This window comes from Oncorhynchus kisutch, linkage group LG19, assembly GCF_002021735.2.
Source record: "Oncorhynchus kisutch isolate 150728-3 linkage group LG19, Okis_V2, whole genome shotgun sequence".
NCBI classification, from domain to species: Eukaryota; Metazoa; Chordata; class Actinopteri; order Salmoniformes; family Salmonidae; genus Oncorhynchus; species Oncorhynchus kisutch.
Genome location: NC_034192.2, coordinates 41373558 through 41445646, shown reverse-complemented (window position 1 = coordinate 41445646; position 72089 = coordinate 41373558). Strand labels below are relative to the sequence as shown.

General features: G+C 42.0%; 3 protein-coding genes across 4 annotated transcripts; all 3 read left to right on the top strand.

Annotated features, from left to right (window-relative positions):
- The first annotated feature begins 23564 nt into the window (after positions 1-23564).
- LOC109864834 (H/ACA ribonucleoprotein complex subunit 1-like) lies at positions 23565-29032 on the top strand. Its single transcript, XM_020452819.2, has 7 exons — positions 23565-24189; positions 26642-26834; positions 27061-27215; positions 27405-27464; positions 27891-28011; positions 28123-28245; positions 28356-29032. Exons 2-7 carry the CDS (start codon positions 26654-26656, stop codon positions 28364-28366), a joined length of 651 nt encoding a protein of 216 aa, XP_020308408.1. The 5' UTR covers positions 23565-24189; positions 26642-26653; the 3' UTR covers positions 28367-29032.
- Positions 29033-29676: 644 nt separating this feature from the next.
- Positions 29677-38426, top strand: LOC109864832 (alcohol dehydrogenase class-3). Of its 2 annotated transcripts, XM_020452817.2 has the most exons (9): positions 29677-29806; positions 31845-31946; positions 32907-33048; positions 34889-34976; positions 35753-35972; positions 36264-36524; positions 37613-37748; positions 37934-38072; positions 38208-38426. In XM_020452817.2, the coding sequence occupies exons 1-9, from the start codon at positions 29789-29791 to the stop codon at positions 38230-38232; spliced, it is 1131 nt and encodes a 376-aa protein (XP_020308406.1). In that variant the 5' UTR covers positions 29677-29788; the 3' UTR covers positions 38233-38426. The 2 variants fall into 2 exon arrangements, with proteins under 2 accessions (XP_020308406.1, XP_031653191.1); XM_031797331.1 differs by lacking the exon at positions 38208-38426 and having other exon boundaries at positions 37613-37794; positions 37934-38050.
- A 453-nt stretch (positions 38427-38879) lies between these two features.
- Positions 38880-45973, top strand: eif4ea (eukaryotic translation initiation factor 4ea). Its single transcript, XM_020452818.2, has 7 exons — positions 38880-39003; positions 39502-39602; positions 40479-40574; positions 40677-40740; positions 41433-41546; positions 41874-42013; positions 42122-45973. The coding sequence occupies exons 1-7, from the start codon at positions 38986-38988 to the stop codon at positions 42234-42236; spliced, it is 648 nt and encodes a 215-aa protein (XP_020308407.1). The 5' UTR covers positions 38880-38985; the 3' UTR covers positions 42237-45973.
- The last annotated feature ends 26116 nt before the right edge of the window (positions 45974-72089 follow it).

Here is a 72089-nt window from a genome sequence, read left to right as displayed (position 1 = left end):
GGTCTACTCTTAGAAACTTTCAAAAAGCTCTAACCAACTTCAAGTCCATACAGCTATCCAGCTCTTAGTTTACAAGGTCAAAGGAGAGTTGAACTATAGTTTAAATTTTAAATTAAAACAAATACTACATTTAAAAAAGTACAGTTGTGCCTATGGTGGCTAGCTAGTTGGCTTTACTGTCGCTTGGCATAGTCAGACCATATTGGGATCTAGCTAATTAAAAACATTTCACCAAATCAGGTTAAAAAAAAAAAAAAAAAAGGTATTTTCTCACCTCACTCGTCAAGCTAAAACACTTTCTCAAACATCTTTCAAAATGACCATTGGAGATTTGAACTTTGAGTGACCGTCTAGCATTGCTAGCAATTTTGCTAAATTATGCTAGCTAATTGTAGTATTTTGTGACATTGGATGACATTTGTATGACAATTAAGATTTATCAGATGTTTGTATGACAATAATATGGAGTTTGAGTTTAAAAATGTATTTGTTTGGTAATCATAGTTCAATATTTTTCTCATATTCAAAAACATTTCCATTCAAATTGCATCTGTTTTTAATATGCTGTCTGTCATTTTGTGTTTTACCTATAACTTCTATTTTTAAATCAGTAAAAGCAAGTAAATATTACTTAATATTTGAATCACACTTTAAAATGTATATTAACTGTATTGAATTTTCGTGTTTGTTTTTTGGCCCCAGTGTAAAAAAAAAAGAAAAAGGGAGTAGCCTATCACAGACCATATTGACAACAAGCCACAATGTCTTCAGGTGACTCATTATTTACTACGTCAATTACAGCTAGGGATAGGGATCAAACCAGACAGAGGCGTGGCACGGACATACAGTAGTAATCTCACAATTACTACTTTACGGTTGTTGACAGACACAACAACAGCTTAGCCTGTCATGCAGAAAAGTGTGTGTGTGTGTGTGTGTGCAAAGAGAAAGAATATGCATTGTGAACCAAGTGTGGGTTGCTATAATCCTGTTTAAGGCCTTTGTTGTCTATCCTTTGCTGACTCACAATAAGAAGCTGACAGTCTGAAATAGGTATATCAAGAGTGGTCCATGCACAATAGGCTAAAGCTATATTCTGACTAACAACATAACAGACTAAACAGAATAGATATGACAAGAAATACACTCCTCCAATGTCCACGTCTTCAAAACAATCCAACGGCTTGACCTCACACAACACAGAGGCTTGAGTCCATTTAATTATAATTATATTCTATAATATAGGATTATATTCTATAATTCTATTTCTATGCTCGGGCCTGGTGTTTCCTCCATTGATGCAGAGTGTGCCAGTGACAAAGAAGCTAAAGCCTTGTAACGGTTTAAGAGCAAGGCTGGGGATGTCACAGGCTATGCCTGGCCTTAGCAGTAATGGCCAGGATCTGCTGATTAAACAGGGGCCTCCACTGCTAGTATTTAGTGACTTAAGTTACGTGTTCTTCCATAGCAGTTGCAGCTTTGTATCTATCCCACTATCTCTCTCTCTTTCTTTAAGAAACTCTCTCAAACAGGTACATGTATTTCCTCCTTTATGACGATTAAGGGTGAGAGCTTAGTGAGTATGCTCTACTCCGTGTTCATTAAACATGTCACATTTGTTGTTTTACTTTGTGGGTTTAAGGTAATGCAACCAAATTCAACCTCCATAAATATTTTGTTTTGGTGCTAAAAATCCCAGGCAAAATGGGTAATCTTTTAACACTGTGGATTTATTTTCCTAATCCAATCTGAAGACTGAACCATACATGTTCTTTACGTACCCATGTCTGAATTTGCATGCAATGTTTTACCATATAGGGTCACACCCATGTGAATAACTGTGACTTAACTTCATCTTTAACTTACATGTAATAGTAGAAAATAGACAAAGACGTTCATCAGAAGAGAAATCACCAAGGTGTGTCTACATGTGAACCACAACTAACGGCCTACAGTACCTCCTCTTGATAATGCTACAGTATTGGATGCTCTTGAATTCATTGTCATGCTTCAGTACCAGATGTACAATCACCACTGTCTGGTCAGTCATTCATCATCTTTCATAATTTACCCATTCATTAAAAAGATGCCGTTTCTATGGAATGTGGCATTAAAGATCCCAGGTCTTTAAAAGAGCAGCAGGCCTGAACGTAGAATAGCATAGTAAATGGGCCTTATGGAGTTTTGCACATCCTGGAAATGTGCGCATCTCACACATGCAATCATTGGTATCAGTAAAGTCTCATACACTGACTAACCCACACTAAGAAGGCCATAAGTGCACAGTGCTCAATCTTTAATTTACATTTCCACTCAACATCATAAAGTGCCCATAGTTTTGAAGTCTAGAACCTGGTTGGTTTGTGCCACCATCTGTCTGTGTCATATATACAAGAATATTATAATTAAAGGAGGAAATCTCTTGATCCCAATCTAAATATTGTGGAAGACAATGCAGCCCTTTGACATTTTTTTCCTACGAGGGACTGTTTGTTCACCATGCAGTATTTACCCACGCTGGCATTTCTGTTGTTTGTAAATTTTCCTTATGAGTCTCTAATATCTGTCGGGAATGAAGCAAACACTAACAACACCTCGACTGCAGGTTGAAAGCTTGATATTGGTGGGAAAACAGAAAATACAATTACATTTCGTTATGAATTATTATTTAAACATAGACTCGAGTCCGAATGGTACCTTCCTCAGGATTGTCACTTCTCCTGTGGAAATAGTATTGAAGTTTGAAATGCATGTTCTACTATACTCATCATTAAATTACAACAGGATGTTTTGATCAAGCAGTGAGATCATTTGCATTGCAATACATTGCCTACGCATTCTCATAGTAAAACAAAAAAGGCAGATCTCATAAAAGTCACAAGAAGATAAAAACATGGAGGGATTGAAGGAGATCAGTGGTTGAGATGGTTGATGCTTTAAGAGACGTGACTCCTCAGCATATTACACAGCGAGATACATGATGAAATAGGGAACGAGATATGGCCCAAGTCTCTCAAACATGTAGTGCGGTAGTGATGTATGTAATCCAAAACACCAGTTCCTTGGTGTATCAGTGTCTTAGCACAGTGACAATCTAAAGGTTGAGAAATTCAAACACACCCTAAAGAAAGGAAGACAGACTTCTAGACTTCAACATGGATATTTTCCCACAGATGAGACAGACACATAGACATTTGTCCCCAAAGCAAGCCTTATAAATCTGGAAGGGTGGGCTCATCCAACATTTATAAATGAGAGTGCCAAGTCACATAAGCACCTGTCAAAACTTGTCTCCTCCTTTCTTCTCTCGCCTTTTGATCTCTCTCTCTCCCCCCTCGTACCCATACCCCCTTCTCTCTCTATTCTTCTCTTTTTTGCTAACTTTCGAAGCTTTGGATCTCTGATTGATTACACACAGAACGCGGAGCTGAATGTGGAGAGGGGAGGCACCGGTTCATTTTCCATTTTAAATAAAGATGGAAAAGCAGGGAAACTGCCAAGGGTATTCATTTGATCTGAATGGAACTTCAATAAAGCACATTTCGAGACAGCTATTTCAGTTCATCATTGGGAGGCATTCCCCAAGCAACGTTTTGTCTTGGGCCATGACAGGCTGCAACTGTTATTTTTTCCCGCCAGAGCGCTCTATATTAAATCAATATGTAATATTACCAAGGTCGAAACTATACCCCGGCCACATGAAGCATATATTTCTCAACCGCTGGTGACACTGTCCCATTTGTCTCTCTGTGGCAAAACATTCTCGCTGCTTCTTCCACCTTCTCCTCAATGCAAATGTATGTAATACTTTAATTTATTTGACATTGATTCCCCTTGGGGAAATTTGTCTTGTGTCTCCCATTAAACAAGAGTAGCGTCACATACTAGCAAGCTCTATTAAAGGGTTACATAGGAGGGAATGTTGAAGTTCTTTGATTGTATCAAGTGAATAGCTTTTGCCTGAATTAATAGTTGATCATTTTCCATGATTGAATAAAACCATTGATTGTCACAATTCATGAAGTCTCTATCGATGACAATACTACACATTTCAACACTGAGTCTCAATCAATTTAGTCACAGTAGGGTCTAATATATCCGTCAGTATTTGATTCATTCTGTGCTTGAGGATGGTGTCATCAGAGGCTTTTTGTGAGGTGTGCCTGACATCTACTGGTAGATACAGCCAATGCAGGGACAACATAAAAATCAGCTGTGCACAGAACATGTAATGCATTTAAAGTCATGCTATAACATATCTGATACATTTCCCCATAACAGAATCCCATAATAGAATCTGGACCCTTAATAGGTCCATCCAGACCTACAACTAAAACAACCTGATTAAATAACAGTTATACGTCGATACAAATATCAAACTATTAAAATCTTCCAGTACACTGAAATTATGGGAATATAATGAGGTCGATATTGGGCATTTCCTAAGTTTCAGTGCACTTTGTAGAGATAATTAAACATATTTGGACCGCAGGAGCCTAGATAGTAATTAGAAGGTAGTTTATAAGCGATATGGCTTAACAAGCATATGGCTTATATGAAGTCCCTGGTCAGGATAATAATCAACCTATGAAATTCATCTTCCCCCAGCTGGCTCAGGGCTGTCAGTACCACCTTTTGATAATTGTTCGAAAGATAGACAGGGATGGGGAGAAAGTGGTCAAAGAACAAAAACCCATAGGTGAGCTAAAGGGCATTTATTTGAGACAGCTACAATGCTACCACATACAGTATTGTATTGATGTGGAAGTTCTCCCTTATGACTTAATAAAAGGCAGTCACTGAAAGACACCATCCTCTTTAGCCAACACCTAAAGGCACAACTACACGAAGACATAATATGAGTTATTTGTAAGTAATTCTACTCTACAACTCCTGCTCTGAAGCTGTGATGTAATTATCCCATGTTAAGTGTATGGGACATAACTCAGTTATCCAGTGACTGAGCACACACACACACTTTCAGAACCCTCACCTCTTCCCGCTGTGCAGGAGGTCAAAGGCCTCATTGATCTGATCCAGGGATAGAGTTCATCCAGCTTCAGTTTCTTGTTCATGTACTCCTCAACGAGTTTGGGGACGCGCTTCAATGGCAATAACAATGTTTAGATCAGCTAAACTTAATCTAGATTTTACATGTCCCTCCTAGTCAACCCCCCCCCCCCCCCCCCCCCTTTGCCCTCAGAACAGCCTCAGTTCGTCTGGGCTTAGACTCTACAAGGTGTTGAAAGCGTTACACAGGGATGCTGGCCCAGCTTGACTCCAATGCTTCCAACAGTTGTATCAAGTTGGCTGGATGTCCTTTGGGTGATGGACAATTCTTGATACACATGGTAGACTGTTGAGCGTGATAAACCCAGCAGCGTTGCAGTTCTTGACACCAACCAGTGAGCCTGGCAACTACTACCATACCCTGTTCAAAGGCACTTAAATATTTTGTCTTGCCCATTCACCCTTTGAATGGCACTTACATAATCCATGTCTAAATTGTCTCAAGGATTCAAAATCCTTCTTTAACCTTTCTCCTCCCCTTCATCTACACTGATTGAAGTGAATTTAACAAGTGACATATTTAAGGGATCATAGCTTTCACCTGGATTCACCTGGTCAGTTAACCCAACCAGACATGCCACCAGGGGTCTTTCCACAGTCCCCAGGTCCAGAACAAATTCAAGGAAACGTACAGAATTATACAGTCACGAGTGCATGGAACTCCCTTCCATGTTATTTAGCGTAAGTGAACAGCAAACCTTGTTTCAAAAAACAAATAAAGCAACACCTCACAGCACAACACATCTCCCCCATGTGACCTACTTGTTGTGTGTATGTACTGACATATACAGTGTATGTGTAACTGATAGACGCATGCACACACACACACACACACTACATGTTAATGTTTTTAAATATATGTCAATTGTAAAGTATTTTCTGTGTAATGTATTTTTTGTTATATGTCGGACCCCAGTAAGACTAGCTGTCGCCATTGGCGTCAGCTAATGGGGATCCTAATAAATCAAATCAAAGAGCAGGTGTTAATGTTTTGTATACTCAGTGTATATCTGGCCCTTTTGGATACTGATGCATTTTTTATTTAAAATCAATTTAACTAGGCAAGTCAGTTAAGAACAAATTCTTATTTACAATGACCGCCTACCCCGGCCAAAACCTAACTCGGGCGACGTTGGGCCAATTGCGTGCCGGCCTATGGCACTACCAATCACGGGCGGTTGAGATACAGCCTGGAATCGAACCAGGGTCTGTAATGATGCCTCTAGCACTGAGATGCAGTGCATTAGACCGCTGCGCGGCTCAGGAGCCACACTGATACCAATAGACTTCAGCTTGCCGATTTACAAGGAAGGTTTGTGGCCACACAATCCGTCTTACATGTAGCCTAATTGCTTTTTATTTGACCATTTGATGGAATAAAAATGTGACTTGCTGAATGCCAACCATGACAGTCACATTCCCAATAAACTTCAGGGCGAAGTCCACCCCTCCGTTGTTCATCTCCACCAGCACCTTCTGGATGGGCTTGCTGTGGCCCTTGGATTTCACAAACTCAGTGGCCTCCTCCTTGTTAAACTTGTCCGGGTTGATATCCACCTTGCAACCCATGACTGTAGCTAGGCCCACGGCCTCCTACCTGAACACTCCACATTTGGAGCCGGGCTCGACATGAAGAGGGATAAGGAACAACTTTATAATTATATTGACATCCCATTTAAGCCTGTTGAGACACAAGACTGCACTAAGCAATTAACAGCACTGAGAAGACTTATTTTGTTTTGTCTTAGCATGAATGCATGGGGTTTGAAGCCTTATTTAATGCCATTCATACGTTGGCTAAGTTTGTCATGATTACACGCCCATGAGTATGGAGGAAGTCTGAAATTCCTAACTTGGCAGGTGTTGAGAGTGGCACCGTAACCAGATGCACATTAGATTCAGTTTTCAAATTCAGGTTTCTAAATTTAGATTAAAAACCAGAGACTACATCTTGGTAAAAAACATTAATTAAATTATTCAATTTGTGCATTAAACATAAAAAAAAACAAAAAACATCTAATACAATCTGTTGGCACTGAAATCACTCCATAATTATCCCTGAAATAAAATGAGTGTTGATGTTGCTGTAAGAGGCAAATAACGTGAACTACTGACAGACTACTTTGTAGTGGGGGTCAATTCCATCAAGTCAGTTGAATTAGACGTGTGTGCTGTATTCTTTAATAAAAGGTACGCCTATGGCATACTCTCATACCCCCTCAATTCGAGTCTTGCTTTTAATAGGTCTATTCGCACGGGAATAGCATTACTATAGAACGTCGGTTATGTAATTATAGCATGTCTGTTTTTCCAGTTGACAATACGGACGGGATTAGTTTTACCACACTGCCCCTGTAATATGATTTTTTTTCCTCATTCCAAAATCGACCATTATGACGGAAGCCTGGGATAGCCTAATATTGGGCTAATGGCCTTCAGTCCCATGTTTATTTTATCCAAACTGGGTGCAGCACCTAGTTAAACTCTGGGATATCACTAAAAACACAGGGATGACGGGATGATAGTGTTTTAGAGCCCTATTCGCACGGGACTCGTATCACTAGAGAACGTTGGTTATGTACTGTATGTATTACCCCAGAATTTCCGTAAAACCAGGGGCCTGTTGCACAAAAGTAGAATTAAGACATCCGGGATAAATGACTCAGCTGAGCTCAATGAAGCCGAAAAATGGGCGTCCAGGCTTAATTGGTTGCACAAAGACCAAGCCAGGATGAGCAGACACGGATTCATTAAGCCAGGTGAAACCAATCCTGGATAGGTGCGCGCTCACGGCTCACTCAAATAGACCCCGCCACAGATCACAGATTAACTGATTTACCATGGCAACTAGAGCCGCGTACTTTTCCCCGTCGGAAGCACAAATCCTCATGGAGGCATACGAGGAGGTAAAAGATATAATTAAGAAGAAAGGCAACACCGCCACAGTGATAAAGCAAAGAGAAAAAGCGTGGCAAAGTATTGCAGACCGCCTGAATGCGTAAGTAGTGCACAATTACACACTCACCGCTCCGCTGAAACATCACAATTACAATTCAAATATTTAATTCACATCTCCAAAAATGCAGTTGTACTGTAATTATGAAACGGTTAAATTTTTTATTGAAATGCACTGCAGATATGAGTGAAATTGTGTAAAGTAACTCCATCACACTGTATAAAGCTATGATAAATTTTTTGATATTTTTACTGAAAACAAGACAAAAATACCAAGTAATTTTTTGCAGTGTGACTCCATTAAATGTGTGTGTGTGTGTGTGTCGATTAAACATGACCGGGCCAAAACGGACATGGCAGCAGGTCAAAATCAAATACAAGAACATTCTGCAGAATGGTATGGTCCCTGACTAATATTTAACAAAGCACAAGCATATATTGTACCCAGAAGGTGCCTGCTCACACATTGTCTGTACTGTTTTAGCAGTGAAAAAGAATACCCACAGACAAGGCACGGGTGGTGGGTCACCAAAGGCTGACCTTACCCCAGCAGAGGACATGGCCTTGGAGCTAAATAAAGGCAGGCCCGTCTTAGAGGGGATCCCTGGGGGGAAAGAGACGAGCATAGGTTCCTCCCAAGATGCCACCCGCTTCATTCAAGGTATGTCCTTCCATCTCTACATGGGATACAACCACATTCATATTGAATCAATTTGGACTGTCTGACTTTGGTTTACCTATTGCCTTGCAGTGTCTGGCAGCACTGTGTTCCTGTTAGAGCCACCAGCACAAGCACCAGACCAGATCCAGTGAGTACTCCATCAAAGGCATACTGTAGGCCTGGCATGTCTTGTCTACTAGCTTCAATATGAATCCGATTAAATGTGATAGGGTGAAGGCCCCAGTGCAGCAGCAACAGCACATGATGGAGACGATGATGAGGAGGAGACCATCTCTCTGGATTCCAGAAGGCATGAGGTATCATGTTAAGACTGTGAAAGTACTATTTACTCTACAATGGTGAGGAGTCATCAAAATCAAAAAATCTAATTTCTTTTACAGGACCCAGATGCTATACAGTGGGAAAACCAGCCTGGCAACAGTGCGTATTAATAAAAGGACACCACATCCTGCCAAATTCCAGCTGCGCTAATTGTATTGTGTTCACAGAGCTCACAAGCTATCAGAAAGTTGTATGGCAACCACCTCCGGCGCCAAATAGAACTGGCAGACATAGACATTCAGTACAAGAAGAAAAAGATGGAAAATCTTGCACTGGAGTTCGAAATAAAAAAGAGGACAATTAGGAAACTGGACCTTGAAATAAAAAAACTTGAGAGGGAGGTGAGATATGCCTTCACTGTACACTGTATGCTAACTGTAACACAAATGTATTAATCATTATTTTTCTTTCCTCCCCCAGCTCCAAGAAGATGACACAGCTCAAAATAAAAATTAGGTATATTCTCGTAAAGTCAAGTGAGCCATGACATATGAGCTCTTATTGTGAGCACACAGGACGGTGGCATCTTTCTAAGGTTTTTTTTATTTTCCCAGCAATCAGTACAACCAAGTCATCGTTATAAGGCATCGCCCTCTTTTGCCCACCCCCCCAGCACCAGGTGTGGCCACTAGCCTATATGAAGGCCCAAAATTGTGTGTTCCTTTCTGCTCTGACAATGGCATGCCCATTCGTGCGAGATGTGGTGGATGAAGAAGCACTTGTGCTGAGGAGAGCCTTCAGGCGAGAAAGGGTCTTCAGGGACCGGTTGGACCCACTGGCCTTCCCTGATGACCATCTATATGAAAGATACAGGTTTTCTGCAGATGGCATCCGGTATCTATGCAGACTACTGGGTCCCAGGATTAAGCACCGCACTGCACGGAGCCATGCACTGAGTGTGGAGCAAATGGTTTGTGTGGCCTTGCGCTTTTTTGCTAGTGGAGCCTTCCTGTACTCAGTGGGGGATGCAGAACAGCTGAACAAGGCCACAATTTGCCGCACAATAAGGAGTGTGTGTCTGGCTATCAAAGCATTAGCAGATGTCTTCATCTCCTTCCCTGGCCACAGAAGACTCTGTGACATCAAAGAGGAGTTCTATAGGATTGCAGGTAAGAGGATCTACAAATTACAGGACAACTGTTAACACATAGTAGGATACTCATTACTTTGTGTGACAGGTTTCCCCAATGTCATTGGTGCAGTGGACTGCACACACATAAGGATAAAAGCCCCCTCAGGTGCCCATGAGGCCGATTTTGTGAATAGGAAATCCTTTCACAGCATTAATGTTCAGGTGAACATAACTTTTTGATATTGTCCATTGACGAACACTCTGCATTGCCAATGATGTGCATTGATTGGTGTAATATTCCTCATCTTATGATTTCAGATGGTCTGCAATGCTGACTGTGTGATCAGCAATGTTGTGGCAAAATGGCCTGGCTCAGTCCATGACTCTAGAATCTTTCGGGCCTCTGAAATCTATCAGTGCCTATCACAAGGTAAGCCACACAACCCCTATTTATAACCATCATGGCTGTGTCAAGAATATCACTGTGTTTATGAGGTAGTAATGATGAGATTTTGTGTTGACAGGTGAATTCTCTGGTGTGTTGCTGGGAGACAGGGGGTATGGCTGCCAGCCTTTTCTCCTGACACCTTTCACAGACCCCCAGGAAGCACAGCAGGCCTACAACCATGCCCATGCCAGGACCAGGGCCAGAGTTGAAATGACCTTTGGCCTCCTGAAGGCACGCTTTCACTGCCTTCACAAATTAAGGGTCAGCCCTGTTAGGGCATGTGATATTACTGTGGCTTGTGCTGTCCTCCACAATGTGGCCTGCCTGAGGAAGGAGAGGGCCCCCAGAGTGCCACCAGCCATGGACTGGGACAATCCGGCAATCTTCCCTGATGACGACAGTGGTCGGCTGCTGAGGGACCAATATGTGTTGGATTATTTTAGTTAGTATGTGTGCTTTCAATTTTGGTTAAATATGTCCTGCGGTGGCAGAGGAATTTGGGTTTTTTTGGGTTCGTTTTTTGACGAATTTGGCCTCTTATGATGTTTGTGCGGTATACTGTGTGTAGTACAAGGCTGCAGGGAGGCTACTGCATCCATTCATTTGTCTGTTCAGTTGATGTGTATGGATTTGTCCTGCATTTATTTTAGTGTGCAGACATGCAGGGTGTGTTATATACAGACCTTTGAATGTGTATGTATCATTTTGTATAATATGCTTGGATTCTGTGCTTTCCATCTTGTAGAGTCACTGTGACTTCAGTTTCGAAAGGAGCTGATGGTTTACCTGCTTTGTTTTGTCCTTATTCAATAAAGGAACATAATGTTCCACATTGTGTTTTTATATTCATATGGAATGTGTATTTGTTTATATGACAGAGTACTAGGGCCACACTGAAGAAAAAGGATAAAGTCATACATTTATGAGGCTGGTTCTTTCTGCAGAAAAGCTACATATTGTTTTTACAGTTTTGATACTTATGACAATGTGATACTTAATATTCTGGCACATCAGCATGTCTTTGTTTATGAAACCATACTGAAGTACAATTTCACGAAATGCCCCACATCTGTCATTTTAACAACTGTCCTCCTTTAAAACAACTGGTTACAATATTATGACTTGTGTTTTTTTTCCCCTCTGTGGCCCTAATATTCTATCATTTTATATATAGCCTTATAGTCTATGGGAAACTGTAAATTATCTAATGATAGCAACATCATCTAAAAATTATTTTTTATCCAAAATCATTGAAATTAATGATCACAAACGTTTAAATAATAACAGTGGGTCTAGTTATATGTGATAATGTATAGTGAGCAGTGAAATAACTATTGGTTTCCATTTGTGGTGACTGCTGACTGACATTAGGGATGAGATTAAATAGATCCTGGAATTTAGCCTGGTCTGGCGCAGGCTAGCTCCACAGAATAAATCTCCATGGTAATTTATACCATAACATATCCTCCTGCCCCCTATCCATCTTTAGTGCAACCGGATTACGGATCAATTGAGCCAGGATCACCAAGATATCCTGGCTTAATCCCTTATCCTAGTTTTGTGCAACAGGCCCCAGAGGACGATAAGAGACGGGATTAGTTTCCAAACTAACCCATGTAATTAGTTATATTTTTTTCTCAATATATTGAAAGATGACGTGAAGATATTTCCGGGCGATAACAGACAACACTCATAACTCGAACAAGTTTATAAACCATTCCAAAACATCTTTGGTATAGTGTCGCCATAATATTTGAATTGAGGAAGTGTGATCATAATCATTAGGATATTTTAGCGATCCGCAGTAGACGTCCTAAAGCAAGCTAGCTAAATAGGACAAATTAGCTTGCAACTGCAAGCTAACTAGCTAAATTTCCATACATGTTTAATGCTTTTCGACCTGTCCCCAAATTAATGTCATTGGTTCAGAGTTTGTTTAAATATTTTAACCTGCGTGTCGTGATCTCGTTTGGTGTAGGGGGACAAAATACATTTATGCACGATAGCGCACTCGCGCAGCCGGTTTGGGTTTCGTGTAATAGCCTCACCTGTTGTTCCTGTCAATCAGACACGCAAGAGGAATGGGAGGTGGTGGAGGAGGTGTAGAGTCCTAGAACCCTTTGAGCAGGTCACTGGAGATCAGTGGAGAAAGGTACAGTATACAGTTATTACTACATCATTATTTAATCCAGTATTACAGTTGAAGTCGGAAGTTTACATACACCGTAGCCAACTACATTTAAACTCAGTTTTTCATCATTCCTGACATTTAATCCTAGAGAAAATTATCTGTCTTAGGTCAGTTAGGATCACCACTTTATTTTAAGAATGTGAAATGTCAGAATAATAGTAACGAGAATGATTTATTTCAGCTTTTATTTCTTTCATCACATTCCCAGTGGGTCAGAAGTTTACATACACTCAATTAGTATTTGGTAGCATTGCCTTTTAATTGTTTAACTTGGGTCAAACGTTTTGGGTAGCCTTCCACAAGCTTCCCACAATAAGTTGGGTGAATTTTGGCCCATTCCTCCTGACAGAGCTGGTGTAACTGAGTCAGGTTTGTAGGCCTCCTTGCTCGCACACACTTTTTAAGTTCTGCCCACTCATTTTCTGTAGGATTGAGGTCAGAGCTTTGTGATGACCACTCCAAAACTTTGACTTTGTTGTCCTTATTTCACTTATAATTCTCTGTATCACAATTCCAGTGGGTCAGAAGTTTACATACACTAAATTGACTGTGCCTTTAAACATCTTGGAAAATTCCAGAAAATTATGTCATGGCTTTAGAAGCTTCTGTTAGGCTAATTTACATAATTTGAGCTGGTGGAAGAACAAGGCCTCCGTCTACCCACGTCTTACTAAAGTCATGACAGGGAGACTCTGCATAGTGGCCACATCTGTTCCCTCTGAGAGGGTCTTCTCGAAAACATGACAAATAATTACTGAGAGAAGAAACCGCATCAGCCCCTCGAAAGTGAGGCAGCTTGCATTTCTGAATGCAAATCTCTTATAAAAGCAAAACATGGTCAGCATTGCTGTGTGCTGCTGGTTATAACATGGCAATAAAGAAGAGAGAGAAAAGAGGGACCAGTTTAATGTTTTAAGTGGGATGCTGCAGTTTGCACATTGTTAATAATTTTTCTTTGATATGGTGCAATATTCTATTATTATGTTGTTCAGATTGTATTTGTTTTGAATTGTTACATTTATATATACTTTGTTGATATACATTACAAAGTTATACTTTAAATGCAAATGTTTAATATCATTCTTTTTCATAACAAACCAATGCATTTTTAAATACATTGTGGTTAAGGTAGAGTATGATTTCATTTAATAATTTAATTAGAATTATCTTAACACCGATCATAGTCAGACTCTCACAAACTGTTTAACTTGGAAAAAATTAAAATAAAATATTTTTTTAAAGAGCTGTTTGGGAGCCAAAAGAGCCGGCTCTTTTTGTTGAGCTGATCCGAACGAGCCGGCTCTTTTCCCATCACTACTAACAAACTAAGACATTTCTCTCAAAACACAGGGATGTCAATTCTCACTGGAAAACTATGGCTATCAGAGGACTTTGGAGTCTGGAATTGGCAATCTTCTGCCATGTAAAAATAACTGCCATGCAATGGTGTGTATTCATGGACGCCAAGGGTAAATTTACCAACAAAATAAATAATAACACGTAAAATATTTTATCTTCCTTCTCTGTGTTTCATAATTTTCCTTCAATTTGCAAGAGGCTGAAATGTATCTCACAGGAGAAAGCATTGGAGCGAGCGAAACAGCGTCCCTCTGTCTCTCTACGTGTAGGCCATCTATCTGGTGCTGTCTGAGTATGACATTGTTGCCGCCCATTGCATTGAATGAAGCAAGCATTTGGCCTCCCTTGAAAAAATAAGTATACAAAATTAACCAATCAGCTTTGAGCTCAACTGCGAATGTCCTGGCAAGAAAAAAATTGGTTAAGGGAATCCAGCTTGGATTTGTCGTCTCTCCTATCAAATCCCTTTGAGAGCATACATCATTAACATAAACAACTTGAATTGTTGTATCTCTTTGTGTTGTTGTCCTCCGGTAGCTAAATTTGTCCCTTTCCTTAATTAGCCATGGATGGGGATAGTGATTTGGACTTGTGGTTTTACTTAATTATCCCTGGACAATGAGTCAACAGAGACTGTACTTTCTCAAAAAGCTGGGCTCTTTTAATGTTAATTGTACTATACTGACTCTGTTTTACAAATCTTACATTGAGAGTATTTTAACTTTTGGTATTGTTTGTTGGTTTGGCAATTCCACTGTCAGCCAGAGAAATATGCTGAGAAGGATTATCACCACAGCAAGCAAAGTACTTGGAGTCAAACAGACAGGCCTGGATGAGATCTTTAAGGTCAGGGGCCTCCGAAAGGCTCACAAAATAATTTTAGACCCAAGCCACCCTGTCACGCCCTGACATTAGAGATCCTTTATGTCTCTATTTTGGTTTTGTCAGGGCATGAGTTGGGTTGGGCATTCTATGTTTTTGTGTTCTATGTTTTCTAATTCTGTGTGTTTGGCCGGGTGTGCTTCTCAATCAGAGGCAGCTGTCTATCGTTGTCTCTGATTGAGAACCATACTTAGGTAGCCTTTTCCCACCTGTGTCTTGTGGGTAGTTGTTTTCTGTTTTTGCACCTGACAGGACTGGTTGTTATTTCGTTCATTCTCTTTGTTATTTTGTGTTCAGTTTAATAAAAATAACATGGACACTTACCACGCTGCGCTTTGGTCCACACCTTCTTCATACGACGACCGTTACAGAACTACCCACCACAAACGGACCAAGCAGCGTGGTAACAGGGAGCAGAGGGTTCAGGACTCCTGGACTTGGGAGGAGATATTGGACGGACAGGGATCCTGGAGACAGGCTGGGGAATATCGCGATATGAGGCAAGGCAGCACAGCAGGCACGAGAGGCAGCCCCCCAAATTTTTGGGGGGGAGGCACACGGGGAGATTGGCGGAGTCAGGCAATAGACCTGAGCCAACTCCCCGTGCTTACCGGAAGCAGTGTGGTACTGGTCGGGCACCATGCTATGCGGTGAAGCGCACGGTGTCTCTAGTGCGAGCTCATAGCCCAGAGCGCTGCATGCCAGCGCGTTTGATCTCCGGTGCGCTGTTTCGGCCCAGGGTATCCTGCGCTGGGTCTGCGTACTGTGTCTCCGGGGCGCTGGGAGGGTTCAGTTCGCCCTATGCCTGCGCTCCGCCCGTGCCCGGCGAAAGTCGGCATTGAGCCTTTTTATTTTTTATTTTTTTATTTCACCTTTATTTAACCAGGTAGGCTAGTTGAGAACAAGTTCTCATTTGCAACTGCGACCTGGCCAAGATAAAGCATAGCAGTGTGAGCAGACAACAAAGAGTTACACATGGAGTAAACAATTAACAAGTCAATAACACAGTAGAGAACAAAGGGGGAGTCTATATACAATGTGTGCAAAAGGCATGAGGTAGGCAAATAATTACAATTTTGCAGATTAACACTGGAGTGATCAGATGGTCATGTACAGGTAGAGATATTGGTGTGCAAAAGAGCAGAAAAGTAAATAAATAAAAACAGTATGGGGATGAGGTAGGTGAAAAAGGGTGGGCTATTTACCAATAGACTATGTACAGCTGCATCGATCAGATAGCTGCTCAGATAGCTGATGTTTGAAGTTGGTGAGGGAGATAAAAGTCTCCAACTTCAGCGATTTTTGCAATTCGTTCCAGTCACAGGCAGCAGAGTACTGGAACGAAAGGCGGACAAATGAGGTGTTGGCTTTAGGGATGATCAGTGAGATACACCTGCTGGAGCGCGTGCTACGGATGGGTGTTGCCATCGTGACCAGTGAGCTGAGATAAGGCGGAGCTTTACCTAGCATGGACTTGTAGATGACCTGGAGCCAGTGGGTCTTGGGACGAATATGTAGCGAGGGCCAGCCGACTAGAGCATACAAGTCGCAGTGGTGGGTGGTATAAGGTGCTTTAGTGACAAAACGGATGGCACTGTGATAGACTGCATCCAGTTTGCTGAGTAGAGTGTTGGAAGCCATTTTGTAGATGACATCGCCGAAGTCGAGGATCGGTAGGATAGGCAGTTTTACTAGGGTAAGCTTGGCGGCGTGAGTGAAGGAGGCTTTGTTGCGGAATAGAAAGCCGACTCTTGATTTGATTTTCGATTGGAGATGTTTGATATGAGTCTGGAAGGAGAGTTTGCAGTCTAGCCAGACACCTAGGTACTTATAGACGTCCACATATTCTAGGTCGGAGCCATCCAGGGTGGTGATGCTAGTCGGGCATGCGGGTGCAGGCAGCGACCGGTTGAAAAGCATGCATTTGGTTTTACTAGCGTTTAAGAGCAGTTGGAGGCCACGGAAGGAGTGTTGTATGGCATTGAAGCTTGTTTGGAGGTTAGATAGCACAGTGTCCAAAGACGGGCCGAAAGTATATAGAATGGTGTCGTCTGCGTAGAGGTGGATCAGGGAGTCGCCCGCAGCAAGAGCAACATCATTGATATACACAGAGAAAAGACTCGGCCCGAGAATTGAACCCTGTGGCACCCCCATAGAGACTGCCAGAGGACCGGACAGCATGCCGTCCGATTTGACACACTGAACTCTGTCTCCAAAGTAATTGGTGAATCAGGCAAGGCAGTCATCCGAAAAACCGAGGCTACTGAGTCTGCCGATAAGAATATGGTGATTGACAGAGTCGAAAGCCTTGGCAAGGTCGATGAAGACGGCTGCACAGTACTGTCTTTTATCGATGGCGGTTATGATATCGTTTAGTACCTTGAGTGTGGCTGAGGTGCACCCGTGACCGGCTCGGAAACCAGATTGCACAGCGGAGAAGGTACGGTGGGATTCGAGATGGTCAGTGACCTGTTTGTTGACTTGGCTTTCGAAGACCTTAGATAGGCAGGGCAGGATGGATATAGGTCTGTAACAGTTTGGGTCCAGGGTGTCTCCCCCTTTGAAGAGGGGGATGACTGCGGCAGCTTTCCAATCCTTGGGGATCTCAGACGATATGAAAGAGAGGTTGAACAGGCTGGTAATAGGGGTTGCGACAATGGTGGCAGATAGTTTCAGAAATAGAGGGTCCAGATTGTCAAGCCCAGCTGATTTGTACGGGTCCAGGTTTTGCAGCTCTTTCAGAACATCTGCTATCTGGATTTGGGTAAAGGAGACCCTGGAGAGGCTTGGGCGAGGAGCTGCGGGGTGGGCGGAGCTGTTGGCCGAGGTTGAAGTAGCCAGGCGGAAGGCATGGCCAGCCGTTGAGAAATGCTTATTGAAGTTTTCGATAATCATGGATTTATCAGTGGTGACCGTGTTACCTAGCCTCAGTGCAGTGGGCAGCTGGGAGGAGGTGCTCTTGTTCTCCATGGACTTCACAGTGTCCCAGAACTTTTTGGAGTTGGAGCTACAGGATGCAAACTTCTGCCTGAAGAAGCTGGCCTTAGCTTTCCTGACTGACTGCGTGTATTGGTTCCGGACTTCCCTGAACAGTTGCATATCACGGGGACTATTCGATGCTATTGCAGTCCGCCACAGGATGTTTTTGTGCTGGTCGAGGGCAGTCAGGTCTGGGGTGAACCAAGGGCTGTATCTGTTCTTAGTTCTGCATTTTTTGAACGGAGCATGCTTATCTAAAATGGTGAGAAAGTTACTTTTAAAGAATGACCAGGCATCCTCAACTGACGGGATGAGGTCAATGTCCTTCCAGGATACCCGGGCCAGGTCGATTAGAAAGGCCTGCTCACAGAAGTGTTTTAGGGAGCGTTTGACAGTGATGAGGGGTGGTCGTTTGACTGCGGCTCCGTAGCGGATACAGGCAATGAGGCAGTGATCGCTGAGATCCTGGTTGAAGACAGCGGAGGTGTATTTGGAGGGCCAGTTGGTCAGGATGACGTCTATGAGGGTGCCCTTGTTTACAGAGTTAGGGTTGTACCTTGTGGGTTCCTTGATGATTTGTGTGAGATTGAGGGCATCTAGCTTAGATTGTAGGACTGGCGGGGTGTTAAGCATATCCCAGTTTAGGTCACCTAACAGAACAAACTCTGAAGCTAGATGGGGGGCGATCAATTCACAAATGGTGTCCAGGGCACAGCTGGGAGCTGAGGGGGGTCGGTAGCAGGCGGCAACCGTGAGTGACTTATTTCTGGAGAGAGTAATTTTCAAAATTAGTAGTTCGAACTGTTTGGGTATGGACCTGGAAAGTATGACATTACTTTGCAGGCTAACTCCTCCCCCTTTGGCAGTTCTATCTTGACGGAAGATGTTATAGTTGGGTATGGAAATCTCTGAATTTTTGGTGGCCTTCCTGAGCCAGGATTCAGACACAGCAAGGACATCAGGGATAGCAGAGTGTGCTAAAGCAGTGAGTAAAACAAACTTAGGGAGGAGGCTTCTGATGTTGACATGCATGAAACCAAGGCTTTTTCGATCACAGAAGTCAACAAATGAGGGTGCCTGGGACATGCAGGGCCTGGGTTTACCTCCACATCACCCGCGGAACAGAGAAGGAGTAGTATGAGGGTGTGGCTAAAGGCTATCAAAACTGGTTGCCTAGAGCGTTGGGGACAGAGAATAAGAGGAGCAGGTTTCTGGGCATGGTAGAATATATTCAGGGGATAATGCGCAGACAGGGGTATGGTGGGGTGCGGGTACAGCGGAGGTAAGCCCAGGCACTGGGTGATGATGAGAGAGGTTGTATCTCTGGACATGCTGGTAGTAATGGGTGAGGTCACCGCATGTGTGGGAGGTGGGACAAAGGAGTTATCAGGGGTATGAAGAGTGGAACTAGGGGCTCCATTGTGAACTAAAACAATGATAACTAACCTGAACAACAGTATACAAGGCATATTGACATTTGAGAGAGACATACAGCGAGGCATACAGTAATCACAGGTGTTGAATTGGGAAAGCTAGCTAAAACAGTAGGTGAGACAACAGCTAATCAGCTAGCACAACAACAGCAGGTAAAATGGCGTAGACTAGGCAACGGGGCCAACAGATAAAACAAACAAGCAGAATGGAGTACCGTGATTAATGGGCAGTCCAGCGTGCATCAGCTATGTAGCCAAGAGGTCAGTGTCCAGGGGGCAGCGGTGGATGGGGCAGGGAAGCTGGACTGGCGAGTGTTATCCAGGTTTTTAAAAAACTAACAATGACTAAATAGCTTGTAGCTAGTTAGCTGGTTAGCTTCTGGAGGTTCTTGAGTGTGTTCTAAAAATAAAATAAAAATAATAGCGATTCCGAATCACATTGGGTGAGGCAGGTTTCCGGAAGGTATAAACAAATTAAAAGTCAAAAGAGATAGAAAGTAAATATGGGTCCAGTGAGAGTTTTGGGACGCGGCGATTCAGGCGGTTAGCAGGCCTGTGCTAACAAGCTAACAGTTTGTAGGCCCGGGCTAGACAAGGTAGCAGTTAGCGGACCGGAGCTGGACAAGCTAGCAGTTAGCAGGCCGAATTAGCAAGCAGGGAGATAGTGAGGGCTAGAGAGTTAGCCGTTGGGGGATGTCGTGAAGGGGTGAGTCTGTTTATTCCTCTTCATGCGGTGACATCGATAGACCGGTCGTGGGCCCGGGTATTGTAGCTCAGGAGTATGCTACGGTGGTAGCACAGGTGCGCAGGCCGGGCTAGCTTCAAGCTAAGTGGGTGGAAACGCTAGCCAGGAGTAATCATCCGGGGTTGCGGTTTAGCTAGATAGCTAGTTGTGAAGATCCAGCTGAAAAATCCAGCTGAAAAATGTTCCGTTTGCGGTGGGAATCCGGGGATGAATCCGGGGATGAAAAATAAATAGGTCCGTTATGCTCTGGTTAGAGTCGCGTTGTTCGAACTGGCGAGAGCTTTCCGAACTAAAGGTTAGCTGATGACCGGTTAGCTGAAGACCGCTAGCATAGCTGGTGGATAGCTGGCTAGCTTCAGTTGAGGGGTTCCGAAGTGAATATAAATACTTTAGGAAAAATAGCTACATTGGGTGAGGCGGGTTGCAGGAGAGTATTTGGAAGCTTAGATTTAGCAAAATGTTTTTAAAGAGATATGCGGAGAAAAATATGTAAAAAACGAAAAAGAAACTAAATATACAGGGACACGACACGACACGACGACTTACTGCTACGCCATCTTGGGATGGCGCACCTCTCCTAAGGGAGAGGTGCGAGTGGTAAGCACCAGATCTCCAGTGCTCCCCCACAGCCCGGTTCGACCTGTGCCTGCACTCTGGAGGGGCCGGGCTAAAGTGGGCATTCAGCCTGGAGTGGTGCCAAGGCTGCACACCAGAGCTCCGAGTCACCCTCCTGTCTCCCCTGGTGGGCCCAGTGGCAGCCCCATGCACCAGGCTGTCTCTGCGTCGCCCTCCTGTCCGGAGCTGCCCGAGTCGCCCTCCTGTCCGGTGCCTGCGGCGAGGGTCCCCTCTCCAGAGGCGCCACCTGAGTGGGCCAAGCCTAAGGTGGAGCGGTGTCCACGTCTTGCACCAGAGCCACCACCACGGATAGATGCCCACCCAGACCCTCCTCTATAGGGTTAGGTTTTGCGGCCCGGAGTCCACACCTTTGGGGGGCACACTGTCACGCCCTGACCTTAGAGATCCTTTTTATGTCTCTATATTGGTTTGGTCAGTGCATGAGTTTGGGTGGGCATTCTATGTTTTCTATTTCTGTGTGTTTGGCCGGGTGTGGTTTTCTATCGTTGTCTCTGATTGAGAACCATACTTAGGTAGCCTTTTCCCACCTCTCTTGTGGGTAGTTGTTTTCTGTTTTGTGTATCTGCACCTGACAGGACTGTTTCGTTTTCGTTCATTCCCTTTATTTTGTTTTGTGTTCAGTTTAATAAAAATAACATGAACACTTACCACGCTGCGCTTTGGTCCACACCTTCTTCATACGACGACCGTTACACACCCCCTGTACCCGGACTTTGAACTACTCCCCTCTGGGCGCAGGTATAGGGCACCCCTCAGCAGGAAAAACAGAACTAGACAATATTTTTGCTCACCGTTCTTGTGATCATTTTGACCCCACGGGGTGAGATCTTGCATGGAGCCCCAGATCGAGGGAGATTATCAGTGGTCTTGTATGTCTTCCATTTCCTAATAATTGCTCCCACAGTTGATTTCCTCAAACCAAGCTGCTTACCTATTGCAGATTCAGTCTTCCCAGCCTGGTGCAGGTCTACAATGTTGTTTCTGGTGTCCTTTGACAGCTCTTTGGTCTTGGCCATAGTGGAGTTTGGAGTGTGACTGTTTGAGGTTGTGGACAGGTGTCTTTTATACTGATAACAAGTTCAAAGAGGTGCCATTAATACAGGTAACGAGTGGATGACAGAGGAGCCTCTTAAAGAAGTTACAGGTCTGTGAGAGACAGAAATCTTGCTTGTTTGTAGGTGACCAAATACTTATTTTCCACCATAATTTGCAAATAAATTCATAAAAAATCCTACAATGTGATTTTCTGGATTTTTTCCCCCTCATTTTGTCTGTCATAGTTGAAGTGTACCTATGATGAAAATTACAGGTCTCTCATCTTTTTAAGTGGGAGAACTTGCACAATTGGTGGCTGACTAAATACTTTTTTGCCCCACTGTATCCCATCTGAATAGCCTACCTCCATGTCTTCCTCATCTTCACACTCTTCTCAAACTGAACAGAACATAGGCTATAAACTAGTTCCTCGGAAGATTGGGCCTAGTCCAGAAAATGCACTATCAAAACATTTTTGGTGGAGAAACCTTTGACTCTACTCCTGAACTGCCACCATAACCCTACACAGCACAGTCATTGGTTAAGCAGCACGAAAAAACAAAGTTTTATCAGCAAGAGCAGAGCAGGAGGGGGCTCAGTGTTGGAATATATACATTGTATGGCCAGGCACTACTCCAACACCATCATTAAGTTTGCTGACGACACAACAGTGGTAGGCCTGATCGTACGGCCCAGTACATCACTGGGGCCAAATTTCCTGCCATCCAGGACCTCTATACCAGGCGGTGTCAGAGGAAGGCCCTAAACAATACTCCAGCCACCCTAGTCATAGACTGTTCTCTCTGCTACCGCAGGGCAAGCGGTACCAGAGCGCCAAGTCTAGGTCCAAAAGGCTTCTGAACAGCTTCTACCCCCAAGCCATAAGACTCCTGAACAGCTAATCAAATGGGAACAGCTAATCAAATGGATACCCAGACTATTTGCATTGCCCCCCCCCCCCCCCCTCTTTTACGCTGCTGCTACTCTTCATTTATTATCTATGCATTGTCACTTTAACTCTACCTACATGTACATATTACCTCAATTACCTTGACTAACCTGTGCCCCCCGCACATTGACTCTGTACCGGTACCCCCTGTATGTAGACTCGCTACTGTTATTTTACTGCTGCTCTTTAATTATTTGTTATTTTTAACTTTATTTTTTACTTAACACTTATTTTCCTTAAAACGGCATTGTTGGTTGTATTCAGTTGTATTGTATTCAGTTGTACCAGTTGTATTCGGGGCATGTGACAAATTAAATTGGATTTCATGCAGCCTAGTTGTATTTATACCATCCCAGCAGCTATCTTAGAAATATAACTTTGCGCTGTGCTTCTCAAAGCATGCACTTCGTAGACAATAGGCTATGGATCATTTGATTGAGACCACATTAAATAGCCTACAGGTGAACATGATATTGAGTGCCCAGTGCCCATCGGATAATCAGGGACGCTGGGCGGCATCAGGCACACATCGATACATAGCCTAATAAGAACGTAATTCTAAAACACTGCCGCCCCTCGTCCCCTATTAAAATAATAGTAAATCCTCCCATTGACTGAAATTGAGAAGGAAAAAAATGTTCCAGGTAACCATTCTGTAAATGTCGATCTGACCCTAACAAGACAGACACGTCATTGCTTACCTGGCCCTCAATATTCATTATGGCTTCTTCTAGATGTGAGTCTAGAGAGGAAATGCACATCAACATGTAGGCGGATGTATATAAATATGTCAAACATGTACACATTACACACGATAGCTCTGGTACAGGTTGTTACACGTGGCTTGAGGGTCAAGATGTATGTAACGCTCTGGACCACCAGAGCTGTACAAAATTGCAGTTGTACAACAATACGTTTTTTTTTTTAAGCATTATTGTGAAACAGTCTTATTTAAATTAGCCTACTCTATGTAAAGTATAGATTTATGTATCAAAAGTATTGTTAACTTGGTAGCAATTCCAGTGTTGTGAGCATTTCCTCAGCGTGAATTAAGCACATTTGTTTTACGACAGTCTAAGTTTTACGACAGTTTAAGTTTTCTTCAGTTTTTCAGTGTGGTCGCTAGTTACCTCAGCCACAAAGTCAAAAACCCCGCCCATTCCTACATTTTATTTGATTAAAATCAGATTTTAATCCTAACCACACTGCTAACCGTATGCCTAACATTAATCTTAAATTAAGACCAAAAAACACATTTTTGTTTACATTCATTTTTACGATATAGGCCAATTAACTTTGTGGCTGTGGTAACTAGTGCTTCAGTTCAGGTTTTGATTTACAGCACCACAAAAAAGCCACATGCGTTTGCATCGCGTGGAAATAGTTTTTGGCACAATTCGCTCCGGCAGCTGATCTTATTTGTTCTACGAAGGTAACTATGTTTTTTAAATATATATTTTTTCTATTTCATCAGTTGCAAGAGGCTACCACAATGTGCTCAGCAAAGCATAACGTGATAGTCTTTTGATTTGTTGTAAATAAGAAATCCATGTTGGCTAACCCTAGCTAAGTCGAGTTAACTGTTAGCTAGTTTGTTCTATTGATCCCTTCTGTAAAGTTGCAGTGTAACAGTAGTAGCTTGATTTGTTAATATCAATGAAAATGTTACAGCCATTACAAGTCACTGTACTGGTATCAATCGGAAACGTGATATAATGCATCGCTCAGGTCAATTAATTAGCTAACTTACCTAGCTAAGTTACGTAGTTAGCGCAGGGGTTCTCAAAATTTTTTGGGTCTGGGGACCCCATTTGTTATAAATTCATCAGGGACCCCCTCATAATCATGACACAACTTGAGAGAGGAAAACATAGCATACAAGTACTGTAGTTTTACTATAACGTTAGCAGTGCATGGCTGGATGAACCAAGTCTCGGGCCTTGGAAGGAACTCTGCATCGGAGAGTTTAGAGTTTTCAAACTAATTTCCGGCATTTTTGTCCCTTGTCAGGTAGCTTTGTTGTTGCAGCGTTAAAGCTAATATCCTGCCATAATACTACACATTTCTACTCTATCTATGGGGTTCAGGGTTGATTTGTTATGCTCTGCCTGCTCAGTTTTTCACAAGCAAATGGCCAAACATAGAATCAGCTCACCTGCTTTTACTCTATGATTTGAGTTTGATCTAAAATGATTTATTTTTATTTTTTAAGTAATAGTTTTACCATATGAAAACTAGAGCACGACTGACATGGGACTTTTGGATCCGAGTGAAAATATTAACCAATAACCGATATATCTGCTAATATAATAATACAAATCTGGAATAAAAAATATATATAAAAAAACCTCATAAACCTGATTTAATAAATTTGAGGAATTAACAATGTAAGCACCACATAAAATTTGGGATCACCGGTATGACAGTCTTTTAAAATAGAAAATGTGTTACTCTAGTGACAGGAGGAGATACTGCACTGATTCCAGCAAAAACACTTTCACGGCTCTGAAGACTGAACTGCCTCATACCAGCCACCTTGAAAACAACGAAACGGGACACATTTTCAATGTATTGGTATTTAGCACTAACCCTAAGTGAACGGCATCAAGTACTCTCACAGCTAGTTAGCAGGCTAGATGGTGGCAAGATGTGAATTTGGACCAGTCCCTGACCAATGACATCACAAGCATCAAAACATAGCTACGAAGTGATGCTTTGTAACCTGCTGTGTTTTTTTGTCTCCCAAAACATTTTAATGACTGAGCTTGAGGAATACCCTTTGAGTATTCAATACCCTTGAGGAATACCCAAAAAGATAATGTAACGCACCAGATTTTGCGGGCTTCACTGCTGTAACGGTGCATGTTCTTAGCACAGCACTTGCTTTACTTTTGGGCGTAGCATCCATTGTTTATCACGTCACCCAACATGACCTGCAAGCTTCTATCTATTCAGCACTCACCTCTCTGACTGATGTGTATATAGTTGCATTGTTGGTATAGTGTCCAGTCTTGCAGTAGAGGGCAAACGCAACATAGGCTTATAGCCAGTGCCCTCTTCAGGATAAATAATGAAATGTGAAAATATAATTCTATGAAGAACGTCTTTTTTATCAAGTTATGTGCCAAACACTAAATTTGGCGCGTAACTTTATTCACGTTTTCTCTACAGAGATACTGAAAAATAACAACGAGAGAGAGCGAAATCATAGTGTTTTTACATATTACAATCATTTCATAGCCTAGGTTTCATTTTCAAACATGGGAGATTCAATAGACACATGTACATTCACACTGAGTTGCCATCTTCGAAGAACAGAAGTTAGCAAAACGTTGGGGGTTGTATTTCATTAACGTCTTATTGAAAAGGTATGGATTTAAGTATTGACCTTCGAAGAATCAATGTAGTAGGAGCTAGATTCCACAAAGCCTGGTCTCTGCTCCACTCTGTTGGGGAAATTCATCATAAACTTCCTTCACGATGGAGGTGGTGTTTAGTCCGCTAGTCAAAATGCTGAGTTTTGGCACTTTAGAAAGGCTTTATTCCCCAATTTTTTAAAACGTTTTCCATGTGGTCTATATTAAAGGGTACTTAATTTAATGTAACAGGCTTTTCAAGTTCAATATTGGTGCACAATTTCTGCTTATCAAGGGGATGCAAAAAGCAGGAAAGAAAAAAGAGGAAGACCCCCTGCAGTACCTTAATGGGACCCCATTTTAGAAACACTGGCATAGCTAGCTAGTTTTATTATGACATTGAGATAGCCAGGCATTTGGAAAAATTGATTGCTGACATTGTTTGAAAAACACATCTGGTCTTTGAAAATGAAATGCAAGGAATTGTTGCTATGCCACTTAGCTAATATCATCTCCTATCTATCACAGGCGCACAAGAACATGTCTTTCCGAGGAGGTGGTGGAAGAGGTGGCCGTGGTGGCGGATTCAACCGTGGTGGAGGGGGAAGAGGAGGATACGGTGGTGGTGGTGGTGGAGGATATGGGGGTCGAGGTGGCGGCGGTGGTTTCCGAGGTGGACGAGGAGGCTTCCAGGACTATGGCCCTCCAGAATATGTTGTTGGTAAGATGACTGATTTGGCAATGTGATGATGCACCCATATTGATTAAACACTTTCTCGTGATGCAGGGGGCATTGTTGATGCTTGGCATCCTGAATTTACTCCAGTTGTCTATTAATGTCCATGTTGTCTGCCAGGCGTTGCAACCTCCGTTGTCGTGGGTTTACTTGCAGGTGATGATCCATGTTTTTTTCTGTACTGACCATATGTCCTTGCTCTTTCCTCCAGCCCTAGGGGAGTTTATGCACCCCTGTGAGGATGAAATTGTGTGCAAGTGTGTAACGGAGGAGAACAAAGTTCCCTACTTCAACGCGCCTGTGTACTTGGAAAACAAGGAGCAGATCGGGAAGGTGGATGAAATCTTCGGTCAGCTACGTGACTTTGTATCCTTTCAATGTTTTGTTGTCTAACCTGTATCGTATTTGTGGTTGGTTTATATCATTACATTCTTCAGTGATACAAAATACTAATATCAATGTAAAAAGTTACATGCTATGATAATTTTTCTACTGTTTAACACTGAATTTCATGTCATTTGTGACACTGGTTGGCCCCTTAACCTAAAGCTACAGTATTTCTCTGTCAAACTCTCTGATAATATGAAGGCTTCTTCGTTCAAAAAATTACAGAAGGTAAGCAATATCAGTTTGTTACATGTAGCAGAGCTTGACCAGTAGTTGCTTAAGTACTTTTTTCTTGTCTATCATACCCAATCTGGCATCCGTGGGGTTATCTGAGAATGTGGAGCTTTGTGACGGGCAGTGCATTCATGCTTTTTGGAACAGAAATGACAGAAATACCTCCCTCAACTCTCCTGTCAACCAATCATCATCTGTGAATCAAACACGGATTCACAAATCTTTGTTTATTTTTTTTAGCAGGAGCTCAGTGCAGCCCCTCTGCACAGCCAATGTGTACTTCTGTTTTTGCCACAGTTGTATCATAATTCCCCTGCGGAACCTTTGCGCCATGGACACTGGATTGACCATAAATATGTTTTAGTTATTGCATAGAAATGTCTTGACCTGTATTGTGTAACAGCATATTCTGGTCCACAGTTCTACGTAGACCCAATGAAACTCCTACCACTACAGAGGTTTCTTCCCAGACCCCCGGGTGAAAAGGGTCCCCCAAGGGGAGGCAGAGGAGGTAGAGGTGGAAGAGGAGGTCCCCGCGGAGGTAAGAGTGAAATGCCAACCGCTCAGCCCCATGGGTGTTTTTTCTCTTGTGAATTAAAGTGGAGGAATGTTAGTCAATTGATATTCAAACAAAATACATTTGTCCTCCCAGGTGGATTCCGTGGTGGCAGGGGTGGTGGTGACCGTGGCGGATTTGGAAGAGGAGGCTTCGGTGGTGGGCGGGGAGGAGGAGGATTCAGAGGAAGAGGAGGTGGAGGCGGACGAGGATTCAGAGGTGAGTCCACATCCCGGAAAAGGAATCCAAGTGACTGAATAGACAGTTTGCTGTTTTTAGATTTCATGATGTGTGTTCCTGTGGTATTGATGCCTTTTTCTGTCATCCAGGTGGCAGATGATGACAAACACTGTAGGCCCCGTGGGATCCTCACCAAGTGTCAATCCCTACAGGAAGCAAATCAGTGCAATGCGATGCTGGAGCTTGGCTCTGTTGGACTTGACATGGAGAATGAACATTTCATCTTTTTATACTGCTCAATTATCAATTTGTTTTGTTTTTGTATACCAATCTATGATGAATGTGTGAATTAATGGCTTTTTATTTAATGAACCTTGAAAGCACTCTGCTGTCACAGGGAATAGTATCATTAATGTCCCAGTTTTTGCAACTCTTCAACATTGTTCACACTGGATGGTTTGGGGGTACATTTAGGATGTGTCAGTGTTATACTGTTGAATATGATTGAGAGCTTTCATGTTGGAGTGCAATGTTGATAAGAGACAGAAATTGATAATACCTGGAATTTTATAAGACATATAAGGCTTGGTTTGGTAAGTGGAAGATATGATGGACATTTGTATTCATTACAATCAGTGGAAAATATTGTATTTACCCCAGAAATCTAATGTTGTTACAGAGTACTGGCACCTTGTGTAAAGAAAAGCCTTTGATTAAATAGCGCTCTGTAGAAGTTTCTCCTGTTTTTATTTGGACTTCTAACTTAATGTCTTATTTTTTGCTCATGCAAAAATAAACAAGTGTTCCGGAGTTAGAACAATACCTCCTTCAAATTCAGGGTGATTTTGTTTGTTTCAACACCTTTTGTCAACTGGTCATGTACCGAAAGTTTGCTAGTACCACTTCCGAAAGCAAATAGTCCAGCAGTTCTCTGCAAAGGCACATTATTCATCTTTGAAATTAGTTAGCTGTTTGTGTGGGTTAAATGTGATAATTTATGTCTTCACCATACATTTGTCATTCTTATTGGTGTCCCATATCAAGCTGTAATGTGTCTTCTAAATGGCTACTGTGACTAATCTTGTGAGATACTTCTCCTTGCTGTAATAATAGCTGTGTGGTCAACAGATGAGATATACTCCACAGTGAGGAAATTACATTGCAGTTTCAAATGTCAATGCCTCACTTCAGGGGTCGATATCCATGTTCAGTTTGTGTGCATGATGCCCTTTATGTGAGTACTATCTGTTGAGAGGCCAAGGCTTTTTTGGCACAGCTAGGTGGGTAGTCATCGTTTCCCCCCCCCCCATAAACCCACAGGGTTGCTGGTTCAAGAACACCCCTTCACCAATTGACAGTGTGATCTACTGTATAATAAGGTTTGCTATGATTGGATAATATCCTCCAATAAATGTCAGGACCGTGTGCATTCACTGCATATGCGGTTGGCTGAGGATTTCATGGGTTTCCACAAATCATGGAACACATCGTCATGGACGCCAACACATATCCTGATTGGTCGAGACGGTAGTTCTTGAACTGCCACTGCAACCACCCCTTTCTCTCGTGCGGAAGAAAGAACATGGAGGCAGCTGGGAAGGTAAGTTCAAAGTATATGAAAAATCAACGTTGTACACGTTTACATTTTGCGCTTTTAAAATGTGCAATGTTAACATTTTTGCCGTTGAAACGACATTAAAGCGTGTATTTTGCTCGCAAAGACAGATTTTGAATGGACATTGACCTGGCCGTAGAAGTTCCACGTATAGTCAGCGAGAGATTCCAATAAACATTGTAACGTTACTCTGTTTCATTTTAAGCGGATGTGAATCAAGTTAAACTACCGTTATGCAATTAGAGGGGTCATGGGCTTTGAATTAATCTAGGTAGGCAATAGCCGACCTAACTCCACTATTTACGATGGAGTTGTGGGCGGACTGGAGCTCCGATGTCACATACAATTAAGTTATGAAAAACTTGATTTCAGCACCCGAAGATAGCCCGCAATTGAACCATAATATGGATTTACAGTGGACGTTCAATATGACGATTCACGTCTCCAACTCAGTCATCAAGTTTTCTGAAGACAAAACAGTGGTAGGCCCAACAACGACGAGACAGCAGGTGGAGAGCCCTGGCAGAGTAATGGGAGCAAAGAAGCTCTACCTAAAAAATCGAATAAAAAGACTTCAGGAGACAGCAGAAAGAACATGCTTCATCGACAGGTTGCAGTGGAGAGGGTCAAAAGCTTCAAGTTCATCGGTGTGCACATCACTGACAACCTGAAATGGTCCCTTCACACATACAGTGTGGAGAAGGCACAACAGCGCCTCTCCGACCTCCAGAAGGCTGAAGAAATTCGGCTTGGCCCCCAAGACCCTCACAAGCTTCTACAAATGCACCATTGAGAGCAATTTGTCGGGCTGTATCAACGCCTGGTATGGCAACCACACTGTCAGCTACGCACACTCCCTTCCCTCCAGGATATCTACAGCACCTGATGTCACAGGAAGGCCAATAAGCTCGTTACGTCAGCCACCCTAGCCACGGCCTGTTCACCCTGCTATCATCTAGAAGGCCGAGACAGTGCTGGGGCTGAGAGACTGGAAAAACGGCTTCTTTCTCCAGGCCATCAGACTGTTAAATATTCACCACTAGCCGCCCAGTACTCTGCCCTGAACTTAATCACTGTTACTAGCTGGCTACCACCCAACACCTTAGCCTGCTATCCTATGTACATAGCAGAGGGGGCAGGTGGGAGAAGCTGTAGGAGGAATGGCTAATTGTAATGGCTGGAATGAAATCAACGGAATGGTACTAATTAAAACACATCACACACATGGAAATTGATTCCATTTCAGCCATTACAATGTGCCTGTCTTCTTATAGCTCCTCCCACCAGCCTCCTCTGATACATAGACAAACATGGGTCACTTTTTAATAATGTTTACATACTGTTTCACCCACTTTTATATGTATACATGGTAACAAATTACACATGAACTTTTAACATGGCACACCTGTTAATTGAAATGCATTCCAGGTGACTACCTCATGAAGCTGGTTGTGAGAATGCCAAGAGTGTGCAAAGCTGTCATCAAGGCAAAGGGTGGCTACTTTGAAAAATCTTAAATATACTTTATATTTTAATAGGTTATGGCCTAATGATTTTATTTCAATTGACTGATTTCCTTATATGAACTGTAACTCAGTAAAACCAATGAAATTGTTCCTTGTTGCATTTATATTTTTGTTCAGTATACTACAATTTATTATGGGTATTTTTGTGACCATAACTAAAATAGTGTAGTAGAGACCACATTGCTGTTTGCCTCTCAGGATGGTAACATCAGCTAGAATCACAAACGGTTCATGGCTGTTTCAAGTTGTCTCATGTTTGAACCAGTCCCCTCCAGATTAAACTAGAGATTGTATACTGGCTTTAGTAGGCCTGGCTCTAGACTACAGATTAAAGTCCATCCAACTGCTAAGAGGCCCAGTCACTGCACATTCCATCTTCTATCGCTGACCACCCTCCTCTCTTCAACTGCACTCACCACAGACCCCAATCAATCTTCCAAATTAATATTTTCTGTGTATGAAGTTGACTGTTGACACATTGAGCTTCTCTCTTCCAGGTGATCAAGTGCAAAGCAGCAGTAGCTTGGGAGGCTGGGAAACCTCTGTCCATTGAGGAGGTGGAGGTGGCCCCACCGAAGGCCAACGAAGTGCGCATCAAGGTAACCCTTCCCTTTGCCAAAAATGTCTATGACTAATGCACCTGTATTGTACTTGCATTACATGTCCAGCAACAACATAACCAACAACCTCATCCTGCAGTAGACTGCTGTATCTTTGGTTTGTGGGTGTGATACAATATATATTCCCAGAACCATGTCAGTGAGCACTCGCTCTGTAAAACATAACATACTGTTTGATGCAGGCCGCTCTTCGACAGGGATGAACTGTTCAGCAGCTGGAATACCGTGGGGAGCTTCTTGTGTTTCCCTGTCTCCCCGCCCAAATAGATTCAGTGGGCCAGCTGTGAGGAAGTAATCTTTGGAATAGGTTCAACAGGGCCTATCTGGCTCAGTGTTTAGACTAAATCAAATCAAAATCAAATTTATTTATATAGCCCTTCGTACATCAGCTGATATCTCAAAGTGCTGTACAGAAACCCAGCCTAAAACCCCAAACAGCAAGCAATGCAGGTGTAGAAGCACGGTGGCTAGGAAAAACTCCCTAGAAAGGCCAAAACCTAGGAAGAAACCTAGAGAGGAACCAGGCTATGTGGGGTGGCCAGTCCTCTTCTGGCTGTGCCGGGTGGAGATTATAACAGAACATGGCCAAGATGTTCAAATGTTCATAAATGACCAGCATGATCGAATAATAGTAAGGCAGAACAGTTGAAACTGGAGCAGCAGTAGAGAGTAGAGAGCGTCATTTATGGTATACTCTATAAGCATTTTACCACATTCCTCTAATAGCTAGCCGTCTGTCTTGCACCATTTAGACAACCATGTGATAGTTTCTATGATCAACATAGCAGGTGCAGTTGTTGGTATTGTACTGTAGGGAATAGTCCTGGTGGGTTGAGATGTGGTTCAACAATTAGGGATGTTTTAGGCTAGTTGGCACACGTGCTTCATAGCCTACTGGGTGTGATGGATGAATTAACTAATGGCAATGTTGTCTTTCAGGTCTTTGCGACAGGGGTTTGTCACACAGATGCCTTCACCTTGAGTGGCAGCGACCCTGAGGGACTTTTCCCTGTCATCCTGGGTCATGAGGGCGCCGGGACAGTCGAAAGCGTAGGAGAGGGAGTCACCAAGTTCAAACCAGGTGAGGGACTGTGAATATCAACAAATGTATTATCCCTAAAACAGCGGTTAGAGCATTGGACCAGTAACCGAAAGGTCGCTGGTTCAAATTCCCGAGGCGACAAGGTGAAAAATCTGTCTGTGTACTTGAGAAAGACACTTAACCCTAATTTGCACCAGGGGCGCCGTACTACTATGGCTGACCCTGTCAACAACACATTTCACTGCACCTATAGTGTATTCATACCCCTTGACTCATTCCACATTTCGTTGTGTTACAGCCTGAATTAAAAAGGGATTTAACAGTGAGTCTTTCTGGGTAAATCTCTAAAAGCTTTGCACACCTGGATTGTACAATACTTGTACATTATTTTTCAAAAAAGTATTTTCAGCTCTGTCAAGTTGGTTGTTGATCATTGCTAGACAGCCATTTTCAAGTCACGCTATAGATTTTCAAGCTGATATAAGTCAAAACTGTAACTTGTCCACTCAGGAACATTCAATGTTGTCTTGGTAACAAACTCCATTTTTTATTTGTCCGTGTGTTTTAAGATCTTGTCCTGCTGAAAGGTAAATTTGTCTCCTAGTGTCTGTTGGAAAGAGTTGTTTTAGCATAAAGATAAATGGAATAGAGCTAAACACAGGCAAAATCTTAGAGGAAAACCTGGCTTTATGCTAAAACAACTCCCTAGTACTTCGCCGATGACGAGCATACCCATAACATGATGCAGCCACCACCATGCTTGAAAATATGAAGAGTGATGTGTTTTCTTGGACTTGCCCCAAGTATAACGCTTTGTATTCAGAACAAATATTTCTTTGCCACATTTTTGCAGTATTACTTTAGTGCCTTTTTGCAAACAGGATGCATGTTTTGGAATATATTTATTATGTACAAGCTTCCTTTTCACTCTATTTAGATTAGTAGTGTGGAGTAACTGCAATGTTGTTGATCCATCCTTAGGAGAAAACTATCATAGCCATTAAACTCTGTAACTGTTTTAAAGTCACTGTTGGCTTTCTGGTGAAATCCCTGAGCGGTTTCTTTCCTCTCCGGCAACTGAGTTAGGAAGGACGCCTGTATCTTTGTAGTGACTGGGTGTATAGATACACCATCTGAAGTGTAATTAATAACTTAACCATGCTCAAAGGGATATTCAATGTTTCCTTTTAAAATGTTTACCCATCTACCAAAAAGTGCCCTTTGCGATGCATTGGAAAACCTATCTGGTCTTTGGCTGAATCTGTGTTTGAAATTCACTGCTCGACTGAGGGATTTTACAATTATCTGTATGTGTTGGGTACAGAGATGGAGGTAGTCATTCAAAAATCAAGTTAAACAATATTATTACACATACAGTGAGTCCATGCACCTTATTATGTGACTTGTTAAGCACATTTTTATTCCTGAACTTATTTAGGGTTGCCGTAACTAAGGGTTGAATACTTATTGACTCAATACATTTTTACTAGCTTGTAAACATGTCTAAAAACATATTTCCATTTTGACATGATTGGGTATTGTGTGTGTGTGTGTGTGTGTGTGTGTGTGTGTGTGTGTGTGTGTGTAGGCCAGTGACACAATCTACATGTATTTCCTTTTAAATTCAGGCTGTAACACAACAAAATGTGGAAAAAGTCAAGGGCTGCGAATACTCTGTATCTGGTGTATGTGACAATACATGTTGTTTTATTTTAGGCCAGAACTAACATGCCAGAATCAACTAATACCAGTACTTGCTCAGTTGAATCGGATGAATAGTCGAATCAGATGTTTAGGTACTGGGCTGGAATGAAATTATGTTTGAATCAAATCGTCCTCCTGAACTGTCTCCTTACTAAAAGTCATTTTTATCTCCTAGGTGACACCGTCATCCCATTGTATGTGCCGCAGTGTGGTGAGTGCAAATTCTGCAAAAACCCCAAGACCAACCTCTGCGGGAAGATCAGGTAACTAGAAGGGAATCTGGCCTGTCAATAGTGCAGGATGAGTCCATTATAGCTTGGAAGGTTGAGGTGAAGCTCATTCTATTTTCAAAGTCAGCCAGGTAGGCAGTGAAGGACTGAGCATATCTGTAATGACAGTTAGAATAATCTCAGATATAATAGGACCGTATGCTACTCCAGTCTTGGGATTGAAATAGCTGCTGTGCGGGCGAAGAAGCAACCAGTGTTGCGAACACCAACATTGCAACTTAAACCAAATTCTGTCAGGCAGAGGTCTGAAATAGCCCCTGAAATAGTTGACAAAAATGTTTCACTCGGGGGGGGGCCCCCCTTCAGCATTGGGGAACATCCTGCGCGCGTGCGCACACACCACGTCTATTTCTATGGGCACAAGCCCTGTTCATGACAATTTTGCAGGTTTAAAGCTTGTTTCCTGCAAATCTACGTGTTTTGTCATGGGGGTGCAAAGAAAATGTTGTTTTAAAGCAAATTTTCTTGCAGTTATTTTCTTTTTTTCCCACGTCTAATATGTATTCATGTGATATTTGGGTGGCAATTGCTACAATATCTGTGGGCTAAAAAACCTAAATAAAACAAGGTTAGCTGACATGGGCCAGTTGATCTGGACATTTCGGACAAGTTATAATTAGCCCTCTAAGCTATGCAATGACTAACATGACAAGATCAACAGATGATGTACTACCCAATTTCGAAATTGTACCTTGTGCATTATATTATTACAACTGGCTGTTACTGATAATTATTCGCCCCCTCTCCAGAATGACCCAGGGCCGGGGTCTGATGCCTGACAGCACCTCGCGGTTCACCTGCAAGGGCAAGCAGCTATTCCACTTCATGGGGACCAGCACCTTCTCTGAGTACACAGTGGTGGCCGACATATCGGTGGCCAAGGTGGATGAGAAGGCTCCCCTGGACAAGGTGTGCTTGCTGGGCTGCGGCGTCTCCACGGGCTACGGAGCTGCCCTCAACACTGCCAAGGTTGGTGGGAGACGCCAGGCTGCAAAACAAAGTACCTAGTCTAGAAGTGGAAAGCACAAGCGATGAGTTACAGCTTTGTGTCATTTGGTTGTATCACTTTGTTTTCTGTCCTCTGTAAATTAACTTTCCACTCGTGCAAATACTTAGTTAATATGTCCACTGGTTTCACATTTAGGAAAGCAAATGAATAGGCAATGATCATAATAAAACACATCTGACACTAAAATTGTATGACATTGTTTAACTGACAAAAGACATTCTGTAACTCTTGCGTTCCCAACCTACCTCCAGGTTGAGCCTGGCTCCACTTGTGCCATTTTCGGCCTGGGCGCCATCGGCCTTGCCGTCATCATGGGCTGCAAGGTTGCCGGGGCGACCAGGATAATCGGCGTGGATATAAACCCAGACAAGTTTGACAAGGGCAAAGAGTTTGGGGCCACCGAGTTTGTGAACCCCAAGGACCACAGCAAGCCCATCCAGGAGGTGCTGGTGGAGATGACCGACGGTGGGGTGGACTACTCCTTTGAATGCATCGGCAACGTGGCTATTATGGTAAGACTGTCGATTTAATAAAGTTAATGATGTCACATTAATAAATTATTTTGCTATCTCTCAATTCAATTATCTTACGTCTCTTCCTTCACCAGAGAATACTTTTTTCAAACGATATGAACAGAAAATATTTTATATTTATATGGAACGATAAAACGGAGAATATTTTTATAAAATATATTACTGATTTCAAAAGGGTGGGCTAAAACTGACTAATTTAAAAGCCCTGGATGTGACCTTGAGGGTATCCTGAATACAGAAACTATATTCCAATCCAAACTAAATTAACTAAATGCGACATTCTGATTTTCACACACAACCTCCTACCTTTCCTGAAACATTTCTCTACCAAAACAACAGTATTTTTTTAGCAGTGCATCTCTATTCCTCCAGGAGGCAATAAAAGCATGGTTACAGTTACAATTCTATCTACTTGAAAACCCTGAGGAAATTCTTCAGCAACTTATTTGGTACAACACAAATATTGAAATTGATGGACAACCACTTTGTTGGCAACCTTTTATTGAAAAACACATTTATTTTCTAAATGACATTGTGGACAAGGATTAATATCCAAAACACCCAACCTTTTTAAACAATTTGTTAAGACACCGATTCATCCTTGAATGTGCAATTTACTATTAGAAATCAGAAAGTTCAACAGCATCAAAGAAAGTGGGAGTGTTGGTTAACTCTTTAGGCATATTTATTTGACTAAGTTGACTAGAGTTCTATTGAACAATGTTAATTAAAGCAAATATACTGTATAATTATAGGGCAAAATGTTCCATATGCCATGGAATGTAAACTAACAATAATTTGTCCTCATTTCTTTTTGTATTAGGCTACACCATGGCATTGTTGTATTGTGTCTGTCTATTATGTACATTGTCCTCAGTTCTTATGGTTGTCTAACAAAATAAAGACACTCTCCAACACTATGGAAGGTGTTATACTCTTCACCACCAGAGGTCACTGTAGGGGATACTTCAGGCTTGGACCACAACCGCAAAATACATGTCACTTTGCTAAGCAGATGAGTATTTAGGGAATCCAATCTTCTGATGATGGTCAATTGGTTGTTTCAGAGGGCAGCTCTGGAGGCGTGCCACAAAGGCTGGGGCGAGAGCATCATCATCGGGGTGGCCGGCGCAGGGCAGGAGATCTCCACACGTCCGTTCCAGCTGGTTACCGGCCGTGTGTGGAGGGGCACAGCATTTGGAGGTTAATGTCGTGGATGATTTTCATAAGGAACCTTGCCTTTTTTGACGTAAATGTATTTTACTCTGTAAAGTCACCTATGTTTTGGATAAATATGTAGTCATGAGACTTTTTTTAATGGAAGTATGATAATGCAGTAAGGTAATGCATAGATTCCTCCATTATGGTTTCCTGTTCCTTTGTCCCAGGCTGGAAGAGTGTGGATAGCGTCCCCAAACTAGTGACTGACTACATGAACAAGAAGCTGAAGGTGGATGAGTTTGTAACCCACACCTTGCCCTTTGACCAGATCAATGAGGCCTTTGACCTCATGCATGCTGGAAAGAGGTAAATAGATCAGGTGTTGAATCATATTACATCAGTGTGATGTTAGTTTATAAAAATATATACTTCCAACACAAAGTATATTAAAGGCTTTTAAATCTGTATGCTAATCACTGTATTTTAATGTGTCCTTTACAGTATCCGTACCGTCTTGAAGTTCTGAAGTGCCTCCCTGCCATGTTGAGCATCACATTCACCTTCAGGCCTTTATAAAACAATCACCTTTCATACACTGTAGCACTTAACCCTGTGCACTTAATGTCATTCAACTTTCAGAATTAGCTCTCCAGTCCAGTTGCGTACATATGTAGCTCTGTCCATGTCAATTAGGATCAATAAAACATTTCAAAAAAGCAATAGTCCTCTCTTGTGTTTTCTTTACAGTTTTTTAAATGAAATGTGCCATAGGTACCGGCTATACTTTTGAAAAAATGTTTTTTTCTGGATGACTCAGAAATTGGACAAAGGACTTTCCAGACTAAAGCTCAACCATTTAATCCTATTGAAGTCTGGCAATCATCCAGAGCTCCACAACCAAATGGTTTACTTATGCGACATTGATTTGAATGATCATGGATGCATCATTGAAAAGGACTTAACAGGTAAAATATGATGGAGCAAAACAACTTAGGCATTATTTTGAGCAAGAGTATTGGCATGTTTTGATATTGACTGATGCAGTAAGATTGTCACTGAGTCACCCTGGTATCAAAGCATATGAAAATGCATGCACTGATTAATGGAGACTAAATAAAACTGTACTTTACAAGTGCTCCAAGCAAATTTGAAGTTGGAAGAGCTCACATATGTGAGCATGCGCAGTTAGGTTTACCATACTTGGTTGTCATGTTGGAAAGCGCAATCCAATCCGTTTTTATGTTTCACATTACAGAATTGTGAATCCGATAATCAGAAGATGGCGACAGCTGAGTCGGTGAGGGATTGCATTAACTCTACATTTTGTAACATAATGGGCAGTTTTAGGTTACAGTTATACTCATATATAACGTGATATATTAGCTAGTGATGCAAATGTATGGTGGGTGTTGCTGCGAGTGCACGACCACCGCAAATGTGAGAATGATTGTTGGAATGTTCGACTCTTCGAGGGCTCCTAAGTGAACCACGAGCTGTCGCTAGCTAATCGATTGTGCATGCTGGAGTTGGGGATATAGCAAGTTACAAGACGTCTCAATGTTAGTCACTATACCTTCATAAGTATTGAAGGTTAAAAATATCCATGCCCAGCAGTGTCAACCGTTAACAGTACTAGTAACAGGCATGATCGCCACCGCCCCTTCAAGAAAGGTGGCTAGCGAGTTGACCTTCTTGGTGCGTTCCAGGGATAAGTTGCACCAGTTGGGCGTAAACATTTAAATGGTTTATCTCAAATGCTAGGTCGCTTTTTGAGATCTCTTCCCCATCTCTCCAGGAATCAAGTTTGAATCCCCCTAATTCTGAGGCGAAAAAAAGTGAAACTGGTCAAGAAGTTGTAAATCCTGAAGATTACATCAAACATCCACTACAAAATAGGTAAGTACTATAGCTGCTTAACCTAGCTAGTTCCACATGAAAATACACAACTAACTATATCCATTGGGATATCAGTATCCACTAGTGTTAATGCCTGACTATGGTTTATACGAGTCTTGTCAGGCATGGGTTGAAATATTACAGGAAGCACTGTATATCCCTAAAAGTGTACTGTGGCGCTTATCTGCACCATTATCCACAGACCACTTGCCCTGTTACCATAAAGGTTGCTGGTTCAAGTACTGCTCATCTTATTATATGCCATTTAACAGACACTTTTATCCAAAGCATCTTAGTCTTGAGTGAATGCATTTTACATATGGGTGGCCCCAGCGGGAATCGAACCCACAACCTTTGGCATTGCAAGCGCCATGCTCTACCAGCCACACAGGACCAACATCTTCCCCTTCAATCATTACACAATGTGTAAGAAACATACATAGCAAACTGAAAACTGTCAAGGTTGACGTGGAGTGTGTTTTGCCTGATGCATTGTCAATATAGGCTGTAGACAGGTTGGTTGTTAAGCAACAAAACCGACGCATTTACAACTGTGGGGCAAAACTGACAGGGTTGGCTTAGAATGTTGACATGTAAACTATATGTAGTCTCCAAATGTTCATTGAAAATATAAATACATTTGCACAATGAGCTCTTGTCTTTCAAATACATCGTTGTTGGTTAGCTAGCTAGTGAATTCTTGCCATATTAGCATTGCCATGAAATCAGTCAAAACACCTGTTAGATATCTGACCGTTCAGAATCATAACCAATCATGGCCTCTGGACACATTGACGCTCACATATTTTTTTTGTGACGTCAGCCAATCCATCTATAGTGTTGACACAAAATCGTTGAATTTGGTTTGCTATGCAGATGGGCTCTGTGGTTCTTTAAGAATGACAAAACGAAAACCTGGCAAGCAAACCTCCGTCTCATCTCCAAGTTTGACACAGTGGAAGACTTCTGGGCGTAAGTATTTTATTGTAGAAAGTCACCTGCAACATCTTACATATATTCAGACTCTGAGTGTCTTACTGCGTCACTACTGTGCCTGTCCTCCTGTTTTCCCAGTCTGTATAATCACATCCAACTATCAAGTAACTTGATCTCCGGCTGTGACTACTCACTTTTCAAGGTAAGGATGATTTTTCCCTATCTGTAATCTCACACATGCTCCTTTTTCTTCCATACCCATTTCTACATCCATAACAGCACATTTTTGTTGAGGTTGTGGCCAGTAGCAGCAACCGATGAAATTGTCCATAAAACAATTATGTTAATTCACAAATTCAGTTGAGTTATTGCCTTGCCTTTTAGACAGAGGGCTACACTATGACAGGGAGTTGTCACATCTCCCAAGGTCTCGTTTCAGCCTGTGGCTTTAGCTTTCACTGCAAGGGTTATGACCCCACCCAAGGAGGTCAGTCTGCCCTAAATAGACCACTACTCAGACTGTTAAACAGCCTCTATCAGTCATAATTCAATGTCATGATCTTATACTAGTATTGGTTGGCTGCTTTTCACGTCAGTCAGCTTTCATTTCCATTCCTTATGTCGAACTAGATTTCAGTTTTAGGTTTCATCTATTCCTCTTAAGTAACAACTAAACGAACCAAGTTGTTCTTGGGTATAGCTTAATCCCATTATCTGAAAACTAGTTTAATACAAAGCTCATCTATCATGTAGTATCAAGTTCTGCAAACAAAATAAGCAAATGTCGGGGCTCATCTTTGCAGACAAGCAACCCCTGACCTATAAAGACAAAAAAAAGTAATGAATTGAACTTTGCCCTTTAACCCCTGAGCCTGGTCTGTTTTTGTGCTGCAGGATGGTATTGAGCCCATGTGGGAGGACGAGAGGAACAAGCGTGGTGGCAGGTGGCTCATCACACTTTCCAAACAGCAACGCAGGGCCGACCTCGACCGCTTCTGGCTGGAAACGGTTAGTACCCCATCCCTACAGGTCTGATTACATGCACAAAGGGCATAACTACACAAAGATGTATTAACTATTTGTATGTAATCCTACTCTGTAAAAGTTGGTGTATTTATCTCATGTTAAGTGTGTGGGACATAACTCTGCTATCTAGTGGCCTGTCTCTCACACACACACACACACACACACAATATATATATTCACACAGCCTTTTTCCCAGAAGTACACATCTACAAGTGCATTACTTGGACATGCAATATATGTCTCAGAAAGTTGATTATGTCTAGCTGTCATTAAAGTATTAAAACATCTGGGTGTCCATGTGCATTTCAGCTCCTGTGCCTAGTGGGCGAAGCCTTCGATGACCACAGTGATGATGTATGCGGGGCAGTAGTTAACATCCGAACGAAAGGAGACAAACTTGCGATATGGACAACAGACTACGAAAACAAGGATGCTATTACACACATAGGGTGAGCTGGCGTCGCCATACCATTTAGTTAGCCCTGAAAGATGTTGACCATCTCTTGTTTTTATCTATATCCAGATATTTTTACTAGACTGTATTTTCCCTCCTCTAGACAAGGGTGGAAGGAGAGGTTAGGCGTGCCACACAAGGTGATCATCGGATATCAATCACACGCGGACACTGCCACCAAGAGTGGTTCCACCACCAAGAACAAGTTTGTTGTCTAAGGAGTTTTTTTTTGGTTGGTTGTTTTTCCTTTCCGTTTCCATGGCGTTTGTTGAAATGCTGTTGCGAAGTTTAATCTGCTACCCAATTGAAACCAAAGCTTCAACACAGACAATTACCTTTATTCAATCAATTGCAATTTTATTTCACGACAAAATGGTCTCATTCATATTTGCCCTGAAACAAACCTATACCTTCGATGAAGGGTGGGAATAACCATGAGAATTGAAATACCCCCAAAAAGTTATCCATGTTCTTTTTTTTTATGCGCCATTTCCCTTTTCTTACTGAGGACATACTAAGAGGCTTTTTGTTGATATATTTTATGTTTAACAGCATCACACTCGTAGCTGCCAGGGATTTGTCTGCGTAAGTGTGTTTTCGGGACGCCTAATTCCAAACTGTAAAAAAAAATATATATAACAAATATATATATATATATATATATTAGTACCAGTCAAAAGTTTGGACACCTACTCATTCAAGGGTTTTTCTATATTTGTACTATTTTCTACATTGTAAAATAATAGTGTAGATATCAACTATAAAATAACACATATGGAATCATGTAGTAACCAAAAAAGTGTTAAACAAATCAAAATATATTTTATATTTAAGATTCTTCAAAGTAGCCACCCTTTGCCTTGATGACAGCTTTGCATACCCTTGGCATTCTCTCAATGCATTCTTTGGAATGCTTTTTTTCATCTGGAATGCAGTCTTGAAGGAGTTCCCACAAATGCCGAGCACTATAATGCATTTTCGGAATGTAAAATTGCTTTCAGTGTAAACTTAAACAGCAAGAAAACAAATAAGGATGTAGAAAATATAAAATATGTTTTTTATTTATTTAATATAATCTATCAGTCATCAAAATAATTGCTGAACAGTCAGGAGAATAATAAAACATTCCCAACTCATCCCAAACCATCTCAATTGGGTTGAGGTCAGGTGATTGTGGAAGCCAGATCATCTGATGCAGCACTCCATCACTCTCCTTGGTCAAATAGCCCTTACACAGCCTGGAGGTGTGTTGGGTCATTGTCCTGTTGAAAAACAAATGATAGTCCCACTAAGCGCAAACCAGATAGGATGGCGTATTGCTGCAGAATGTTGTCGTAGCCCTGCTGGTTAAGCGTGCCTTGAATTCTTAATAAATCACTGACTGTCACCAGCAAAGCACTGTCACACCACCACGTCCATGCTTCACGGTGGGAACCACACAGGCAAAGATAATCTGTTCACCTACACTCTGTCTCACAAAGACACAGCGGTTGGATAAAAAAATCTCAAATTTGGACTCATCAGACGAAAGGACAGATTTCCACCGGTCTAATGTCCATTGCTTGTGTTTCTTGGCCCAAGCAAGTCTGTTCTTCTGTTTGGCGAAGGCCTGATTCACACAGTCTCCTCTTAACAGTTGATGTTGAGATGTGTCTGTTACTTGAACTCTGTGAAGCATTTATTTGGGCAGCAATTTCTGAGGCTGTTAACTAAGGAACTTATCCTCTGCAGCAGAGGTAACTCTGGGTTTCCTTTCCTGTGGCGGTCCTCATGAGAGCCAGTTTAATCATAGTGCTTGATGGTTTTTGCGACTGCACTTGAAGACACTTTCAAACTTCTTGATATTTTCCGGATTGACTGACCGTCTTAAAGTAATGATGGACTGTCATTTGGGGCGGCAGCGTAGCCTAGTGGTTAGAGTGTTGGACTAGTAACCGGAAGGTTGCAAGTTCAAACCCCCGAGCTGACAAGGTACAAATCTGTCGTTCTGCCCCTGAACAGGCAGTTAACCCACTGTTCCTAGGCCGTCATTGAAAATAAGAATTTGTTCTTAACTGACTTGCCTAGTAAAATAAAGGTCAAATAAATAAAAAAATGAAATTTCTCTTTGCTTATTTGAGCTTTTCTTGCCATAATATGGACTTGGTCTTTTACCAAATAGCCCTATCGTCTGTATACCACCCTTGACACAACACAACTGATTGGCTCAAATGCATTAAGGAGGAAAGAAATTCTACAAATGAACTTTAACAAAGGACACCAGTTAATTGAAATGCATTCCAGGTAACTACATCATGAAGCTGGTTGAGAGAATGCCATGAGTGTGCAAAGCTGTCATCAAGGCAAAGGTTGGCTACTTTGAAGAATCTCAAATGTAAATGTTATTTTTTGGGTTATTACATGATTCCATATGTTATTTCATAGTTTTGATGTCTTCACTATTATTCTACAATGTAGAAAATTGTAGAAATACAGAACCCCTGGAATGAGTAGGTGTGTCCAAACTTTAGACTGGTAGTGTATGTGTAAAATGTAGAGAGAGATCTACATTTTCGGAATATAAACTTAAGTCGCAATATAATCTTTGAGAACTAACAATTATCAAAATAAACACTGAACAGTCAGGGGAATTTAAAATTCCCAAAACAATTTATCAGTATTTAAGTTTGAGCAGAATAAGACAGTATTAGCCATGGCAAAATGCATAGAATTGCAGTTTGTTCTTTAACTGCTAAATGTTCTCGGGTCCATGGCAAAATGTTTAGAATTGGAAGAAATTAACTTTAAAACTGCAAAAATGTAAACCAAAAAACATCAATATTGGGGGCCTAAAATTGGTTTACTAAATTCAGCAGCACTGACCACGCCCCCTTTCCAAGCCCACCACCTAAGCTCCTTTTTGATCCCAAAAAAGCGCAGCCAGGGTTATCTTTTTGCCAAATGTAGTTTTACCAGATCTAAAGAAGTGCTGTAGTTTCCTCCATTGAATCTCAGTTCATTATTTTCAATTGGTTTAGCCTTAAAGTGGTGAAAGTTGACCGATACTATAGTTTTGCTTTCAGTAAAATGTTCACAAATTTTGGTATTGCAGATCTATTTAGTGTTATTTTTATTTCTCTCACAATATTGTATTCTTCATGTAAACCTGTATTGTTTTTTAAAAACATTTTCTAAGCGCATCAAGATGCTTTAATAAAGTGTATGTTAAACTGTACTTGTATTCATTGGAGGTGTATTAGGTGTAACTGAATGCCTTGCTTTGGCACCTTGTCCTGCTCCTATGAACATGGTACAAAAGATGACTGTAAATAAATGTAACGTATGTTGTCTTGAAGCTGGAAATTGAGAGATCATTCTGTTTAAATGGATGTTGATTCCTGTAATCTTGTTGAAAACAACTGTTTCAGAGAAGCTTTCTTCATCTGTATCAAGTCCCACCAGACTCATTCACAGTGCAATTGCATGCCTAAAAAGGTGATAAAGGTATTTGATTTATTTTCCATGAGCCATTCAAAAGAGCACATCAAGATAAAGCTCTTAATGATGCACTCCAGGATCTTAAGCACAAAAAAATGTTTAACATGTCATTTGAATTCGAATCGTAACAAATCACCCAAATATATATTTTTTGCAGGGTGTAATATAAGATCTGGATGACTTGGTGCCTAATTTGACATACTACACAAAAAACAGGGACCACATTTAGCTCCTCAGCACCACTTTCAAAACTACTGTCTGGCTGAATTTATACTGAAGTTTCAGAGTGCGTTGTTCATTCTCATTTTCATGCAAATATTCTAAAATCCGCAAAAGGAAAATGTGGATTTTCCCACCAGTGGTGTTTCTACAAAACAGACTTGCTGTGGATAAAAGTCCGTGCGTGATGATGTAGTGCACACAAAATGTACTCTTTTGCTTAAGTTTTCATTTACCAAATAAAAATCTGCTGCTCCTTTCTGATGTCTGATGTGGATGTACTGCAATACCTGAGATTTCTTGGTAGCCCTGATGAACACCTATAATTAATGACAAGCCATTTCCTTCCACAAAACATGTCATTAATCATTTCTGATATCTGACCAATTGAGAACAGACCAGAAGAGCGAATATGGTGTTAATCCGTGTGAACTTGTTTAATAAAGCTATAGAGGGCAACCTTTTATGTACCTTTAACTGTGACCACCCGAAGTCATCCAGCTAGTTTTAAGTTTTCCTTTTTGTTTGCAGATTAGCCAATAGTGTATGAAATATCGACTATGAAACATTCAGAATCTTTTAAATGTAATCCACATGCTGCCCAATTATGATATTTGTTTCACTCATTTATCTTTTGACCAATCAGATCAGTTCTGAAAAATATCTGTCAAAATACCAATTAGTGGAAAAAATCTGACTTTGGCTACCTGTGTAAACGCAGCCTTAGATCTGAATGTTGTGTGGCCATGCATTACACTTTTTTAAACTGTGATTTGGGATCCATCACACATTTCTGGGCTTGCATGTAATGCCGGGTGAACACGACACGACTTTCAAAGTCCTAACATCGCTGAGCATCTCACATTAAACAACCGTCTTTCCTGTAGTTTTTGGTCTTGCCAACGTAATGGTGTGTGCACTTAACAATCTGGCACAGACAGGATGTCACACACTATAAGATTCTTGATTGATTGTGAGGATTCTCGATACCTCGCTGACTCGTGAAAACAGTGATGCTCCTCAGTCAGACATTCACACTTGGCATACAGACTTGAAATATCTAGCCAACATTTTGAATTGAATAACATTGCTTGTGAACTTCATAGCTGTAACGTTTTGACGCTTTGGGTAAAGGCAAGTACAAACGCGTAGTCATAGTTTGAGAGTACACCAGGCGTGGGCAAATGGCGGCCTGCGGACGCAGTCGAGGTCTCAACTTACTGTTGCGAGTTAGAGCAGTAGAATACACGGGGTGCAATTTTGAAATGTGGTTGTGCATCAGCAGTTTTTCTCTTGTCAGTCACTGACAGTCACTCAATTAGCCCATGTTAGCTAAAACGTTTTTAGGAGATTGGTAAATTAGTCTAGCGGCCAGCTATCAAAACTTGTAGGCCTAATCATTGTCTAATTACCGACTGGGGGGTTCCCCATTGATTTTGTTAGTCACTCTCACTCAGATATCATATAAACAATGTGTATAATTGCAGGAAATTAGCTTTAAAACTACTAATTTCCCTCTCTGCCGAGTAGAATTACATGAAATGAGTTATAAAACTGCTAAATCTCTCCGCCCCATGGCGAAATGTGTAGAATTGCAGCAAACATGCTTTAAAACGGCAACATTTTCTCTACGCTCCATGTCAAAATGAGTAGAATTGCATGAAAAAAAGGATGTCTCTGCTGTCAAGGGGGGGGGGTTGCAAATTTCTATTGCTCACCAAGTAGGGGAGCGGGGGGTTTGGGGTGTGGTATGGATGTGGGTATGCAGACCCACAAGCCACTGCGGCCCCTCATTATGAGTTGAGGTTTTTTGTGGCCCAAACTCCCATTAAAGTTGCCCATCCCTGGTCTTCACATTCTGCGTGATGCGAAACAACGTCATCAACTCACTTACAGACTTACTTACTTGAAGACTTACAGAAAACATTTGACCTCTGTCATTGCCAACAAAGGGTATATAACAAAGTATTGAGATAAACTTTTGTTATTGACCAAATACTTATTTTCCACCATAATTTGCAAATAAATTAATAAAAAATCCTACAATGTGATTTTCTGGATTTTTTTTCTCATTTTGTCTGTCATAGTTGAAGTGTACCTATGATGAAAATTACAGGCCTCTCTCATCTTTTTAAGTGGGAGAACTTGCACAATTGGTGGCTGACTAAATACTTTTTTGCCCCACTGTATCTGATGCTGTCTGGCCAAAAAAGAGTATAACATGCCATACTCCTTTTGGCCAGACAGCATCAAACCCATTGGCTACACATACATGTCCTCTGCCTCGATAACGATGGTAGTATTATCAGCAGCACCTGTCTTTTAATAAAGAAATGTATATTGTATCCCTCTAGATTCTAAGGGCCCGGGGTTGGGTTTCTACTAAGCTAGTCTCTTCGAGATCCCTAATACGGATAAGCCTGGGGAAGTTCATGGCAGAAAAATAGATAAATAGGGATTGAGACCCTGTGTAAATTGGTGACGCCTCATTACATGTCAAACCTATCAAATGCCTTGATTGAGCGGAGCTCCATTAGTGCTCAGCAGATTAGTATCGTAGGTGCAACATTGTACCGGTATGTCGATTTTGTGTATATAGCGCACTTCTGACAACAATTACTTTTTTCCCCCCAAGGTTTTGCCTCCAGGTTTTCTTAAATTCTCTGCAATGTTGCAAACTAGCATACAGAACAACTTTCTGCAAAATGTGTCCTTCCCAGTCTGAAAACAGTGACAAAAATAACACATAGCACCAATGGACATGTTCCCCAAGAGTTGTATTTAATTTAGCACCACTGTAGGTATAAAAAAAATATATCAAAACAATTATTTGACGAAACATTGAATTTGGCCTTACTGCTATTAACCCGTAAAAACTCATTGAATAAGAGATTCATGCATGGAAAAACGGATAGTAAAACTGTAATCAAAAGGATGTATGTTTTGAAGTATCGGTCCTATATCTGAGCGATATAAAAAAAAAACTGGATTTCCAAAAAAAAAAAAAGATTTTACAGTTGAATTACCTGTATACCATATTCATGTCCTTTCATTTTTTGTCCCGGTACCGGGTTACCTTCAGATGAGTCCCCTGACACTTGTGGGGGTCGTAGAGCAAAACGGAGAACACCATTGTGTTCTTTCCATAGAGGGGTAATACCAGTCGACCAAACCAGTTGGACGTTACAGACGTTTTCGTGAGAAGACCGATTTTCAAGATATCTCCTGGTCTGACAAACGCGGTAGATTGAGATGTACCCCATGCAAAAAAATAGATATCTCTAGCTTAAAAAGACAGATTTATTATTTTTTAAATGATGCTTTAAATGGACTGAACTATCTGGCAACTCATCATGAGGGTACGCAGACCCACAAGCAGTGGCAGTGGCTTGTGGGTCTGCGTACACACATCCACACATTTATTCTATTAGACACCTTAATAAATACTTTAAAATTCAATTTCCTTAGATATTCGTTTTTTGAGATTGCTAATGTTACTGTCCCCCACTACAACAAAAATACTTAAATACATTTAATTATGTCCTTGAAGCATTTGATTGAAATACAGTACAATTCCATTCATTCTTATGGAGGATTGCCCCTATTGGGTAGTGCCAATATGGCCGACCACTGGCTTAAAAGCCTCTCAATGGCCAATGCATAGCATAAATAAGCCAACATCAATGGTTGAAACCTGCTATAAATGTGTAACCTGCTATAAATGAGTAGAAGTCAGAGTAAGCGGGCCAGTGTAGTCTGTCTTCGCCAAGGCAGCTTACCTTCTCCCACTTCTGACCTCAACTGGTGACCCTTTTGTAGACCCTCGGACCAATAAAAAAATACAATAAAATAATATATGCAGTTCCAGTCAAAAGTTTGGACACAACTACTCATTAAAGGGTTTTTCTTTATTTTTTACTATTTATCTACATTGTAGAATAATAGTGAAGACATCAAAACTATTAAATAACACATTTGGAGTCATTTAGTAACCAAAAAAGTGTTCAACAAATCAAAACATACTTTAGATTTTAGATTCTTCAAAGTAGCCACCCTTTGCCTTGATGACAGCTTTGCACGTACTTGGCATTCTCTCAACCATCTTTACCTGTAATGCTTTTCCAACAGTCCTGAAGGAGTTCCCACATATGCTGAGCACTTGTTGACTGCTTTTCCTTCACTCTGTGGTCCAACACATCCCAAACCATCTCAATTGGGTTGAGGTCCGGTAATTGTGGAGGCCAGAGTATCTAATGCAGCACTCCATCACTCTCTTTACACATCCTGGAGGTGTGTTGGGTCATTGTCCTGTTGAAAATCAAATTATAGTCCCACTAAGCGCAATCCAGATGGGATAGCGTATTGCTGTAAAATGCTGTTGTAGCCACGCTGGTTAAGTGTGCCTTGAATTCTAAATAAATAATTGACAGTGTCACCAGCAAAGCATGCCCACACCATCACAGCTCCTCCATGTTTCATGGTGGGAACCACACATGCAGAGATCATCCGTCCACCTACTCTGCTTCTCACAAAGACACGGCTGTTGGAACCAAAAATCTCACATTTGGCTCATCAGACCAAAGGACAGATTTCCACCATTCTAATGTCCATTGCTCGTACTTCTTGGCTCAGAAAGTCTTCTTCTTATTGGTGTCTTTTAGTAGTGGTTTCTTTTCAGCAGTTTCTTTGCAGCAATTTATCTGAACAGTTGATGCTGAGATGTGTCTGTTACTTGAACTCAACCATTTATTTGGGCTGCAATTTTTGAGGCTGGTAATGAATTTATCCTCTGCAGCAGAGGTAACTCTGGGCCTTCCATCCTGTGGCGCTCCTCATGAGAGCCAGTTTCATCATACCGCTTGATGATTTTTGCAACTGCACTTGAAGAAACTTTCAAAGTTCTTGAAATGTTCCGGATTGACTGACCTTCATGTTTTAAAGTAATGATGGACTGTTGTTTCTCTTTGCTTATTTGAGCTGTTATTGCCATAATATGGACTTGGTCTTTTACCAAATAGGGCTATCTTCCGTACACCACCCATACCTTGTCATAACACAACAGATTGTCGCAAGAAGGAAAGAAATTCCACAAATGAACTTTTTACAAGGCACACTTGTTAATTGAAATGCATTCCAGGCAAAGGGTGGCTACATTTTTTGTTTACTACATGATTCCATATGTGTTATTTCATAGTTTTGATATCTTCACTATTATTCTACAATATAGAAAATAGTAAAAATAAAGAAAAACACTGGAATGAGTAGATGATACTGCATATATATATATAATAACTATATAATACTTTCCCATGTTATATATAATACTATATAATTACTTTCCCATGTTATTTCCGTCATCCACATGGAGGCAGTATGGGCCTGTAGTGCCAAATAGTGTCCACTTGCCAAAATATGTCCACACTGGCGTCACAATGGGATTTGATGAGCTGTTAGCGTCTGTTGCTATATCAACGGCTAACTCCATCTGTGTACTCTTCCAGCTTGTATGACTTTCCATTGTGAAGACTTGCTTTGAAAAAAGTCAATTAGGATTCCAATCACAGACTGTCTCCATTTCCACTGACGCACCTGGGAAAGAGATATCTGTAAATAGCAGCTGGAGTGCATTTTATTTTTTCAGTCCCACTTTTCAATTTCCCCCCATTGCCTTAGGCAACTATCAACTTCCTGCTAGGGCAACTTGTGTACCGCGTACCAAGGGGGACAGAGAGAGAGTCAAGCATTGCACTGCTCTCCAAGCAATTTTTTAAAATTCTATGTGTCGATTGAACACAGATGAGTTCTAACCCCATGCACTTAACACACTATCTAGGCATGCTCAACATAAGAGGCTCCAAGTAGTTATAGTCTAGCTGTCCTCAAGAGGTGTGCCTAAGTCCCCTTCTGGCTCCCATGTAAGGGGACCTGCCTTGCAGTTCGGGAGTGAGATGTTCAGTCCCACTATGCTTTGGCTTGTCTCGGTAGACTGGATTGAAGTGGCCCAGAGGGTCACTAGACTTACTGTTATCCAAGACATAGCTGGCAGTTTCTCACAGTTTCTCACAGCTTCTCACAGCTGTAATGATCTCAGCCTGTTTCACTCTCATTGTGGGATGACAAACGCCACATCTACTTGTTAATCTTGTAACTGAGACGTCTGGTTCTGGGACCTACATTTACATGTAATGGATGGGCTTGGCATAAAATAAGTCAGTTAATAAAATTATAGGCTTGTGTTTATGCTAATTGCGCACGCACGCACGCACGCACGCATGCACACACGCATGCACACACGCATGCACACACGCACACACGGGCCTATATACACACAGAGACAAGCTCTTAAAGTTTAAAAAGTGTTTGACCTCCAAAGAAACAAATAACTAATGCATTTCCGTTCAAGGAGTGGTGGAGAGTTTATATTTGCCCCAAATCCCTAGACAGAGCGTTCATAGCTCTGTTTTTTGCTCTGTTTCTCTCAGTTTTTTCTCTCTCTCTGTTTCTCTATTTCTCTCTCTCTCTGCTTCTCTCTCTGTTTCTCCCACTCTCTTCTCAGCGTCTCTCTCTCTCTCTCTCTGTTTCTCTCTTTCTATTCTTTCTATGTTTTTCTCTCTTTCTCTCTGTCTGTTTTTCTCACTCTGTGCTTCTCTATCTATTCTCTCTGCCTGTTTCTCTCTATCTTGGTTGGTTTCTCTTTCTTCTCTCCTCTGTTCTCTCTCTTCTGTCCTCTGTTCTCTCTCTCTCTGTCAGTTTCTCTTTCTCTGTTTCTCTCTCCCTCCCACCTCCCTCTCTTCCTCTCCATCTATAACTGTACAGATGTGTGCATTAACTAGCCCAGATCAGATGTCAGGGGCATGCAGTTACTTAGTTAAATGAGCCTTCATCAGTGTCTGCAGACAGTAACTGCCTGGTACCATGGTGTGGAAGGCTGAAAGCCAACTATCCCCGGGCGTGAGATATATTCCCCAAAGCCTCCCCTATCATCCATCTTTGAGTCCCAACCTACAGTCAGAATTTTCTGACCCACTTTTACACTGGTGATGTTTGAAGGTGCTTCATATTTATGTAACTGGGTAGAACCGTTGCCCTAATGTGACCGCACCCTTGTTAGTCTGCTAGTGCCAGGCATATGTGATTGTTAATTAAGGGCATGATGGTTAATTATGGGCATGATTGTTAATTAAGCCATCTTGTTTGTGTCATTCAGCAGATCCCCTTACTATGTGCAGGATGGCGTGCCTTGGGAGGACGGGTGTGGCGACTGTGACCTCTGGTACACGTTCCCCTTCTCCCATGGCACGCCTCCCTAGGTATGTCTTTTGTGTGTTGGCCAGAAACATAATAAATTGATTGACGATTGAATTCCTATGTCAAATCAAATCACATTTTATTGGTCACATACATGTGTTCACCAAATGTTATGGCGGGTGTAGTGAAATGCTTGTGTTTCTAGCTCCTGACACACCCTGACCTTAGAGAGCCTTTTTATTTCTCTATTTGGTTAGGTCAGGGTGTGATTTGGGTGGGCATTCTAGTTTTCTATTTCTTTGTTGGCCGGTTATTGTTTTCGATCAGAGGCAGCTTTCTATCGTTGTCTCTGATTGGGAATCATACTTAGGCAGCCTGTTTTCCACCCTAGTTTGTGGGATCTTGTTTTTGCACAGTTATTAGGTAGCCTGCAGTACGTTACGTTTGTGTATTCATTTGTTGTTTTGTTGGTGTTCGTCTTAATAAAGAAAGACGTACGCTTACCACGCTGCGCCTTGGTCTCCTTCTAACGACGTACGTAACAGCTCCAACTAAATCTAACAAATATCTAACAATTTCACAACATATACCCATTAGACAAAAATCAGTAAAGGAATGGAATTAAGAATATATAAATGGACGATCAATGTCAGAGCGGTATAGACTAAGATACAGCAGAATATAATAGAACACAGTATATACACATGAGATGAGTAATGAAAATATTATTAAAGTGACTTGTGTTTTATTTGTTAAGGTGGCAAGTAATTTCAAGTCTATGCATATAGGTAGCAGCCTCTAATGTGCTAGTGATGGCTATTTAACAGTCTGATGGCCTTGTGATATAAGCTGTTTTTCAGTCTCTCTGTCCCAGCTTTGATGCACCTGTACTGACCTCGCCTTCTGGATGATAGCGGGGTGAACAGGCAGTGGCTTGGGTGGTTGTTGTCCTTGATGATCTTTTTATCCTTCCTGTAACATTAGGTGCTGTAAGAGTCCTGGAGGGCAGGTAGTTTGGGCAGACCGCATCACCCTCTGGATAGCCCTGCGGTTACGGGCGGTGCCTTTGCCGTACCAGGCGGGGATACAGCCCGACAGGAAATGTCTTCAGCCTCCTGAGGTTGAAGAAGCACTGTTGCGCCTTCTTCACCACACTGTCTGTGTGGGTGGATCGTTTCAGTTTGTCAGTCATGTGTACGCTGAGGAACTTGAAGCTTTCCACCTTCTCCACTGTGGTCCCGTCGATGTGGCTAGGGTGTGTGCAACTATGAGACTATGGGATGATCTAATCCTGTTGTGTGTGCCAGCAGTGATTGTATGGAGCACTAGGCACTGGAGATGGCGTCTATGAGAAGCTTTCACTGAGTTGCTTGAGTAATTAAGATTGTAAATAAAACATATCTTTTTGTATATTTCTGACCTGATCATTCCAGTGCTCCACTCCCTGATCATTCCAGTGCTCCACTCCCTGATCATTCCAGTGCTCCACTCCCTGATCATTCCAGTGCTCCACTCCCTGATCATTCCAGTGCTCCACTCCCTGATCATTCCAGTGCTCCACTCCCTGATCATTCCAGTGCTCCACTCCCTGATCATTCCAGTGCTCCACTCCCTGATCATTCCAGTGCTCCACTCCCTGATGTAAAGAACCTATGTATTTAGATTAGTCCCGAAGACCTCACATGTACAAAATATGGTATAGTATGGCTATAGGAATAGATATTTTACGTGTATATCCCCCACGTTACATTTATATCAGGTCATGCCTGGGATGAGGCGGTGAAAATGCTTTCTGTACATCCCCCTGATCTTCAACAGACGCGGTCAGATATCTAGTCTAGATAGTGGTGGTGTTTCATATCCAGCATATAGTATGTCAATGTATTTAGATAATGTGTTGGAAGTTGGAACATATGGGAGAAGTCTAGAGATCACTAGGATAGCGTATGTTCCCATTGGTGTAAATGTATGGCCCTAGCCTACACGATGCCATGAAAGCTGAACATGATGTTTAATGGGGAAAAAAATCCGTTTAAAGAATTGCATTGTGTTTTGCCTTTTATTCTAGGCTACTACAGTGCACTAAATATTTCAACTGTTTTAGAAAGGTAACATAGCCCCTGTGTGTGTGTGGTGATGTACAATATACAGCATATAGGCTATAAACAGTTAGTGAGTACATTCTATGTACCTAGGTGTTGTTTCCAGTTACATACTCAAGGTAAACAGACATCCATCAACAACAGTGTGTTCTACATTTGTAATGGTATCAAAACAATTGTAATCCAGCTCTACAGTGTTTGTGTTTTTCTGTGTGTGTGTCTTAGTATCGATCCATAAATGCTGTAATCCCTGTTTGGGACAATGGTCAGTGAGATTAGTGGGTGGTGGGTGGAGGGGGGGCATTTTAATTGCCCTTGACTGGCTGAAAGTAAATTAATTATTGATCGCCTTCTTCGCTCCTCTTCTGTACTTACATACCCTTACAAATCCTTTTATCTTCCCTCTGTGTAAATACATTTCCTCATTCCCCCCATCATTATGCAGGGAGGAAAGCCCATGGACCGCTAAACACCTCATTAGCTAAAATGGTGTTTATTTTCTGTTGCTGTTTTGCTACATTGAGGAGGCTTTGAAAAGCACACTGAGCAGCTTATTGGCTTCTCTCTTCTCCTCATCGCACTCCCTCTCCTTCTTACGCTCGCACGCACGCACGCACACACACACACACACACACACACACACGTCAAATGTGCAGTTTAACATGTGGAAATTGCATGTTAAACTGCATATTTGACGACAACAAAAAATGTTTTAAGGGAAGACAAAGACTTTGGACCTCAAAACTCAACCCATACTTCCTTCAGATTGAAATACTGTCAAAAGTACTGTCAGACTGATTTGTAAAAGTACTGTCAGACTGATTTGTAATAGACTGTCATAGTCACAATTTAAGAAGTTAACATTGGCCATTGATAGAAAAAAACATGTTTTTACATGTAATGAATGAACAATGCTATCTTTTTTTAATGTGGGCTATGACCGTCTATTACAATTCAGTATTTAAATCTAAAGAAAGTTTGGGTTGAAGTGACTGAAATGCGTCAGGAAGGTATTGGGAAGTTCAGAAAATCATCAGGCAACAATTTTGTATGATCTTCTTTCCCCCAGTCTGATTTAGTGCCTGGTCTTGTCCACTCTGTTCTAATCAGTCCTGCATGGCCTGTGGGCATTGTATAATGAAACAGAAGACACATACATGTTCCTGAGAGTCTTATCTTTCAGTGATGGGGTCATAATACTTTGTATCTTAAACTGTTCAAAAGATAGAGACACATTTGTAGGAGGAAAACTGAAACCGGTCTGTTTATTGCAACTGCATCTAGTGAGTTTCTCACACAACCCCATTTTCAAATCAGGCAACCCCACATGGGGTCGCGACCCCTGGTTTGGAAAACACTGGTTTGACTGATGATTCTGAATTTAAAGGAGAAAAGGTAGTACAGACGGGACTCGCATCATTATTCTGCCTATTGATTTTTTCCTTCCCCTCCATTGCCTCTGAAAATATATCTACCCAGTGTTTGAAATGAGCTATAAACAAAGTACAACATGATATAACTGGGTATTTATTCAGCTCTGCTAGACGGCAAGCTTCCTGGATTAAAGCATGGTGTGTGTGTGCTATTGCTGAGTGATTAGTACTTTTTGAGCTAGGTTCGGGATCAGTTTGATTATTACAACGGTTTTCGATTTCGGTTTCGATTATCTTTTTTTTTTACATTAAATGCACTATGCATTATGTGTGTTGAATGCTGTAACAACATAGAATAAAACAATTAATAAAAGGCCAATGATGATAGTACCTGCCATTACGGCTGATCTCTTATTAACTATCATTTATTCACATTACTTTACTCTGTTCATTGTTTTATTATTGTTTTATTTGATGACTTTATTATTTCATTCCAAGTCATCATCTCATCTCTATAGAGCTGCTGTGAATGCTGTCTGACAAAATCACTATTTTAGTAGTTCTTCAAAGTAAATAAGGCATACTTTTATGACTGCTGAATACCAACTATCAATCACTTAGATCAGTGTTTCTTAACCAGGGGTAGTCTACTAGGACTTCGCCTATCCACAGGGGTTACTTATGACTCATGAGACCTTAGGCTTACTGGTAAAATGCACATGACTGCTAAAATCCCTCTCTCCATCCCGGAGGACCTGAGCCCTAGGGCCATGTCTCAGGACTACCTGGCCTGATGACTCCTAGCTGTCCCCAGTCCACCTGGTCGTGCTAATGCTCCAGTTTCAACTGTTCTGCCTGTGGCTATAGAACCATGACCTGTTCACTGGATGTGCTACCTTGTCCCAGACCTGCTGTTTTTGATTCTCTCTATACCGCACCTGCTGTCTCGACCTCTGAATGCTCGGCCATGAAAAGCCAACTGACATTTACTCCTGAGGGATTTAGGGCTACTCCATGTAGAGCAAAATTCAGTTGGTGGTACAGTAAGCGAAAAAGGCATTTTCAGATACAGATACCTCACAAAGCAACTGCTCTCTCCGTGTCCACACAAACCAGCCGCAATGGATAATCATTATTGTAGTTGATTACCACGTTTTCTGCGCTAAATTATGTAGAACATTGGCCTGTTGGAAACTATAACTCCCTACTACATCGCACAGTTCGGGCTTGATCTGATTTATCTCTAGAGAAACTGTACATTGAGCTAAAAAATAAAAAATAGAATTCAAATTATTGAACCGATCTAGGTCAATTCGTTGTTAGAAATAGCATACATTTCAGTTAATTGCTCAGCACTAGTGTGTTTGTAAGGGTGTAAGTGTGTGTGCAGGGCCATGCACAGACCTTTCGGGTCTGCTCAAGCAAAAAAAAGGGCACCCCCCAAAAAAAATAATTCCCACAATTGCTGTCACAGGCTCGTTGAGCAATTATTACAAAAAGAGGGGAAAGTAGGACAATCTGATGAGTAAATTATTTTGCAAGAATATTTTGAACGGGAATAAATGCGGCACTTATTTAACAAAGATCGACACAATTCCAGTCAAAATAGAAGATTGTCAGAAATACTGTGGCCTATCATGACAATATCCACCCAACTCTATTTGTTGCCACTATCAATTAAACTATCAATGTTTTCTAACTTTTTTTACCTGTGATCCCCAAAAAGGAGGGGTCGTGAACATGCACACACAATTGCTGAGCAAATGTAGCATGTAATTACAGCCATAAATCGTGATGCTTTTTCAAAACACAAGATAGGCTACAGAAATAAACTGTTTTCCACCTGCCTTTGGAGCTGAAAGTCATTCATTTTAGCAGCCAATATTAGCTAGGGATATACAGTGCATTCGGAAAGTGTTTAGACCCCTTGACTTTTTCCACATTTTGTTACGTTATAGCCTTATTCTAAACTGGATTAAAACAGTTTCCTCATCAATCTACACACAAAACCCCATAATCACAAAGCAAAAACAGGTTTGTAGATTTTTTTTGCAATAAAATAAATAAAAAAAACATTGAAATATCACATTTACAGAAGTATTCAGGCCCTTTACTCACTATGTTGTTGAAGCACCTTTGGCAGCGATTAGAGTCTTCTTGGGTATGACACTACAAATTTGGCACACCTGTATTTGGGGAGTTTCTCCCATTCTTCTCTGCAGATCCTCTCAAGCTCTGTCAGGTTGGATGGGGAGCGTGCTGTGCATTCAGGTCTCTCCAGAGATGTTCGATCGTGTTCAAGTCCAGGCTCTGGCTGGGCCACTCAAGGACATTCAGAGACTTGTCCCAAAGCCACTTCTATGTTGTCTTGGTTGTTGGCTTAGAGAGTCGTTGTCCTGTTGGAAGGTGAACCTTCACCCCAGTCTGAGGTCCTGAGAGCTCTGGAGCAGGTTTTCATCAAGGATCTCTGTACTTTGCTCCATTAATCCTTCCCACGAATGTGACTAGTCTCCCAGTCCATGCTGCTGAAAAACATCCCCACAGCATGATGCTGCCACCATGCTTCACTGTAGGAATGGTGCCAGGTTTCATCCAGATGTTACGCTTGGCATTCAGCCCAAATAGTTTAGTCTTGATTTCATCAGACCAGAGAATCTTGTTTCTCATGGTCTGAGAGTCCTTTAGGTACCTGTTGGCAAACTCCAAGCAGGCTGTCATGTGCCTTTTACTGAGGAGTGGCTTCTGTCTGGCTACTCCACTATAAAGGCCTGATTGGTTGAGTGCTACAGAGATGGTTGTCCTTCTGGAAAGTTATCCTATCCCCACAGAAACTCTGGAGCTCTATTAGAGTGACCATCAGGTTCTTGTTTACCACCCCGACCAAGGCTCTTCTCCCCCGAGAATTTAGTTAGTTCAGAACCACAATGACTAAAAACATTTGGTGAAATTATACCACCAATGAAAAAGGCACTTTAGAGACTGAACAGGCAAAGTGGCATGTGCTCTGCACAGGTTGAGCCCTATCTGTGCACATGCCAGTGTGTGTGCGTTCAAGTGTGTGATTTTGTGAGAGCAAGCATCTGATTTTGTGGGTGGGTGGTTGCGAGCGTGAGTGTTTGTGCATTTTGCAAGCTGGACTCTGGATCTAGTGGAGGTCAATAAATGTGTATTTTGTTAAAAGTCAGAATCAACAGCTTTCCTCAACTATTGCTGCTGATAGATGTGTAGACTGTATTGCTGCTGTTAGATGTGTAGACAGTATTGCTGTGGATAGATGTGTAGAGAGTATTGCTGCTGTTAGATGTGTAGACTGTATTGCTGCGGATAGATGTGTAGACAGTATTGCTGCGGATAGATGTGTAGACAGTATTGCTGCGGTAAGATGTGTAGACAGTATTGCTGCTGATAGATGTGTAGACAGTTTTGCTGCTGATAGATGTGCAGACAGTATTGCTGCTGATATATGTGCAGACAGTATTGCTGCTGATAGATGTGTAGACTGTATTGCTGCTGATAGATGTGCAGACAGTATTGCTGCTGATAGATGTGTAGACAGTATTGCTGCTGATAGATGTGCAGACTGTATTGCTGCTGATAGATGTGTAGACTGTATTGCTGCTGATAGATGTGCAGACAGTATTGCTGCTGATAGATGTGTAGACTGTATTGCTGCTGATAGATGTGCAGACAGTATTGCTGCTGATAGATGTGCAGACAGTATTGCTGCTGATAGATGTGTAGACTGTATTGCTGCTGATAGATGTGCAGACAGTATTGCTGCTGATAGATGTGTAGACAGTATTGGTGCTGATACCGTAGATGTGCAGACAGTATTGCTGCTGATAGATGTGTAGACTGTATTGCTGCTGATAGATATGCAGACAGTTTTCAAGTAATACCACCAAACAGCATGTCTGGTTCACCTCTGTTAACTTGATTAACCGTTTACACTCGTACCCTTATGCATAGCCACGGGAATTAGTTTGGGTGGCGGTCATTTTCCCCCCGTCGGTTTTCCTGAATGTTACAGAGTATTTTCAGATTTTGTTATCAAGAAATGCTGTGAAGACTACAGTAAATGTAAAATGTACATAAAATCAACAGTGTAATGTTTGGATTCAGTCTTGTGTCAGGTGAACTGTTGTGTACTCACCTTTGGTCTAATCATTTTCCCATTAACTCCAAACTGTTCCCTTTCCATTGCTAACATGGTTATGCAAATGCTTTTCATATTTCTTCTGTAAGAAACATTTGAATTTAGCCCTATCCATATAGGCCAATTCCCACGAGTGTAAAGGCTTAACAAGTTCTGACAGTTACAGAGTAAAATCCTATTAAAAAGGTAACTATGTGTCCCGGGCCCATGCTCTACTGGTAATGACAGTTCTGACCTTTTCCACTAGAATATTACTTTTTGCAGAGTGAGTGTTTTGCACTTTTCCAATGAGACATGACTTGATTATTCAAGTGTCTTGTTTCTTCTTGTTCTAGCCTTTTTAAAGAAGGAATTCCTTTATTTTCTGTCTGTGAGGTGAAAGGCCATTGAGGCGTTCCGCTTTTTGGCGAGGAGCTGTGAGACGAATGGAGAGGTGCAGGCTATTCTAGAGTTAAAATAGGTTTCGCTGTTGGCCACTAGAATTATGTTTTTTCACTTTCCCCAGAGGTGTTGTTGACTGGTGTTTTTGTGTGCTACACCTGTAGTTCATTTAACAGCCACACAGAAAAGTTTGAATGAAGACGAACCCTACAGAGGAACTTCTGCCCCCAGGGGTGTGTGCTCAGCAGCCTCCTCTAATCCCTGTAAACCCACGACACAGTGGTGGTGGGCCTGATCACTGACGGTGACAGGCGTGCCTAGCCGGAGGAGGTTAGAGCCCTAGCAGAGTGGTGCCAGGAAAACAGCCTCTTTCTCAACTTCTGAAAAAATCCAAGGAGCTAACTGGTATGCAGAGGAGAGGGTCATAAGCTTCAAGTTCCTCGGTGTGCATATCTCAGAGGACCTAACATGGACCAATCACACCAACACTGTAGTAATGAAGGTTCAACAGCGCCTTTTCAACCTCAGGCAACTGAAGAAATTTGGCATGGGCCATAAGATCCTCAATAAGTTATACAGCTGAACCCTCAAGAGCATCTTAAAGGGCTGCATTGCCGCCTGGTATGGAAACAGCACCGCCCTCCTTCGCAAAGCTCTACCGAGGGTGGTGTGGACGGCCCAATACATTACTGGGGGCGAGATCCCTGCCCTCCAAGACATCTACACCAGACAGTGTTTGAGGAAGGCCTGGAAGGTTGTCAAGGTCTCCAGTCACCCGAGCCATGGACTGTTCACTCTGTAAGTATCTGGTGAGCGCTATCGGAGTATTGGGTCTCAAACCAACAGGCTCTGAGACCTTCTACCACCAGGCAATCAAACTGCTGAACATCTAACCTGGTTGTCACCATAAACAGACCTGCACCTTAGAGACTATTTGGACACACACACACACACACACACACACACACACACACACACACACACACACACACACACACACACACACACACACACACACACACACACACGCACACGCACACGCACACACCAGTATATCATATTTATTTAAGGTATGACCAAGACACTACCCACATTAGATCTGTAAATACAGTCATACTTGAAATAGCACATTCATGATCTATTCTGTATATCCTATTGTTTATTATCTATTCTCTATATCCTATTGTTCATGATCTCTTCTGTATATCCTGTTGTTCATGATCTATTATGTATGTCCTCTTGTACATGATCTATTCTGCATATCCTATTGTGTACACATCAGGCATACTATCTCTTCAATTACTTATTGGATTATTTGACTTGATTCTTATTATTGATATTGATTCTTGATTACTGTACTGCAATGTTGAGGGAGCACACGCATTTTGCTGCACATTTTATCTGCTGTAAAATGTGTATGTGCGGAATACATTTTTATTTGTAGAGGAGGCTAACTCTACTGCAGTACATGCTGACATGCTAACAGATTGCCTGCAAAACAGGGATATATTCATAATTTACAGTATAATCAACTGTTTGGTGAACAGTTACTGTGGAGAAGTCGAAGAGAGTATGGGCCAATAATCTAAGGCACGTTAACCATGTTGGTGTTTAGCAGAGCTGCCTCAAAAGTAAAACATTGTTTTGTGAGCTTATCACCTTGAGTAACATAATAGACTTGGTTCTTATCACCAATGATAATACATTGTTAGAGGTTTTGTTTGAGGCATTGCTCCTGTGGGGCTCAGACAGCCAAGGTTTACAATGTTACAAGTTGCTTTTCTTTTGTTCAACTCTAAGTGAAGAAAATGTACATTCTGAGTTCCAATTGTCCTCACACCTTAATCCTGTCCTTCAACTGTTTGTTATTAGTATCCACTGTGAATCTACTAACTTGGTTGTTGTTTGTGATGTAACACTATGCTTCCATGGGGCTCACTTCTCATGACTCAACTTAGGGGTAGATGTCAACAATATGGTTCCAAGGTATTTTTCATTTGTTAAACTCTGACACTTTCTATGTCTAGATAAATAGACATTGGGGGTTCCAACTGTCCTCAAACATGAAGCCTTGTCAATAACTTTTTTTGTCATTACCATCCACTTCCTCAGGCGTTTCTCAGAAGGTAATTTTAGGTTTCCCGTGTCGGCACTTTTCCATTACATGTCACATGAAAGATTTATGGGCCACCACCATGTTGGTTCCAAATACAGCAGCCATTCATATTTAATAATTGCTTCATCCCAAATCCTCCTCTCTGAACCATCCAGTCGGATCATGATGAGCAGCAGCACTGGATTTTATCATTTGGAAAATAAAGTGCCACGTAGGCATTTTCCAACCTGCTGGTGTTGGTTATGAATTGTGGATGCGCTGCCACCACTGATGGACTCCTTGTTTTGCGACGGCATTTTGATGCATGAGCGACTGTGGACGGCCTGGCAAATGTCTTGTTAGGTCATATGAAGACAGGTGAAGAGCGCCGACAGGACTGGAAACCCCTCTTCCGGCCCGGTGACAGGCACAGGTCGATAGTGGTCAAGCTCTTGAGGTTCAAGGACAAGGTAGCTGTTCTGGAAAGAACTGTTCCTCAACAAAGACTATATTAAAGCTGTGCGCCAGAATAGACAAATAACTGGTGGGGACATTACTTACATCCGCTATGGTAGGCTAATTGTCCAGCCTCGCTCCCAAATGCTGTAGCTTCAACCCCAGAGCACACACACCAACTGATTAATGGACTGCTGAAAAAATCTTGCTTTGTTTGCTGTTTTCCACAAGCTACCCTGGACAGGGCTGAAAATAGCCCATATTAATGAAGCCTTAGAAATAAGGTTCATGAAATCAATAACTTGCTAACATCAGATAACATTAATATCTTAGCCATTTATGAGACTCACTTAGATAATCTCCTTTGATGATACAGCAGTAGCAATACAAGGATTTTATCATCGCTCAGGATATGACCAAGATGCAGACACAGGAGGCGGATAGTACAGTTCTCAGATTATTTATTGAAAACACGGGGCAGGTAAAGGGCAGGTCGAGGACAGGCATGGGTTCGTGATCAGGTAAGAGTCAGACAGGTACAGGAGCGGGGTTTGATAACCTAGGGAACACTCGAAAGGCGAGAGGCCCGTAGCAGAAAGGGGGAGAGTGTTGCGAGCATATTCCACCCACACAAGTTGCTGGCTACAGGTGGTGGGATTAGTGGAGACGGGGCAACAAAGAGTCGTCTCCAGGTCCTGAATGGACTGGGGATGAAAACCAGAGGACAGGCTGACCCAATACGAGTGCAGACCACCTTCCAGAACCAGGACGAGAAATGGGGACCGCAAATGGAGACCATGTGGACTGGCAGTCCATGGTTCGAGAAGACATGCTGCACCATGACAGGCTGACCGTCTCCTTAGCTGAGGGCAATTTAGGAATGGGAAGAAAATGTGCAGCTTTGGAAAACCAGTCCACTACCGTAAGGATGGTGGTGTTGCCATCAGACGGCGGTAGGCCCGTGAAGAAGTCCAAGAATATATGGGACCAGGGGCGGTGAGGGACAGGAAGTGGTTGAAGGAGGCCAGCCAGAGCTTGCTGCTGAGTCTTGTTCTGTGCACACACAGTACAGGCAGCAATGAACATCCGGAACCATGTTGGGCCACCAAACACTTTGTCAGATGCAATCCAAGGTCTAACGGGAACCAGGATGACAGGTGAGTCATGAGGAATTTCCCATTCCAGAACAGGAGCACGGGCAGAGTCCAGGACAAACATCCGGTTAGCTGCAATGATCTGTGAGCTCCTCTGACAACTGATGCTTAAAGTTAGTGAGGGAGTTATGAGTCTCCAGCTTCAGTGATTTTTGCATTTCGTTCCAGTCATTGGCAGCAGAGAACTGGAGGGAAAGGCAGCCAAATCATGAATTGGCTTTGGGGGTGACCAGTGAAATATACCTGCTGCAGCACATGCTACGGGTGGGTGCTGCTATGGTGACCAGTGAGCTGAGATAAGGTGGGGCTTTACCTAGCAAAGACTTATAGCTGACCTGGAGCCAGTGGGTTTGGCAACGAATATGAAGTGAGGGCCAGCCAACGAAAGCATACAGGTCGCAGTGGTGGGTAGTATATGGGGCTTTGGTGACAAAACGGATGGCACTGTGATGGCACTGTGATAGACTGCATCCAATTTGCTGAGTAGAGTGTTGGAGGCTATTTTGTAAATGACATAGCCGAAGTCAAGGATCGCTAGGATAGTCAATTTTACGAGGGTATGTTTGGCAGCATGAGTGAAGGATGCTTTGTTGTGAAATAGGAAGCCGATTCTAGATTTAATTTTGTAATGTGATTTTGTAAATTTTAATAATGTGAGTGTGGAAGGAGAGTTTACAGTCTAACCAGACGCCTAGGTATTTGTAGTTGTCCACATATTCTAAGTCAGAACCGTCCAGAGTAGTGATACTGGACGGGCGGGCAGGTGCGGGCAGCGATCGGTTGAAGAGCATGCATTTAGTTTTACTTGCATTTAAGAGCAGTTGTAGGCCACGGAAGGAGAGTTGTATGGCATTGAAGCTCGTCTGGAGGTTAATTAACACAGAGTCCAAAGAAGGGCCAGAAGTAAACAGAATGGTGTCGTCTGCGTAGAGGGGGATCAGATAATCACCAGCAGCAAGAGTGACATCCTTGATGTATACAGAGAAAAGAGTCGGCCCGAGAATTGAACCCTGTGGCATCCCCATAGAGACTGCCAGAGGTCGGGACAACAGGCATTCCGATTTGACACACTGAACTCTGTCTGAAAAGTAATTAGTGAACCAGGCGAGGCAGTCATTTGAGAAACCAAGGCTGTTGAGTCTGCCGATAAGAATGTGGTGATTGACAGAGTCGAAAGCCTTGGCCAGGTCGATGAATACGGCTGCACAGTATTGTCTTTTATCGATGGCGGTTATGATATCGTTTAGGACCTTGAGCATGGCTAAGGTGCACCCATGACCCAGCTTGGAAACCAGATTGCATAGGTGTGGGATTTGAAATGGTCAGTGATCTGTTTGTTAACTTGGCATTCGAAGACCTTAGAAAGGCAGGGTGGGTTAGATATAGGTCTGTAACAGTTTGAGTCTAGAGTGTCTCCCCCTTTGAAGAGGGGGATGACTGCGGCAGCTTTCCAATTTTTGGGGATCTGAGATGATACGAAGGAGAGGTTGAACAGGCTAGTACTATGAACGGCACCTTGGGAGAGGTGAGTGCAGAGAGGGGGGAAGCAAGGGTGCTATAACCCCAGATGAAACAACGGTAGATATGGGCAAACCCCAGGAAATGCTGCAGCTGCACTCTGGACGTGGGTTAAAGCCAATCCACCACCGCTCTCACCTTGTCAGGGTCCATTTGAACACTCCCTGCAGCGATGACGTATCCTAGGAGGGAGACGAACAGCTGGTTCTCCAGGAGACACATGGAGGATGTACTCTTGAGCTGACCAGGAATAGATGTCGTTGAGGTAGACAAACACAAAATGGTTCAACATATCTCGGAGCACATCATTGACCTTGGCCTGGAACACTGCAGAAGCGTTGGTAATTATTAACAGCATCACCAGGTACCTGTAGTACCCGCTAGCCATGTTAAAGGCAGTTTTCCACCCATCCCCTTCCCGTATCCGAACAAGATGGTAGGCGTTCCAAAGGTCTGAGGAGATGAGTGGTAGCGGGTGATGTTTTTTAAGCGTAATGAGACCCCGGTAGTCGATAAACGGACACAGGGTCTTGTACTTCTTCTCCACAACAAAGAACCCTGCGCCGGTGGGGTAGGAAGAGGGACGCATAAAGCCAGCAGTGAGAGAGTCCTCAATTTACCCTTCCATCGCTTTGGTCTCCGAACCCCGAGGAGGTGTAGTGGCCGGGAGAAGGTCGATGGCGCAGTCTCAGGTTAATGGGAAACGTAGTGTGGGTGACTCTGCCAATAGAGCGCCCATCCAACGCTCTGACGTCCATGGGAATGGAGAGGGCTTGTGTGTGGAGGGCTTGTGTGTGGATTCCCAGCTCCGACACCTGGGTAGCATAAAGCTCTCGTCGGCCCCAGAGTCAATGAGCAGGGGTACGAGTCCCAGTCCACCTGGCCGTGCTGCTGCTCCAGTTTCAACTGTTCTGCCTTATTATTATTGGACCATGCTGGTCATTTATGAACATTTGAACATCTTGGCCATGTTCTGTTATAATCTCCACCCGGCACAGCCAGAAGAGGACTGGCCACCCCACATAGCCTGGTTCCTCTCTAGGTTTCTTCCTAGGTTTTGGCCATTCTTGGGAGTTTTTCCTAGCCACAGTGCTTCTACACCCGCATTGCTTGCTGTTTAGGGGTTTTAGGCTGGGTTTCTGTACAGCACTTTGAGATATCAGCTGATGTACGAAGGGCTATATAAATAAATTTGATTTGATTTGATACGCTCAATGGAGCATGGGAAACTCCCTGTACGGCTCACCAGTGTTCTCGTACCTACTTGATGAGCCTGTGTTTTTAATGAGCAGGTAGCTAAGAAATGTTAAGAAATCACAATTTCAGTGGTTCTTCAAAGTAGATAAGGTATACTTTTAAGACTGCTAAATAACAACTGTCAGTCAATTAGTTGTATTGTCTGGTAGAGACACTTAAGCAACCAGTCTTTATCCCTCCATTACTCTTCCTCTCTGTCTGTCTGCCAGCCCCACAGGCTTGCCAGGCAAGAACCAATGAGAACAGGCAGCTGTAGGCGCAATGGACTCTGGCCATTGTAGTTTATTACCAAATGCTGAACTATGATGTTGGACACAGAGATAAATAGAGGACTCATCTTTGTATCTGTGCCATTATAGCGTCTGTGATAGCACGGGCAGAGCCATTGAGGCGATCTTAATTTTGAAGTAGTCAACTTTCTTCTTCACGATTGCCTGATCCCTCCTGATGACCCGGTTGGACATCAGGAGAGATCCGCCTATGAGGTTGGAAGTCCCACTCAGTTGACTACATTAAAATGGAGGAAGCCCTCAATGGCACTGCCCATGCTATTATAGCATTTTGGCCACTAGAGGCCTCTATCATTCTCTATAGTTGGACAATATGTCCCAGGGAGAAATCTCTCTAGAGAAACGGCACAATTCAAATAATTGAACCGACAGTTGGTAAATTACTTACTTAAAAACAGAAAATAACCCGACATTTCGGTTAATCGCTCAGCACTACATACAGTCCCTTCAGAAAGTAATGATACCCCTCGACTACTTCCACATTTAGTTGTGTTACAGCCTGCATTCAAAATAGTTTAAATATATTCATTACTCTCACCTATCTACACACAATACCCCATAATGACAAAGCAAAAACATGTTTTTTGAAATTTGATCAAATGTATTGAAAATGAAAACCAGAAATCTCTCATTTACATAAGTAATCACACCCCTGAGTCAATACATGTTAGAATCACATTTGGCAGCGATTACAGCTGTGAGTTTTTCTGGGTAAGTCTTGGCACACCTGAATTGTACAACATGTGCCTATTATTATTTTGCCATAGATTTTCAAGCAGATTTAAGTCAAAACTGTAATTTGGCCACTCGGGAACATTCAATTTCTTCACAGTAAACAACTCCAGTGTAGATTTGGCCTTGTGTTTTTGGCCTGCTGAAAGGTGAATTCATCTTCCAGTGTCTAGTGGAAAGCACAATGAAACAGGTTTTCCTCTAGGATTTTACCTGTGCTTAGCTCCATTCCATTTATTTTTTATCCTGAAATATTCCCAGTCCCGATCACAAGCATACCCATAACATGATGCAGCCACCACTATGCTTGAAAACATGGCGATTGGTGCTCAGTAATGTGTTGTATTGAAATTGCAACAAACATAACACTTTGTATTCAGAACAAAAAGTTAAATGATTTGCCACATTTTGTTTCAGTATTACTTTGTCTGTACAGGCTTCCTTCTCTTCACTCTGTCAATAAGGTTAGTATTGTGGAGTAACTACAATGCTGTTGATCCATCCTCAGTTTTCTCCTATCACAGCCATTAAAGTCTGTAAGAGCGATTTCCTTCTTCTCCGGCAACTGAGTTAGCAAGGACGCCTGTATCTTAGTAGTGTCACGCCCTGGACTTAGTTATCTTTGTTTTCTTTATTATTTTGGTTAGGTCAGGGTGTGACATGGGGGATTTATGTGTTTTGTCTGGTCTAGGGGGTTTGTATGTTTATGGGGTGTTTTCTAGTCTAGGTGTTTTCATAAGTCTATGGTTGCCTAGATTGGTTCTCAATTAGAGGCAGGTGTTTATCGTTGTCTCTGATTGGGAACCATATTTAGGCAGCCATGTTCTTTGGGTATTTTGTGGGTGATTGTTTCCTTTCTTCAGAGGAAGAGGAGGAAATCTGTCGTGACAAGTAGTGACTGAGTGTATTGATACAACATCCAAAGTGTAATTAACCATGCTCAACGTGATATTCAGTGTCAGTTTATTTTTTATTTTCTACCAATCTACCGATAGGAGCCCGTCTTTGCGAGGAATTGGAAAACCTACTTGGCCTTTGTGGTTGAATCTGTCTTTGAAAATCACTGCTCGACTGAGTTAGTCGTTCAAAAATCATATTAAACTCTATTATTGCACACAAAGTGAGTCCATGCAACTTATGTGACTTGTTAAGCACATTTTTACTCCTGAACTTATTTAGGCTTGCCATAACAAAGGGGTTGAATACTTATTGACTCAAGACTGAGCTATTCATTTTTAATTAATTAGCAACAATGAAAAACATAATTCCACTTTGACATTATGGTGTATTACATGTAGGCCAGTGACACAAAATTGAATTTCAATACATTTGAAATGTAGGCTTTAACACAACAACATGTGGGAAAAAGTCAAAGGGTCTGAATACTTTCTGAAGGCACCGTATATAGGTTTTTGCTTTCAGAACCCCACCCATGTGTCAAGGCCACAGAATGCATCATTTAGCCGTACATATCCAGAAGGTCAAGGAAAGGTCAGAGGGGTGTGTGGGTTCTTCAAAGCCTCAGAAAGAGAGGTTGGGGGAAATCCAATAGATTGCTCATTAGTCCGCTTGGGTGCCATAGATGTATACACTCCTTCATTTAAATAACATGAGGCCTGTAATGCTAAGCAAAGATCTCATGTCAAGTGCTATTGAAGTAGCATGGTTGCAGGTTCATATGCCTCATCTAAAGCCTATAATTGTGGGTGTCGTTATAGGCCACCAAATGCTAACAGTCAGTATCTACAGTAATTTTAGAGGATGACATGAACAAGTGTTTGTGATAAGCACCTCACAATGAGTGACAATTATTTTATTTTATTTCAGGTTCCAGTAAGCTCATGAGGGAGATAGCTTTTCTCCAGATCTTGTTGATTTCACTGCCAAAGAAGGAGATTAAACATAATTAGCATGGTCACCTTCAAAACTATCCTGATACATATCATAATGGATGCATTCATGATTTTAGCTTCATGCGGCCTTCCTGGTTTTTTAAAGGAGTGCTCCGTAGGTTTTCCTCCCCTGTGGTACAGGATTTATTACGTATTCATCAGTATCAGTTGACACACACAGTTTGCCAATTAGAATGCCCTCCTCTTTAATTTTACACTTGAAAAACATAAAACATCCTCCACCTATTTCAGAGCATGCTTTAGAAATAAATTAGATCTTATGATGGAGCATGGCTGGAATGACTCTGGCCTTTACAACCTCACAACATCAGAGGCACCAAGCACAGTAAATGCACATGGAAACTAACAGCATATTTCCGAGGTAACCCTAGGATCCCTCTTTGTGGTAGTAATAGACAGCAGACCAAAATAGTTCCATGATATTCCATTACTTGTGAAGAATAGGTAGGTTAACAGTAGGGTTCTCTGTAGCCTAGCCTTGGACTGCAAAAACAACTCTTTAGCATGCAGAGGCTTGATTGCTGACTGTTCAGCAAAGTGTTTATCATATGAAATGTTTGATTAAATTCCCAGGTCTGCAAGAATATTGACCCCGGGATTTGTCTAACCTAATCATGTTTATTTTATGTCCTCGTTAAGCGTGTAAATTGGCTTTAATTACTGAGAAGTAGATTTGCGTTGTACAGTTGGTTATAGCGGAGATTAGATTTACTGTTGCTTTCGTTGAATTTGTTTACATTTGTGTGTGTTTACGATCTTATCGGACGGATTCGTAGTTAGGAAACAGATACATATAGTGTTTGTAGAACATAGGCCTACAGAATGTGCAGGTACATTTGGAGATGAGGCAAGGAGAAACACATGGGAGAAATGCTTTCGCTTACAGACATATCTGGACTACTATTAAAACCTCTTAAATGTAAAGTCCCCATTTTTGGGGACCCTATTTGATTTTTTTATTCAATTCAGTCTGGTATGAGAACAGTAGCACATATCTGCAAATCTATGGTGTCTGCGGAATGTTGACTGTCTTGGCTATTGATGTGTGCCTTCAAATATTTGGTGTGGCTCACTACCATATATGGGCATACGAATGTGTAAGGGATGGCCGAGCCGATGACCACGTTTCAAGATAGCTGCTACCTAGTGTTGTGAAGTATAAACACGGAATACGTTGATTCACACCGAAAGCCGGGACTCCACAGATCATGAGGATGTCTCAATTGTCTTCCTGTACCTACCTTTATTGATCACCAGCCCCGAGGGTCAAAATGTTTATTTTACACAATGTTTTCACTAAACAGCAAACACCTTACAGAGTAAGCTTTGATTTGGTCTGTGTTTGAGCTATAGCTACATGGGGGATATGAAATTAATCCTTAGGTTGAAATGAACAAATCTAGCCTATTGCCAATGTTATCTGATGATGTTTGACTTAATGCAAACATCGAATATCCACAGAGTGACTATATCTTTGCGCATGAAACATATGAAAACACTTGGATATCCCCTGTATGTTTATTTTTTATTTATTTAACCTCTATTTAACTAGGCAAGTCAGTTAAGAACAAAATCTTATTTTCAATGACGGCCTAGGGACAGTGGGTTAACTGCCTTGCTCAGGGGCACCACCACAATGCCTTGTCCCTCGACACCACCACAATGTTTGAGAGAGGTCGGTGTGGTAGAAACATCGTTTT

Bases quoted from the DNA above. Each gene is read 5' to 3' on its own strand.
- LOC109864834 (XM_020452819.2), top strand. From the start codon at position 26,654: ATGTCTTTCCGAGGAGGTGGTGGAAGAGGTGGCCGTGGTGGCGGATTC. The intron at 27,465-27,890 runs GTAAGCAATATC...TCTGGTCCACAG, and splicing joins CGTTCAAAAAATTACAGAAG to TTCTACGTAGACCCAATGAA. The intron at 28,012-28,122 runs GTAAGAGTGAAA...TTGTCCTCCCAG, and splicing joins AAGAGGAGGTCCCCGCGGAG to GTGGATTCCGTGGTGGCAGG.
- LOC109864832 (XM_020452817.2), top strand. The intron at 33,049-34,888 runs GTGAGGGACTGT...TTTATCTCCTAG, and splicing joins AGTCACCAAGTTCAAACCAG to GTGACACCGTCATCCCATTG. The intron at 38,073-38,207 runs GTAAATAGATCA...TGTCCTTTACAG, and splicing joins CTCATGCATGCTGGAAAGAG to TATCCGTACCGTCTTGAAGT.
- eif4ea (XM_020452818.2), top strand. The intron at 40,741-41,432 runs GTAAGGATGATT...TTTGTGCTGCAG, and splicing joins GTGACTACTCACTTTTCAAG to GATGGTATTGAGCCCATGTG. The intron at 42,014-42,121 runs GTGAGCTGGCGT...TCCCTCCTCTAG, and splicing joins GATGCTATTACACACATAGG to ACAAGGGTGGAAGGAGAGGT.